The 72,089-nt window shown below is 33.1% G+C and overlaps 3 pseudogenes; all 3 read left to right on the top strand.

The window, feature by feature from the left end:
- Positions 1–13,684: 13,684 nt before the first annotated feature.
- On the top strand, positions 13,685–14,740 carry LOC149542371 (cyclin-dependent kinase B1-1-like; annotated as a pseudogene).
- Positions 14,741–17,291: 2,551 nt separating this feature from the next.
- Positions 17,292–18,344, top strand: LOC149542370 (negative regulator of the PHO system-like; annotated as a pseudogene).
- Positions 18,345–39,668: 21,324 nt separating this feature from the next.
- On the top strand, positions 39,669–46,989 carry LOC149542369 (cyclin-dependent kinase B1-1-like; annotated as a pseudogene).
- Positions 46,990–72,089: the final 25,100 nt, after the last annotated feature.

Here is a 72,089-nt window from a genome sequence, read left to right as displayed (position 1 = left end):
AAATACAAAGTGAAAATAAAATGAGGAGCATTTTTTATAGCTTGTGAGAGGCTCCTCATATCCCCCAATGGATGTCTCTTCACATTCCATGAATTTGTTCCAAATTCCACTACTTCCCAACAAAAAATAAGCATGAATGTGCATGCAAAAATATATTTAAAACTAGCTTATATATACCTATATATATTACGCCAAGAGTAATCATTCTTGAAGCGCCTACTTTCATCAATCTCATCTGAAAAAATAACCATGGAATTTAATCAAAATAGGCACCTCCAGAATGACTACTTTCGGCATAACACACACACACACACACACACACACACACGTGTGTGTGTGTGTGTGTGTGTGTGTGTGTGTGTGTGTGTGTGTGTGTGTGTGTGTGTGTGTGTGTGTGTGTGTGCGTGTGTGTGTGTGTGTGTGTGTGTGCGCGCGCTAGTGGCAATCATGATGCAACAAGAAAAGTATTTTTAAATTTTTCTATTTTTGATAAGGTTAGTATCAAACTATTTGATAAGTAGGAGATAATTTCCATAGCAAGTCAAATTGTGATATTGCTATCAAGATTTAATTGTTTGATTTTGAGTCAAACTCATTGATCCATGTTTCATGAGTAGTTGAATCAAACTATTTATTTATTTTTAAATATAGTTATATAAAGTTACTATAAAAAATTTCTATTGTTTATTTATTGACTGATTGATTTATTATGATTCTATTGTTTAGATGCTATATGATAAATGTGATTAGGGCTTCGCTTTGGATTAGGGTTTAGGTTATGCTTAAGGTTAGAGTTTACACCATGAATATCATTAAGGTTAGAGTTAGGATTAGTGTTTTGATTCAAGCTTTAGGGTTAGGGTTAATGTGAGGATTATGATTAGAGTAATATTTAAGAGTAAGGATTAACATCATGATTATTATTTCTAGGAAGGTCATTAAGAGAACTTTTAGTCATGATTGGGATAATTAAATATACTCTAACCCTAAATCTAACCCTAACCCCAATTCTATCTCCAACTTTAACTCTAACTCTATCTTGAACCCTAACTCTAACTCTAATTCTAACCCTAATACTTATTCTATTTCTCTAAGCCTTAATTATTAATGTTTTGATTTGTATGAGTTCATGGTTGGGATAAGCTTTTACATCATAATTAGTTTTGCTATTATGTTTAGGGTTTTGATCAAGTTTAGGATAAAGTATTACATTTAACAATGTGACTATTCTTAGGGTCGGGTTTTCATATTTGGGTCATGATCTTATTAAAATTATAGTTATGATTAGATAGAGGGTTTAGTAGTTGCAATAGGGTTGAATATTAAGGTGGAGGTTTTAGTATTAAGATTATGGTTAGGATGACAATTAGGGTTATGATTAAAGTTCTAGTAAAGATTGGGATTCGCAGTATGGTTAGGGTTGGGGTTAGAGGGTTAGCATTCAAGTTTATTGCTCAAATTAGATTTTAGATTGGTTTTATAAGAGAATTTTTTTATGGTTAAGTTCAGTGTGTTGGTAAGGGTAAATCAAATAATAATGGTTTAGGGTAAGGGTTAGGTTATGGGTTGGTGATATATATTTATGTTGAGGGACATTTTGACTCTAGAGAAATGTATAACTTTGTGGCTAAGTTTAGGATTATATTTTATGTTACGATTAGAGATCAGGTAAGGGTTAGGGTTGTGTTTTAGGGACATGGTTAGAATAAAAGTTAGTTGTAGGGCCTACATGAGGTTAGTTAATAATAGTTATAATTAGGATTATACTTGAGACCTTTAGAATTAGGTTTAGGGTTATGTTTACAGTTAGGATTTACATAATGTTTGGGTCCATGGTTTGGCATATAGCTAGGAAGCACTTTATTATTAGGGTTAAATATATGGTGATTATTATGGTCATGGCTATAATGTAGGAATATAGTTTAGATTTATGTTGGGGTTTACACCATGGTTAGATTTAGGGTTTACATTTGGATTATGGTTTAAGGTTAGGATTATTATCATATGTACCTAATTAGTGTTAAAGTTTATGATTGATGGTTTAGATTAGGGTGCAAGTCAAGGTTAGGATTGCAATAATACTTACAGTTAGGATTATGGTTAAGGTTTAGTGTTAGGGTTGAGTATATACCTATAGTTAGGGTTTACATAATGGTTAAGTCTAGGGTTTTGATATGGATGCAAAAGAGGGTTATGGTAAAGATTATGGTAGTGTTATAGTTTATAATTTTATTAGATTTAGGGTTTTTATTATGGTTAAGCTTAGGATTACTATCATGATTATGATAAATGTTAGGATCATGATTATGATTAGGGTTTACCTAGGGTTATGGTTATGGTTGGAATTATGTTAAGGTTAAGGATATTTATTATGGTTATATTGTTTAAAGACAATATAATAGATGGGGTTAGGGTTATGGTTTAAAGATCATATTTAAGGTTAGGATTTACACCATGAATTTCATGAGGGTCAGAGTTAGGATTTTTTTTAGGAGTAGTACTTTGATTTGGATTTTAGGGTTATGGTTAAGGTTAGGTTTATTATTAGAGTAAGAATTTTGGGTTAGGATTAACATCATGAGTAGGGGTAAGCTTGCGATTAAGATAGTGGTTTTGGTTATGCCTGCAATTATATCATTTTTAAGGATAACGATATTGTTAGTGTTAGGTCGAAGAATATGGTCAAGGTTAGGGTTAGGATTATGATTACCTAAGCTATATCATAGTTAGGAATAAGGTTAAATTTTGGGTATGGTTATAGTTAGTGCTAGGGTTTAGGATTTAGGTTAGAATAATGATAATTAGGTTATTCTCTTATATCATCATCAGGGTTAATTTTTTAAGGTTTGATGTATAATTATATACTCTTGTATTTGTGTCCTTCTTGTATTCGTGTCCTATGTTGTAATAAAATTTGAGAATCTGGGCTATGATTATAACTAATGTAAAGGTTAGAGTTATGTTTGAAAGTAAGGTTAGAGTTAGAGGTAGGTTTAGGGGTAGAAATTTGGGTAGAAGTGAACTTAAGGATGGATATTGAAATAAGGATAGGATTCTTATGTAACATAGAATTTGGGTTAGAGATTTAGTGTCAAATTAATTCGATTTAACGAATACAAAGAAATTTTAATTTGATTTAGCTTTATTGAATAATCCTATCCTAATTATTTTGGAAGGTAGTGAAGAGCTTATCATACTCCTAAATCTATGATTAGGGTTTACCTAGGGTTTTGGTTATGATTAGAATAATGTTTAGGTTTACAATATTTATTATGATTCTATTATATAAAGGATATATAATATATGGGATTATTTTTATGGTTTAGGTTATGTTTAAGATTAGGATTTACACCATTAAAATCATTAGAGTTAGAGTAAGGATTATTTGTAGGATTAGTATTTTGATTTAGGCATTAGGGATAGTGTTATTGTTAGGATTCATATGATTAGAGTATGTTTTTAAGGTTCAAATTAACATCATGATTAGGGTGAAGCTTATGATTAACATAATTGTTTTGGTTATGTCTCTAGTTATATCATTGTTAAGGATAATGATAGGGTTAGTGTTAGGTTGAAGAGTAGGTTCAAGGTTAGGGTTAGGATTATGATTAGAGCCATATCATAGTTAGTATCAAGGATAAGTTTTTGGTATGGTTATGGTTAGTGCTAGTGTTTAGGATTTAGGTTAGAATTATGGTTATTATATTATATTATATCATCATTTGGATTAGTTTTTTAGGGTTTAAGGTATAATTATATGTTATTGTATTCTTGTCCTATGTTGTAATATAATTTGAGAAAGTTGGTCATGATTATGATTAATGTTAAAGCTAGGGTTAGATTTGAAAGTAAGGTTGGAGTTAGAGGTAAGTATAGTGGTAGAAATTAGGGTAGGCCTAAAGTTAGGGATGCATATTCAAATTAGGGTTATTATATGACATAGAAATTGTGTTAGAGACCAAGTTGCAAATTAATTTGAGTAAGGCTAGAGTTAGAGGTAGGTTTAGTGGTAGAAATTTGGGTAGAAGCAAACTTAAGGATGGATATTGAACTAAGGACATGATTTTTATGTGACATAGAATTTGGGTTAGAGATTTAGTGTCAAAATTAATTCGATTTAACCAATAAAAACAAATTTTAATTCGATTTAGCTTTATTGAATAACCCTATCCTAATTATTTTGGAAGGTGGTGAAGAGCTTATCATACTTCTAAATAGACATTATTAGGGTTTACCTAGGGTTACAATTATGATTAGAATAATGTTTAGGTTTAGGATATTTATTATGATTCTATTGTATAAAGGGTATATAATAGATGGGTTAGTGTTAGGGTTAAGGTTATGTTTAAGATTATGATTTACACCATTAAGATTATTAGGGTTAGAGTTAGGATTATTTGTAGGATTAGTATTTTGATTTGGGCATTAGGGATAGTGTTACAATTAGGATAATGATTAGAGTAAGTTTTTAGGGTTCAAATTAACATCATGATTGGGGTTGAGCTTATAATTAACATAATTGTTTTGGTTATGTCTGTAGTTATATCACTGTTAAGGATAATGATAAGGCTATTTTTAGGTTGAAGTGTAGGGTCAAGGTTAGGGTTAGGATTATGATTAGAGCCATATCATAGTTAGTATCAAGGTTAAGTTTTTGATATGGGATTTGGAATCAAGGTTGGAGTTAGAGGTAAGTTTAGTGGTAGAAATTGGGGTAGGTGTATAGTTAGGGATGCATATTGAAATAAGGATAGGGTTATTATATGAGATAGAAATTGGGTTAGAGATGATAACTTATGAGTGTCTCTTATAGCATGTCTTGGGTTTGAGATTGTTTAAACTTAACACATCATAATAATTAATAATAACAAGCAATAATTGATCTAGGCTTTGGCCCAATAAAAAATAAAGTATGATATTTTTATTAATTTTCATCCTAATCTTAATTAGGTCATAAACCTAATTTTAATCTTTATTTGAGCAATGCCAAATAATATAATATTTTTCAATTTTAAAAGAATCAACAATAAATTTTATAAAAGATTTAAAACTAAGATTCTAATATGAATAGAACCATTCTGATTTTCTTAGCAACCATTTTATTTTATTTTTCCTCTTTGCATGAGAATGATTTAAAATTATTAAATTTAACTATTTAAAAAAAAAAAATCTAAATGAATCATTAATAAATTTTTATTATTAGAAGATAGACTATCTTTTGTTTGGAAAGGTAATTAAAACTAATCTAAATATTTACTAATCTATTTTATTTTTTCCTTTCTATTTTTTTTTTCTTTTGAAAAGTCAATTTTTAAATCTAAAATCTAATAGGAATAGAATGTTTCTAATTATTTTTAATAACATTTGTATTTTATTTTTCTTTTGAAAAGTCAATTTTTAAAACTAAAATCTAATAGTAATGGAATGTTTCTAATTGTTTTTAATAACATTTCTATTATATTTGTAACTTTTTAAAATTTTAAATTAAAAGTAAATACTAATTTTTTAATTTTTTAATAAATCATTTACATGATAAATTATAAGAAAAATCTAGATTATTTATGAAACATTTCTATTCTATTTTTTCTCCATACAAATTATTTTAAATTATCTAATAAAAATATTTTTAAATAATTAAAAAATAAAATAAAATGTTAACATTATTGTAAAAATGATCACACTATTGATATATTAAAAATTGAATGGTGATGTTTTTTTTTTTTTTTTAATGTCTTAATTAATTTTTTATTCCAACTTTCTCAACACCTTTGCACATTCTCAAACCTCTTCATCCCTTTCACACTATACTCAAACATGCTGAAATTTTGTGGTATCCCAAAATTTATGAAGAAAATATCTTGGGTATGCTTCAAAGTCTAGAGACCTTAGTTATAAAATTAATTTAAATTGAATCATTTTTATCAATGCCAAATGAAATTTTCTACTTTAAACTAATTTTTAAAAATAAATTTCATAATTTCCACCAAATTTATTTTCTATTCTATTTGTTAATAATTGATTGCCAAATAATATGTGGTTTTTAACATTTTTGTGAGTCCCCATTGTATATACCTCTTTGCATATTTAAGTTTTTAGACTAAAAATATAATTAAAAACATTATTTAAAATAGAGATTTGATTTTTTTTAATTATAAAATAAATATAAAATTAAAATTAAAATTATTTGAAATAAGTAATTGTAAAAATAACTTATAAATGAAAGTAAATATTAATCTATAATTATAATTATAATAAAATATTATTGAATTTTAATAAAAATTAATAATCTCCATATTAATTATATTCCGCATGTATCGATCTAATGCAATCATTATTCGGGCATACTTCCAATATGTATCTTATATATTTTAATCCAGTATGAACAAGGAAGCATTTTCCTATTGTCCTATGTTTTCACTCCACTGGGATGTTTTCACCTAATGCACTCTTTTGAGAAGTTTTGCCAAACCATTTATAAACATTTGTTAATTTTGTCTTTTTGTATTTCCATTATTACTGTAGATGTACTACAAATGCTTCTATATTTGATAGATTGCGTATGGTGGTAATTTTCAAAATTATTTATCTTTATTGTTTGAATTAGATGAGATAATTATTATATTTATTTAGAGAAATGTTAATTGCATAAATCATCTGAGTGTTATATTATAATTAGAATAATATATGTTTATTTCACAAATATTAGGCCCTACAGTGGCAGTTGTTAAATCTAGAAAATGAATTATGAAATTACTTAAAATTGTTTAAAACTTAAATTTTCAAATCATATATAGGGTATTCAAAGATGCACTATGAACTAGTGAGGCCACAAATGGGGGATCTCATCCCCATTGAATTTGAACTTTGATGGCAAGGATAACAACTTAACAACTTAACCATCACAACATGCCACTATTGGAAAAACTTATATTTTTAAATTTTTTATAAATAAAAATATTTAGTATATTCTAAAATTAGTTATCTTACTAATGCTGATAGCATTCTACAATGATAGAAAGGGGGAGGAGTGGGATGTTGTGACCATAGTAATGTTAACATATATTATGAACAAATTATATTTTAAAAATAACTAGTATAGATATCTTAAATAAATCTATCTAAAGAAATGTCAATAGATATCCACTACAAAATCATTGTAATTTAATTTAGCCGATAGGCTATTTGTGGGAACTTTGTTCTTGGAAATTAAATTTTTGACAGAAAATTTGAAAGAGTTTGATTGGAAAATTGAAAATCCTTCCCATTAATTATTTGCCAGTCAGTTTTTATCTCCCTCCACTTTTAACTCTTTTTTTGATATTTATTAGTTGTTATTTCCACTTTTAACTATTGTTTTTATTTTTTATTTACTAGTAGTCACATGCTTTTGTACATGCAATGAGTGCATTGATAGGAGATGAGATTTAAGAGAAAAATGAAGAATGAATATTAAATAATGTAAATATAAGTTTAAAAAAAAATAAAAAATACAAAAATAAAAAAGTTGAAGATTAAAACATAGATATCAAATTTACAATATTTAGGAAATTTGAACATTGCTTAAGAAATGTGTTCAATAATTTCAAGATTTTACAATTAAATTCAATTTATCAAATATTAAAAAAAAAATCATTTAAAAAAAACCCATCAAAAAATTTATTACAAAAAATTAATAAGAGATACAAAAAAATAATATGAAAAATAAAGACATCTCTAAAAAATATTCTATTGACTAAATAAATTATAGAAACTGAAAAAATAATACTTAAAGAAAAAATTAAACTAACATAAAAAATTATTTAAAGTAATTTAAAAACTAAAACCTAAATCAATTTACAAAATCAAAAGTTTAGTAAATAGATATCAAAACATAATCTAATGTGCAGATCACAAGTAATTATTTTTTAAATAAATAAGGAAAAAAAAATAACATTTAAAAGTGGATATTTGAAATATAATCTTATGTGAACAAATTAGATTATTAATAATTTTTAATTTAAATAACATAATATTTACTAAAATATTTTAAATAGATTAATAAATATTATTTATTTGAATTAAATTTATCAAATATGAAAAAATAATCATTTTAAAAAAATCCATCAAAAAAGCTATTATGAAAAATTAATAAGAGAAATACAAATAAATAATATGTGTAACAAATATTCTATTGACTAAATAAATTATAGAAACTTAAAAATAATATTTAAAAATAATTTAAATAATTTAAAAACTAAAATCTAAATATATTTAAAAAATCAAAAGTTAACTGAATAGATCACAACATGAGTAAAACACAAATTTTAGAATTCATAGTGCATAGATAAAGATTCAATCATCATAGAAAAAACAATCACAACACAGAGGGGGATTCAAATTTATTGTGGTAGTACCTAGTCACTTCAATTCCCCTCTTCTATTGGTCTTTAGTGTATGTGATGTACTTACTAAACATAGTGTGAATAATTAAAAAGGACCAATAAATTATTCAATTAAGTTCTTGAAATGTTATTGAGAATTGATTTTTTAAAATCAAAATTAATGGAAAAAAAAAGGATAAAACCATTTGTGAAAAGGACAATAAAAAAGAATCAAATTGCATGTTATTAGCGAAAGTAGGTATCTAGGATGATCTAGAGTGTAAGGATTCAAAAAGGCTACATGTAAGAAGTTGTGAGAACTTTAGAAAGCTTGTTTAATTCTTTTCTTTTCCACTTTTGCATTCCATAATTTTATTGGAAGGTTCTTTGTATATGTAATCTTTGTGTTCAACTAATTACATTAGGCAATGCTTGACAAGAAATTTACAAAATTAGAAACTTTCATGTAGTTTAAAATATTGATTAAAAAATGTTAAATTTAGTTTCAATATATTATATATTTTTAAAGTGGAGGACTCTCATTGTAAAGTATATATTGTATTTTATTCTAAGTGGAGAATTCTCATTGTATAGGAAAGAAATTGTCTTCATATATAACAAAATGTAATCTAAATAGAGTGGTAAAGAATGGAACTAATTAATTTATAGCACCTATAAATTTTATTATGAAAACAATGAAAAAAATAGTAATAATAATAATAATCTAACTAGCATGAGAACCTAAATTTAAGCTTGAGTCTTAATTAATTAGTGCATCCTAATTAGGAAAAAAAAAAAGAATTCTCATTATATTATAGAAACAATAATAATAATAATGTAACTAGTGGTGTAGAAACCAAGAGAAAAGATAAATTTAATCTGGAATCCACCTTAATTAGAAGAAACAAAGGGTTGTCACTAGTATTTTTAAAAAATTTAATAGGAACGTGGTGTATTTCTATTTTGAAAATCTAAAAATAACATTTAACAACTAGTGGAAGGAGAAAAAGGGGGTGGGAAGGGAAGGCTAGGGACAATAAATACTGAGGGTGTGGACCATAAATGCCTAGCCCTCTCCACTCTTGTTTTGCAGTTTGAACAAGAAAAAAAGGGCACATTGAGGACTAAAGGAATGGTGGCTCTAGTGAAGTTGTTAGTTTTGTGTATGTATTTGTGTGCATCCACAAAGGCCATAGGCACCTACTATGCTGTTAGAGATGAACAGAGGTGGGACTTTGGTGTAGATTATACCACCTGAGCTTGCACCAAAACATTCCACATGGGTGACACTGTGGTAAATTTATCTTTGAACTCTTCTCCTCTTCCTTGCCAATAGTAATAGTAATAGTAATAACAAGAGGTTTATTGAATCAATTGAAATAGTGTTCGACTACTGAGGTGAATGGCATAACATCTTGGAGGTTGAGAAGCAGGCATATGAATTGTACGACACAAATAATCCAATAGAGGAGTTTCGAGGGGATAATAATAGGATTTCACTTACTAGCGCGGGGACAAGGTATTTCATTAGTGGAGTTCCTACTCAATGAAATGTAGGAATGAATTTGGAAGTCACCGTTTCACATGGTACTCATGTCCCTAAACACAATAGCATGCAAACTGCTCCAGCCAGTAATTTTACTTGCACATCCACGCCTCCTTCAAGTGACACTACACAGCCACAACAACAGCCTACCTACGTAGGACATGTCTTACTGATTAAGAATGTGCCTACCTCCACATCATTCCATTCTTTTATTCTTCCACCCTCTGGCTTTTCTTTCTCCTTCCTCTTCTCCTTCTTTTCTCTCTTTTATTCTTATCTCTTCTTCTCCTCCTCCTCCTCACCTTGAAACTCTTTAGAACTCTCTCACTCCCTATTGCACCAGATTTTAAATTCTAATGTAGGAACACCCATTCTGTACTTATCTATTTTTTTTATATTTCTTTATATCAATTACCCTCAATAATGATATCAATCACAGTTTCTTGCATCAAGAATATAATGAGTAATTAAATTGACATTACCTCTCACTTGTTCACTACCAGATTTTGCAAATCAAGTCTTCTTAAATGATAAGTGTGTTCTTATTATTTCTATTTCGATTCTGATAGAGACATTTTTTATTCTACTGTATGTGCAACAACCTGTACATCCATAGGCCAAATCAATCCAATTTCACTCATGTCTCGATTTACTTAAATGATTTTAATTTTAAGATACTTCATTATAATGTGTTTTCCCTATATTATATAAGTTTGTATTTTAAGTAAAAATTCAATTTTTATTTTAAGGATATAATTTAATTTTAAAAAAAAAATTAAGTAAGAGATAAATATATAATAATTTTATTATACTTTAAAATATTTGTTTAAAATAAATTTTCTATATGTCTTCTATAAAATTATATAAATTAATTTATCATTTTTTATTTGACTCTAATGTAAATTTAATATTTTTTAGCATAATTTAAATGAAAATTTTGAATGATATAAGATTATAATTTAAATATTCACTTTTAACTTTTTATTTCTTTATTTATTTATTTAAAAAACAATTACTTGCGATCTCTACATTAGATTATGTTGTGATCTCTATTTATTAAATTTTTAATTTTTTAAATTGATTTAAGTTTTAGTTTTTAAATTACTTTAAATTATTTTTTTATATTAGTTTAGTTTTTTCTTTAAATATTATTTTTTCAATTTCTATAATTTATTTAGTCAATAGAATATTTGTTAGAGATGTTGCTATTTTTCATATTATTTTTTTTGTATTTCTCTTATTAATTTTTCATAATAAAATTTTTGATGGTTTTTTTTTAATTTTAATTTTTTTTTTCATATTTGATAAATTGAATTTAATTGTAAAATATTTAAATTATTAAACACATTTCTTAACAAATATTAAAATTTCCTAAATATTGTAAATTTTATATCTAAGTTTTAATCTTCAACTTTTTTATGTTTGTATTTTCATTTTTTAAAAACTTATATTTACATTATTTAATGTTCATTCTACATTTTTCTCTTGAATCTCATCTCCTATTGCCTCATTTCATGTACAAAAAGCATGCAACTGCTAGTTTACTACATCTAAAATTATTAATATTTCTTTTATTTGCATTTATTTAGTTTTTTACAAACTTAAGCTTTTTATTTTAATTTCTAATTTATATCTCCAAATATTATAATTTAAACAAATATTTTATATGATATTTATTAAATTGTTTTTAAAAGTATATTCTATTTATAATAAGATTTAAACTTTTGACATATAGATAGTTGTCAAATTTAATCTAGAAGAATACAAGTTAACATTAACATGCTCACACCATCCCACTCCACCCATTCTGCTATTTTAGAAATTAAATTTTAATCTCACTCCACCCATTCTGCCATTTAGAAATTAAATTTTAATCATTTTATAACAGATATTATCCACATTTCTTTTGATAGATTTATTTAAGATATCTATACTAGTTTAATAATTTATTCCAACTTAATCTTATACAATTAAGTCACACAATTATCTTTCTAAGGAAAAAAAAATGATTAGAAACTTTTCTTAAATTAAACTAAATATTTTTAATTGAAAAACATATTTTTTACTTAAAAAAATCATTCACATGTCTAGAAATTTTTAGTTAAAAAGATAATTTTACATGCATGACTAAAGTTCAACATCATCTTTGATATATCTATATTCTAAACTCACAATTCAACTTGCTGGTCCATTCAACTTTAATTAAAATTATATGAAATAAATAATTTCAAACATAATTTATCATTAATTTATAATAATGTCTAATTTATATCTCCAACTATTATAATTTAAACAAATATTTTATATGATATTTATTAAATTATTTTTAAAATATTCTATTCTATTTATAATGATATTTAAACTTTTGACATATAGATAGTTGTCAAATTTAATCTAGAAGAATACAAGTTAACATTAACATGCTCACACCATCCCACTCCACCCATTCTACCATTGTAGAAATTAAATTTTAATCATTTTATAATAGATATTATCCACATTTCTTTAGATAGATTTATTTAAGATATCTATACTATTTTAGTAATTTATTCCAACTTAATCTTATACAATTAACTCACACAATTATCTTTCTAAGAAATAAAATGTGATTAGAAACTTCTATTAAATTAAACTAAATATTTTTAATTGAAAAAGATATTTTTAACTTAAAAAAACCCTTCATATTTATGAGACATTTTTAGTTAAAAGATAATTTTATATGCATGACTAAAGTTCAACATCATCTTTGATATACCTATATTCTAAACTCACTCTTCAACTTGCTAGTCCATTCAACTTTAATTAAAATTATATGAAATAAATAATTTCAAACATAATTTATCATTAATTTATAATAATTTCTAATTTATATCTCCAAATATTATAATTTAAACAAATATTTTATATGATATTTATTAAATTATTTTTAAAATTCTATTCTATTTATAATGATATTTAAACTTTTGACATATAGATAGTTGTCAAATTTAATCTAGAAGAATACAAGTTAACATTAGCATGCTCACACCATCCCACTCCACCCATTCTCCCATTGTAAAAATTAAATTTTAATCATTTTATAATAGATATTATCCACATTTCCAACTTAATCTTATACAATTAAGTCACACAATTATCTTTCTAAGAAATAAAATGTGATTAGAAACTTCTATTAAATTAAACTAAATATTTTTAATTGAAAAAGATATTTTTAACTTAAAAAACCCTTCATATTTATGAAACATTTTTAGTTAAAAGATAATTTTACATGCATGACTGAAGTTCAACATCATCTTTGATATACCTATATTCTAAACTCACTCTTCAGCTTGCTGGTCCATTCAACTTTAATTAAAATTATATGAAATAAATAATTTCAAACATAATTTATCATTAATTTATAATTACATTACTTTCAATAAAAACATAAAATAATCACTATATTGAAAATAAATAAATAATAACTTATCACTCTCTTTTTAAGAAAATTAAAATCTGAAGATCACAATTTCTATTTTTATTATCTAAATCATATTTTGGTTTGTTAGGTTTCTGTTATTAGAACATGCACAATATTTAAAAATAAATAAATAAATCTTTACATAGTTTGACAAAAATCTTAATACAGTTTTAGACCAAGTGTTAAAGAAGCAGAAAACATCTTCTGAAAAAGCGTGCTGTACTATAAAACCTTTCATTTCAGCGTATTTCAAATTGACTGGAGAAAATAAATTGAAGGGAATATTTGAAGAATTATTTGATGAGCCGGAGCAGATACATGTTGGGGAACTATTTGGGCCGTGGTGCGTATGGAGTCGTAGCAGAGGCTCTGGATTTCAACAAGGGAGGTACCATGGCCATCAAAATATCTCTGTGCATTGATGTCACATTTGAGGAGAGCAAGATACTGAGGCTCTTATCTCCCAGCCCGTATGTGGTGCAGATTCTTGGACGTGGCAAGGCAGAAATAGTGCACGGTTGTTTCCTCAAGGAAACCACCCATAATGCTTATGATTCGGGTGTGGCTCATGCAAATGAAATAGCTTACATTGCTATGGAGTTGATGGATACGGACCTGCTCTCATTCATCAAGAAAACTATTCATGGAGGATCATATCCATATCATGATAACTGGTATACTTGGTTGTATTTGAGGAACACTAATAATAATAGGTCTGACTTGGTGAAAGGGCTAATGTGGGAGCTGTGCTATGGAGTGGCCTACTGCCATGACATGGGCATTGCACACAGAGATCTCAAGCCCAATAATTGCCTTCTCTCCATTAACAAGGCAGGAGGCATCACAATTAAGCTCGCAGACTTCGGATTGGCAAATATGGTGAATGATAAAAAGAATGGTGTGATAGAAAGAAATGGGGAAGAATACGTGTCCTTGTGGTACATAGCTCCTGAGTTATTAATGGAACAAGAAGCATATAATTGCTTTGCAATCGACATCTGGGCACTGGGATGCATTTTTGCAGAGATGGTGATTGGAGAACCCCTGTTTTGTGGGCAGTCTCTAGAGGAGTAGCTAAGTATTGTATTTCAGCACGTGGGAGGTTCTGCATGGGAGATGATGGACACAGACTGGGATGCTTTATCAGATTTGAACTATACAGAAATCTCATGTGTGCAGCTATTGAGCAATACTTTGGGATGTGGCGACTGGAGGTTTGGTTTGCAGAATCGGCTTGAAAGTACGGCTGAAAAGATGGGATGCTCAAAAGGCATGGATTTGCTCTTGAAGATGCTAGAGGTGGATCCCAACAGAAGATTAACAGCAAATCAATGCCTTGAACATCCTTATTTCTCCCGTTTCCATGGTTTTTAATTTTTTGGAGTGCAACACCAATGTGAGCTCAACAGGCTATGAGACTTCTTGCCTGCAATCTATGGTTATTTCAATTATTATGACATGCTTGCTTGCCTCTGGGTATTCCAATTGTGGGTTTTGGATAAGAAATTTTCTTTGTTTGTTAACATGGGTGAAATGAAAAGCTCGTCACTTTATGATACTAATATTCTATAGAATTCTAGTATCAAGCAATCTCTATTTTGTAAGACCAATTTATGAGTTTATGATTGTCAAGACATTCTTTTCCATCTATGTATAATTAGAAATGTGCGAAAGGGTGTTTCAAGAAAGTGTATAAACAACTTTCAAGTATTCTAATTATAATTAGAATCAGCCATAGATTCCATTGTTTAGTTTCTCTAGCTTTTACGAACATTTAGGTTTTAACGAGTATGGTCTACGATAGAAGAAAAATAAATTAAGAGTTAAGTTGAAATCTAAATTTAGTGTTAGAGCTTCTAAGCTTTATTAGACTCATTCTGCGGCCAGTCTTAAATATTACACACTAGGAAGAAATTAAGCTTGGAAAAGTAAGTCAAACTTTGACTATTTAACACTTTTACTGTAGAAATGAAGCCTTAGTGTGTGATGTTTAAGCCATTCGCACTCGTGCATATATACAAACAAGTATTTCATATTAAAGTTCTTTGGAAAAAATATGAGAATTTTGGTCTAGAGGAAGATACACGTTTCTCTATATTCTTTAACAAATTCTTGTTCAAGGCAGCTTCAAGACGTACTTTTAGTCTTTCATAAAAAGTGAAAATAAAAATAACAGTCAAAATTTAAATTATTTATTGTATATTAATACTTTTGTATTCCATAGCGATAATTTAGATGACTTCGCAAGTTAGCAACCAAAACAATTATATAAGTCATACATATGAAATAATATGAACTAAGATGAAATTTAAAATTTAGTTTTTCCTATAAAAGGGTTTAAATTAGCAAAATAACAAATATTAAAATCTACTTGAAAATAATTCATGACAGGAGAACATATCTTATGGATGTGGCTTTCAGACAAAATAACTAAACAACTAACTGAATGAAAAATTTCTTGATGTCTGATTATCCTAATGTTAGAGAGTCAATAATGACAATTGCAATTGCATGTCATCTTCTGAACCTCGAAGTAATGGCTTTTGATCTAATTTTGATCTCAAAATTAATGCCTCTTGTGAATCTTTTGATTCTATGACATGAGATGAAAAGAATTTAAATAAGCATTTCATGCTACATTTACTAAACAAATATATTAAGTCTATTTATTGACCAAATCCACCATTTAATAGAAAGAATGAAGTACATTTTTAAAAAAACAAATGTATGAAAAAGGGTTTTCTGATTGTGGTGGTATTATCAAGGATTTGATTTGACAACCTAAAATGGGTGTTTTATATCATATTGAGATGAATTTTTCCAAGTCATGGGTGAATTAATTTGTGAAACAAATGTAAAGAAAACAACACGTCATATAATTGAAAAGCTAGAATATTTTCAATTGTTATACTACCATTGAGTGTACATAGGGACACTTGTAGTAGTTTTTAATTTTCAGGCCATGCTTAATTTATACTAAATTTTTTAAACTTAAAAAAATAATATTTCAACTTTAAAAAGATCATTTCACATACATAAATCATTTCTAATTAAAAAAAGATAATTTTACATGCATGAGTGTATGATCCCAATTCTTAACTTTTTGCATGTCTTGTATTCCAAAGTTTTACATCTCTTATTATATCAAAATATTATTGAACATTAATTAAAATAAAAATAAAATAAAATAAAATATCTTATGATTTTTTTTAACAAAAGTAAAATGTGAAGATTAGAACCACCATTTTTATCTAAATTACATCTTTGATTAGTTAAGATTTGTTTAAACAAGAAATTTTACTTCTAGAATTACAAAATAAATATAAAATAAATAAATAAAAGATAATTTCAATATAAAAAAATATTTGAAACCAATATCATGATCATAAATTATAAAAAAGAATTATATAAAGATCATTTAATTTATAAAAGACATTTCAGTTAAAAAAACCATTTCACATACATGAACCATTTCTACTCAATGAAATAATTTCACATGGATGAAAGTAGACTCAAGTTACTATTATATTTTCACATGTCTATTGTCTTAACTCAATCTTTAACTTGCCGCTCTCATTCAGATCGACAAAGCTTTAATTTAAATTAAATTGAATAAATAATTTTAAAAATAACTTGTCAATGAAAATGCAGATTAATTTATAATTATATCAAAATATTATTTAATACTAATAAAAATATAAATTATAGTTTCCTTTAGTTGGCATTCTATTATTAGAACATGCAATATATATTAAAAAGAATTCTTTATATAGCTTTACACAACGTGTTAAAGAAAAGCACGTTGTAAAGAACATCTACAGAAAAAACATGTTGTAGTATAAATAGTATATTTCATTCAGCTTATTTCGAATTGACTGGTTTCTTTCTTGAAATAAATTGGAGGGACATTTTGAAGTATTATTTGATGAGGACCAGATACAGGTTGGCGAACTATTTGGGCCGTGGGGCTAATGGAGCCGTAGCAAAAGCTCTGGATCTCAACAAGGGAAATACAGTGGCAATCAAAATATCTCTGTGCATTGATGTTGCATTTGAGGAAAGCGAGATACTGAAGTTGTTATCTCCCAGTCCATATGTGGTGCAGATTCTTGGACGAGGTACGACAGAAATAGTGCACGGTTGTTTCCTCAAGGATTAAACCACCCATAATGCTTATGATTCGGGTGTGGCTCATCCAAATGAAATTTTTTACATTGCTATGGAGTTGATGGATATGGATCTACTCTCATTCATCAACAAAACTATTCATGGAGGATATCCATATCATGATAACTGGTTATATTTGAGGAACATTAATAGGTTTGGCTTGGTGAAAGGGCTAATGTGGGAGGTGTGTTGTGGAGTGGCCTACTGCCATGACATGGGTGTTGCACACAGAGATCTCAAGCCCAGTAATTGTCTCCTCTCCATTAACACGGCGGGGGGCATCAGAATTAAGCTTGCAAACTTTGGATTGGCTAAGACGGTGAAGGAAAAAAAGAATGGTATGATGGAAAGAAATGGGAAAGAATATGTGTCCTTGTGGTACAGAGCTCCTGAGTTATTAATGCAACAAAAGATATACAATTGCTTTGCAATCGACATCTGGGCACTGGGATGCATTTTTGCAGAGATGGTCATAGGAGAACCCCTGTTCTGTGGGCAGTCTCCAGAGGAGCAGCTAAGTATTGTATTTCAGCACGTGGGAGGTTCTGCATGGGAGATGATAGACAAATATTGGGATGCTTTATCACATCTAAACTACACAGATATCCGTGTGGAGCTTTTGAACAATATTTTGGGATGTGGCGGATGGAGGTCTGGTTTGCAGAATCAGCTTGAAAGTACAACTAAAAAGATGAGATGTTCAATATGCATGGATTGTCTCTTGAAGATGTTGGAGGTGGATCCCAGCAAAAGGTTAACAGCAAAACAGTGCTTTCAACATCCTTACTTCTTCTCTTTCCATGATTTTTAATTTCTTGGATTGCAACACGAATGTGAGCTCTGCAGGCTTATATGAGACTTCTTGCCTACAATCTAAGGATATTTTAATTGTGGGTTTCGGATAAGAAATTTTCTTTGTTTGTAACATGGGTGAAATATTGAAAAGCTTTTCACTTTATGCTATTGATATTCTATGGAATGCCAATATCAACCAATCTTTATTTGTATGAACTATCTATTTGTTAATGATTGTTAAGAATGTTCTTTTCCATCTATGCATAATATGAAATGTGTAAAAGAGTGTTTCAAGAAAGTGTGAAAACAACTTTACAAGCATTGTAATTATAATCACAGTCAGTCATAGATTCCATTGTTAAGTTTCTCAAGCTTTTACAAACATTTAGATTTTAATGAGTGCGTTATATTATAATAATAAAAGGAAAAAAATTAATACTTTATTTAGTTGGAGTTTTCTATGTATCTCATATTGTCATTATTTTATTTTATTTCAGCAATAATTTTAGGATTTGGCTGCACATAATTCTTAGATGTAAGTATTTCGATTCACCTAATTTATAACTAGTTGAAGCCTGAACTGTCATTAGTGCATAGATGCAAGCAGGAATTTCAAAACTTTTGGATTTTGGAGGATAATAAATGTCCTCAATATTTTTTATTAACAAGTCAACATATTACAGCTTTTTCTGAACCTTCTTTTTTAGAAGGTGACGTGGAAGTGAATCGTGGCAGCTACGAGTCCTGCTTTTAGTCTTTCATAAAACTAAACATAAACAATACATTGGTATTCCACAATGATAGTTAAGATAACCGAAACATATTGCAGCTAAAAGGAAATAAAGAAACAGTGTATATCAATGCTCTGTTTTTGAAAAACAGTAATTAGATGACTTAGCAACCGAAACGGTAAATAAGTCAAACATGGAGGAAGATAAATGGGGTTTTTCCTATACCAGGGAACTAAGTTAGCCAAATAATTCAAATAATAAGATCTACCTGAAAACGATTCATGAGCATTTAGAAGAGCATAACTTACATCTAAACAATTGACTCAATCAACAATTTATTAATGTCTGATTATCCTAATGTTAGGGAATCTATGACGACAAATCTAATTGGATTTTATTCTCTAGAAGTAATGACTTTTGATCTAATTTTGCATTTTCTACATCTTTTCTTTTCAATTTATCTCTCAAAGCAATAGAATTAGCAAGCTCAATACTATTTAAAACTTTTGTTTTGGCCTTTTGAGGACATACTAGTAGTATAACTCGTGGTCTAGTTGGCAATTAGTATATGACATGGGCTGAAAAGTGTTGGGATGTGAAGTCTAACGATCACACTATCTATTCATCTTCTTATGACTCTTCGATTAAAGGCTTATACTAATGTATAAATATACATATATGCTATCTTGTACTGTATTGTATCAGATGTTTCCATAATAAATATTTTCCTGCTCCAGTGTAGATGTAGGTAAGTTTTACTTAACCAGGATAAATATTGTGTCTTGTATATTCATCTTCATTGTTTATCTTTATTGTTGCGGATTACAGCAATAGAAGCAGAATGACTGTAGTCTTCTCTGAAGAAGATAAAGGGATAGGTAAAGAAAAAGAAAGAAAATGGAAGGACAATAATTTAAACATCACAAGGGCAGCCACAGTTAGGCATAAGACTCATATGTTTGGGCTTCCAACGAGTTCTCTGTTTGAACAGTCCAATGAAAGAGATCAAAACAAAGATAATTCTTTGTTTGAAGAGTCATTCTGGACTCCTCCCATGATGGTAATGATAACAGTTACCACAGTGATGTGTTTAGAAACCACGGTGACCACATTTCTCTGACTGGTACAAAAGATATCCACGGTAAGGTTGAAACAAAAGCACTTACTCTTTCAGTGCACAGTTGTGATGGTGAGATGGGCCCGCATTTTAGCATTTTAAATGATAACAATAGAGTGTTTAGAGAAGAACATGCTCAACACACCATGGCCTGCGTAGGGAGTTTTGAAGAGGTGTGTATGGAGAACACCACAGGGCTGCGTAGTGAGATGCAGGGCATCCTCCCACAGTCTGCAAACAACAGTAAGAATCATCCACATCACAAATTGGGAACCCACATGTTTGGTAATTCCTATGAAGCAGTCCTCGATAATCCATGGGTTGGTCACTCCGAATCTTCAGCCCAACTGTCACACAATTTTGCAATGCCGATGGTGATTATGTCTCCAGTAGAGAAAGAGCAAGTGCTCTGCACTCACTTTAATAATCAAATGGAGCTTTTGAACCAGATAACTGAGGACAATAATCTGCTCAATCTTTTAGAGCTTTCTGACATGCTTTCCGCGCCCAGGGGAGTGTCAGAGATCAATTTTTTCTTTCATATTAATGTGAATGGAATTTGTAATGCCTCAACTCTGGGCAAGACTTCCGCTAGGAAGAACGGGAAAATGGTGCCAACGGAGGTGTTTGCTGCACTGGATCAGGTGAATGGGCAGTTGAATAGACGCCCAAGTGAGGAGGAAATGGGCGAAACTATTGTTGAGATGGTATGCGATGACTGGCTGGAGGAATTCATAAAGTTACATCCAGTCATATCAGAAGAATATGATTTTTAAAACTCTAATTCTCCTCATGTGTCTATGGGCGATTTTGCATGTGTAAGGATTGGGGAAGGCATTTTTTACTCTGATCTGACTTGGAGAAGGCTCATTAGGAGTGTGTTGGAACAAAGTTTGGCGACCTTGAGATCTTCTCTTCTCAAGGTCTCATCAATCATTCGAAAGGAGTAGGGAATGTTGTAGTGTATGGGGGTGTCCATTGGTCTTCATGGGGAAGATTGTTGAAATATGAAGTCCAACGGTCACATTGTCTATTCATCTTCTCATGGATCTTTGATTGAAGGATTATGCTAATGTATAAATACACATATACTGTCTTGTACTGTATTGTATCAGATGTTTCCATAATAAAGATTTCCCTTCTTGAGGGTAGATGTAGGCAACTTTTTCTGAACCACAAGTTTTTCCGAACCACAATAAATATTTTGTCTTGTGTATTCATCTTCTTTGTTTATGTTTGATTCCATTTCTTTGCTCATTTATATATTTACAAAATGAATCCAATTGGGAAGTTCATGCCACTTTTACTAAGCAAAAATCTCTCCACAATCCAAATTCACCATTTAATAGAAAGATTGAAGTACATTTTGGAAACAAATGTATGTTCCTATTGTGGTGATACTATTAAGGATTTTTTTTAACAGACCAAAATGAGTATTTTATATCATACTAAGATGAATTCTTCGAAATTGGTTGGGATGTTCAGGCCGTGCTAGAGATAATTTTTTGTACAAACCTTGCAATCATCGAGACTCTAGTTCTTTTAGGGGCTCACAAAGGGAGTTTTCTTGCAATAAATTTGGTTTAATATTTTCCATAGCCTTTTCTCAGAAGTTTCGGAAGTGTTTTTAATAGACCCATTTTCTTCTTATCTTGCAACCACCACATTCCATGAGGTGACATATTTTTCAGGCATTCTATCAAACAGGTCACATGCCTTGTTTGTGCTTCTACATTTGCATATATGAAGAAATGGTGAGGGGTGGTTTCACACCTAACAAAATAACTATTTGAAAAGATAGGTCTTGTGAATAAAATGTAGAGCACTGGCATCTTTTCTAACAAGATGGACTTAGCAAAAAGGAAACATCAATGGAGTATTGAAAATGTTCAATTTATACATGATACACTATTCAATGGTTTGAGAAACATGGGTAAGATGTTGACAATTAACCATCACAAACAAAGGTGAGTTAAAAGATGATGGGAAGTTTTTTTTGACATGGATCAATTTCCATTCACCCTCGTTCTATTAGAAGCTCCTTTTATTTGAGATTAGTCTTCATCTTGATAATTGTGTGTGCTCTCATATTACAGATTTAAAGTAAGGTCTGCCAATTTTTTTTCCATTAATGAAAGTGCTTTCTATGTGCTAATGCATTACATAGTAATAATTATCCCAGGCCTATGTTTGTAAAGCAACTTTTGGATGATCAAATTGGTTTATGAATGATAAATGGGTGAGCTTGATTCAAGACTCTCATATCTTTAGAGTAAGTGTGATAGTATGGGTTACTAAATGGTCATTAGATTTCTTAATAATCACTAATCTCCATTAACTATGAGGGGAAATATTAGTGAAGACTTAGGATAATGAGAATCTATGTGTAGATCCTTTGAGAAACCTAGCGATGAGAACTACATGTAACTTTGACATGTTCAGACATAAGAATGTAAGAAATACTAGGGTTAAAGATACCCTTGTGACTTCAAGTTTGTAGATGAGTGTTTAGCCAACGATAACTTTAGGGATTGAGGAACTATTTCTTTTTAACCTTGAACCTATGTAGCAGACTTTAGTTGAGGACAAAATAGGTAATAATGGATATGGACAGGTTTAGAAAGCCTAAAAAATTATATATAATACATAATTTGATTTCAATATAAAGACATATAATATATTCAGTTGACTATTTTATAGTCGATATCTACTTAATTTCATATAATGAATTATGAAATTGTTACTTATCAAGATATTTAATCGTAGACTTTAATAATTTATGTCTAGATGCTCTTTGATCATTCAATTATGCTCTACTTGCTCTGAATTCATAACTTCTCTTCTAATTGTATGCCAAGCCAAGTATAGGTGTTGAATTTTACACCAACAAATTGTGTTAGGACCCTAAAAGGGCATATGTAGTGGTTTGCATTCCTCTCACAAGTAGACTAGTCTTATCCATTCGAGGTGATCACCATAAGATAAATTCTATTACCCACTTAAGATAAGCTTATTCACTTGAGTTAAAAGTAGGACAATGAGCATAATATGCCAATAAACTATCACTTGTACCACCTAGTTAGCAGATGGTTACTTCTCGTTGCATCTAGGCAAGGGATACACATGTTGATATAGGGAATTGAGTTGATTTTTCTAGGAGCATTTGGGCCTAGGATCCAATTTCATGCATGTGATGTATGTCCTTGTTGGTTAGCTTTTTAATGAACTACATGGAAGAAACATTGTTAGGAGGAATATGTATTTGTGATAATTGGATCAACCTTATGGTATGACTTTTGGTTAAGTTTGATGCATAAATGGTATGCTTTACCTAGTTAGTTTGATGATTTACCCCTAGGTGTGGTATGGGATGAACCTAGCCCCCTTCCCAAGTATCAACTAGTGCAAAGACCAATGAAAGGAAAGGGTCCCATAGTCTGGTGTGTTATGCACTAACATCTCCTCCTTACAGGATGCACATAAAAAATAAATTGTAATTTTTGATACCCTTTGGGAAGTTATATAACATTATTCAAGGTCTCACAATACTCCTTTGGGCATTAATGTAGATCCAATGTTGTTTGCACCAATTTTAAGCCTAATTAAGCCAAATTTATAAAGAAAGTACCTTTTAAACTTTTCATAGAGGCCTAAATTTGGTACATAACCTATTTATGGCTTCAAACTTATGATTCTATAGGTTGTTTTCATAGCCATCCTTGTTTGATAGGCCAATCAACAAACCCTCCTTGCTTACTCCCTAAAACTGGGGCTTTCTCAAAATTGTGTGTCCTCTCACTTCTAGATCCAAACAAAGGATCCTAAACCTTGGCTCAATTTACTTAAATAATTTCAACCATAAAATACTATGATTGTGTGGGTATATTTTTCAATCCATTATATACTCATACTATTCACATACACTTTTCAAGCCCTCCTTGAGTTCTTGAGGTGAACGCCATCCAATCAATATTATTTATTGCATTAAAATTATTAGTAGGATCATATTAAAGGTACAAAAGGCCCATTCCACAAGAGAAATAGGAAACATGAAGTAGAATGGCCTTATTCTTATGAATTGACCAAATCTTAGATCATTGTCCTGCGCCAGTCCCTAAATCAATCAACAAGATTGCCAAGTAAATTAAAAATACCATGGATATAGTTACTAAAATTTATTACCCAAGCATATTTTATGTTTTTCCAATGAAGTTTGCAAGAGAACTATTTAGAAATGCAACAAAAAATTGTCAAAGTACGAGTTATATTAATTCTTCATGACCACAGTTTGTGTGACTAGATTGGGAATCGTCTTCAATTACATTATCTTCCTTTGTTGGCATGTAACAAGACTTATAAACTCCATACAAACTGATTTAATCCAACTCCAACTTTCTAACTTGCAACAAACTACAAACTAATGGATTAGGCAACTAGCTATTAGTTTTTTATAGTCACATTTTGGATTTTCCCTCCAAACATAATTTTGGCCTTTGTAATGATTCTGAAGCCTTTTAAATTCCTTAATCCAATTAGTCCTCATTGTTAATCCTTTCTAAACTCTTTTATTACCTTACTTTGTCAATTTAGGCCATTTTGCCAATCCGGACCTAGTTACCAATTTGATCCTTATTGTGCCTTATCCATAACTTTGCATATTACTTGACACCAATTGTGCCTTTGATTCCTATTGACCTATTCTAACATTGGGACCATTCTTAGGCTCAATACGATGTCAAGTTATAAATAAAGCCTATAAGGGCTAACACATAGGCTAATAGTGTCTCATGGTTAATAATTGAGTTTAAGTGTTTAAATGTTAAGTATTGTGATTCTCATGGTGCTTTATTTGGTTAAATATTGATAGAGATATCACTAATCCTTTGTATATGTTTAAATCCTAGATTATGTAACATACAAGGTTATGTAAAATTGCTACCTAATTTGGCTTGGTGTACCTTGGGAACACTTAGGATGACATCCCTTGGGAGATTCTTGATGCTAAACCATAAAATTGAGGTCTCCACTAGCATTTAGCCAACCAACTAGAGCTGATGGAGAAGACAATTTGGTCCTATGATGAAAGGTTTGAAAGTTACACCATTGAGAAACTTTCAACTGAGCAACATTGCCACTTTTTGCACCAATCAATATTAGGTCTCCTAATGGAATCTAGTTGGACTACCACAAAATTGATCTATGTACTTCTAGGCCTTCCCAAGAAGATCCTTGTGAACTTCACAATTCTCCAATACCCCTCACAAGGTCTGAGAAATCACCCTCCAAAAATTGCTACCCCATTTGGCTTAGTGCACATTGGGAACACTTATTAATTGTTTCAATTTACTTTTCCTAAGACTTACTAATTATTTCAATTTACCCTTCCTAAGACTTACTCAAAACTAGAATTGAAAAATAAAAAATATTTACTTACAATTTGGCATATATTTGATCCTAACAAATTAGTGAAAATATATTTTGTATTATTTAAATATTACAAGCTTATCTACACAAATGAAAAGTACAAGTTCTAAAAAATATTATGGAGCTTTCTATAAGCATTGTCCATGAACACTAGGGTGTTGCCTAGACATCCTTAAAAAAGTGTCAAAATGCCTATAACATGGCACTACATGAATAAAATAAATATAATGAGATCATTGTGTACATAAGATATTCAAAATGATTGAATAAAATTGACTACAATTGTTAGATTATTAAATTTAAAGAAACTACAAGAAATGAATTGATATTATCCTCTTATGATTTAAAAACTTGCACACTAAAAATGAGAAAAATACTTTTATTTAATTGTTTAAGGGCTTCTATCTTCATGACTGCTAAGATTTTTTAAAACTGACTAAAAGAGTGTAAGTTTAATTAATTTAATCTATTATTTTATAAAATAATGATATAAGATTGTATGAGTACACTATGCTAAAATTGTCAAGGTAATGCTAATAGCTTTCATAACTTTACCTTTGAAAATCTTACTTAAAAACTATAACATTTAGAGAGACTGAGAGCTCACTATATGCAAACAAAAAGAACTCTTATTGAATGTATGAGGAAGGGATAAAAATCAGCTTTCTCTTTCAATATGGTAAGTCACTTTCTTTTTCTCGACAAATATTCAGAGGATGGTAGCACTCAAATAGCCTATGAAACTATGAATTTACCTAGTATGTCATTATAATTGCATTATTGAATTACATAGCATTGTGTTTGGTAATAGAAAATAATTCCTCAACTTCTATGCAAGCCCAAGATAAATGGAAAACAAAAATGCTTACAAATTTGGGTAACAATCTTGAAACAACAAACAATTACTCAAACCTCTTTCAAATTATGAGCTAGTAAGAATAATGCTTTATGAATTTGAAAGAAAAAGGTAGAAAATACTTTGACAACCTACTCAAACTATAAGTTATCAAACTCATGAGCATCATGTGCCTACAAAGTATCAACTGACCCTTGTAAATTTAGTACAACAATAATTAGAAATACATATATATAAACTAATTTCATATATTTATACAAATTTAAATGCATTAACTCAAGTACATGTATACAAATTAAAATTTAAAAGTCTATTTAGAAATCACCTTGGCACTAGTTGGTGTCACATCCATCAGATATGTACTCCCACTAGTAGTAGGTGTCACATCAATAATGTATCTCCTCCCACCATGATCATATCCCAACATTGGAAGAATTGTGTTCTATTACTTGTGCTTACAAAAATATTATTCATTTGCAAATATCAACACATTAATATATACTTGTGTTTACATTTGGTGTTTATAAAAATGAAATTTAAAAGAAGTACCTGGGTCTAAGAAGCAAGAGGATTGTCAATGGCATGCACTATGGTTTCATAAACATAAACTCTATCTCTAATCATCTCAATACTCTATAATGATGAAAAGTGCAAAGGGGTAACAAGATGAGATTGAAGTGGTGTAGATTTGGTAAGATGAAATTATATCATCTCTATATATGATCCTATCTCAGTGCCAACATCAATATGACTTGATTCTCGCATCTACTTGTCAAGAATGTGTAGTCCATAATTAGTAATACATACATCTTCAACTCATATCCCCTCACATGGAGTTTGAAAAGATTTTTGTGCAAATTCTTGAGTGTTAGATTGTGTAGGGCTAAAGTGTTGAGTGCTAGGCTCTTGAGCAACAAAGTTCTATATAGAGTACCTATTACCAAAGTTCTATGTGGAGTGTTGTGTACTCTGATGTCCATTATCTAATGGAATTCCATGGGTCTCTCAAAATAAAGGGCTATGAAAATGTCTAATCACATATGCAACATATTGTGAAGGTATCCTTTGCACATCTACAATGTACAAATTTTCCTATAAAAGATCATCTAGAAAATACAAGGCCAGATCCATGTATGTTTTTTCTCTCCATTAAGGCCATGTATATCTCTAAGAGTAGGAAGAAATGAAACTCTATAGTCATCATCAGTTAGTGGTGTAGTACTGGATGATACCTCTGAAGATGATTTGGGTCGACTCGGTCTACTCATAATATATCTACCCAATGTGTTAGATGTAATGTTGTAACTACAATGTGTCTTGTCCTATTTATCACTTCCCTCCTAGAAACAAGAACAACTGTATATGCAATAGCGAAAATCATGTTGGTGTCACTGTTGGAGTCCTTTGACCCACCAACTATCGATGAATAGGTAGAGTTCAACTAGCCTTAAATAACTCATCATGATCAACAACTCTATTGTGTGATGTCTTGCCCAAAATAGAACTCTTCTGTACAACTACTGGGAAAAATATAATGGTACCTTGTTGTTATTGTGATAACAACCATGTGCAGCAAGAAAATGAGAGTATATCATACATGTAATCCGTGGCATAACACATTGCATAACTTGATATGCCCTCTTGAAGACCTGTACAATGCTAAAAGAAAGTTTGATGAGTTTAAAAAGATGCTAAAAAAGGTTAAGAAGCTTTAAATGATACATTGAATAAGGTTTTTCTATCTTACTAGGATTATAATTAGGATTTAAACTACTCATGTTTTTATGCTCCAAAGCATGTTTAAAAGGAAAGAGAATCTAGACATGAATTTGGGTGTAGTTAAATAGTGAGAAATCAAGGAGGGAGAATGAGAAAGCATTAGGGGATTCAGAATAAAAGTTATGGATTATCATTTACTTATATATAATTCTATAAACACTAATATGACCTATGTTTTTTATTTTATTTTTGAAAGCTTTTTTCTTAGTAAATAATAGATAAATTTGTTTAATGTACTTTAAAATCATGTACAAAATATCATAATTTATTCTAATTCTATCTTATATAATTGAATTATACATCTATCTTTACTTACAAATATAAGTAAAAGCTTGCTTAAAATATAAATTCAACTTCCACAATTAAAATAATTATAATTTTTTAAAGATAAAAATTAAAAATTAAAAAATTATAACAAAAGCAACATTCAAAACAAGGGCTCTATAGAACTAGAGCCCTTGCCCTACCAAGAAAAAAGAAGCCTAGCAATAGAAAAAGACAAAGATAAACATGTTTTCAATTCAACATTATATAATAATTTTGTGAGTGTTTTATGTGAGCTCCAATGTCTAACTGCTTTTGTAAAGGTGTTAAAGATTTTCTCAATAGGCAAGCCTCTCCCCAATGAAGCTTCTTTATCTCCTCTAAATGGTGACTGGACAATCCTTTAATGAACATATATAGCTATGATTGTTTTTCATGGTTGAAGTTTAAAAGTATAGTGGAGAGTTTTTTTCTAATTGTTTAAGGAAATGAGGGGACTTCAAAAGGAAGGAAATTAGTTACTATTTTTCTAAAGGAATCAAAAAGAGATTAAGGCTCAGTTCTATGGAGGGAGGCTTGCATAATGATAGATTTGTGGCTATCATAATTTTTAGAAATATGGTTCTATGATTTTTATATTGTATTTTGGTTTAAAAGAATCTTCCTAAATGTAAGGACTTAGTAATTAATAAAATATTTGAGATTAAGGTTGGGTCCCTGATGGGGACACGACCCAAGCACAGAATGGACACAACAGGAAAGGGAAAATTTTATTAACTATGTAAATATGCTAATACATTCAGTACAGAGAAAATAGATTTCAAAACATGCCCTAAGGGCTTACAATAACATAAATTTGGAGATAAATTCTTCTCCCAGTACCTTCTCTCAAACTCCACTCTGAATTGCCATTTACAATGCTAGAAATGTTCTTAAATAGACCCCAAAGGGTTAAGGATTAGGAATACATTCTAGAAAGTGCTAGTTGGCATCCACAGACCAAATAGAAGGCTGCAGAAGCCGTGTTAGAAGTCGGCACAAAATTAGAAGAATCCATAAATGGTAACTGAACTTTCGGGAGGCATAACTTTTGAACCGTAGCTCTGATTGATGAACTATTTACATTTTTGGAAAGCTCTCGAAGCGCTCTATAGCCTTAAGGACCAGCTTCGCTCGTCCTGCATTTTTTGGCCCTGTTCGAGGTCATTTAATGCCCCTAACTTGACTTTGAAGCATTCTTAGGAGGTCTCCAAAAATTGAAAAATTGCAATAACTTTCAAACCATGGGGCCTTTTGACCTGGTTCTTTTTATGGAATGCTCTAAATTACAATTACATTCATCCAACCAATTTACACCCTCTAATTCACCAAAATTATGGCTCAATTACATACTCCTTTTTTTTTGCATGTACACGTATCCCAAGGTGTTCAAATACTCTAACCTAGAACACTGATAGTGGAACTGTGAGAGTTGGAACCTTTATTTGACCCAAATGGGTATCCAAAAATGAAAACACATGAAACAAAAACTAAGTCTAAGTACATTTTTTTGGGTGACACAGGATTGCCCTTATACCTCTGGATGCTCCTGCATTCGACACCCTGGGTAGATTGAAAAGTGACCCTGTCACTTTATGAATGGTAGAGGAAATACAAAATGGGAAACCTCAGCTGCTAATATCCAAGTTGAGTCCTCTATCAGCCGTCCTTTCTACTTGACCAGATACTCTTCACACTACCTCTTTCTGGTACTCCTACCCACACAACTATCCAAAATCTCCTCTATCTCCTCCTTCTTAGAAGTAGGAATTGGACATGGCTCTAACATCAGCTCCTCATATGCACCATCATCATGATACTCTGTTAAGTCTGCAATGTTGAAAATAGGCGAAATGTGAACTCCATCTGGCAACTCTACTTCATATGCATTTCCTGAGTCATGTTTCTTCAAAATTTTGCAGGGGCCAAATTTCTTCATCTTCAGCTTGTTGTAAGTACCGGCTGGAAATCTTTCTTTTCTTAAGTGTACCATGACTAGATCCCCTACTTGCAATTCCTTATGTCTTCTCCTTTCATCAGCCCTAGCTTTATACTATTGGTTCATCTTGGTAATGTGTGCCTGGATCTCCTCATGTAGATGCTTGATATGTTCAACAAATTCTTTAGCTTCAGCACTTGTCCTCTCCCCTTGCTCTATCTTCCTCAATTCTGGTGCAGTCCTTGGGCTACTTCCATATACAATTTGGAATGGTGATCTACCAGTACTCCTGTTTATAGAGTTATTGTAAGCAAACTCTACTTGTGGTAGAATCAAATCCCACCCCTTGGGCTTATCCCCAACTAAACATCTCAGTAAATTACCCAGACTTCTATTTACCACTTCTGTCTGTCCATCAGTCTGCAGGTGATGTGTAGAACTGAACTTCAAGTCTGTTCTCAACTTCTTTCACAATGTTCTCCAGAAATACCCCACAAATTTAGTATCTCTGTCAGAAACTATACTCCTTGGGAGACCATGTAGTCTTACCACCTCTCTGAAAAACAAGTCTGCAATATGGACAACATCATGAGTTTTGTGGCATGTAATGAAATGTGACATTTTGGAGAACCTATCAACCACCACAAATACTGAGTCATTACCCCTTTTTGTCCTCGGCAATCCAAGAACAAAATCCATACTTATGTCCTCCCATGGCTTTGATGGAATAGGCAATGGCTGATATAGTCCAGTATTGTGACTAAATCCCTTGGCCACTTGACAAACCTGGCAATTTTGTACAAACTTCTTCACATCCTGTGACATTTGAGGCCAAAAATAATGTTCTTTGAGAATGGAAATGGTCTTATCTCGACCAAAATGTCTTGCCATCCCTCCACTGTGTTTCTCCTTAATCAAATTTTCCCTCATGGAACTCCTTGGAATGTGCAATTGACTGCCCTTGAACAACATACCATCCTAAATCAAATAGTCTAGCCACTTGGTTCTATCTACAGCAACAGGCTCTTTACAAGCTTTCCACGCTTCAGAAAAATCAGGATCCTCAGGGTACAGATTCTTGAGTTCATCAAACCCAACTACTTCAACCTACATTACTATAAGCAACAACTATCTCCTACTTAGTGCATCTGCAACCGTGTTAGATTTTCCACTTCTATGCTTCAACACAAATGTATAGCTCTGCAAGAACTCTACCCACTTCATATGCCTCTGATTCAATTTACGTTGGCTATTCAGGTACTATAATGCCTGATGATCAGTATACAAAACAAATTCCTTTGGAAATAAATAATGCCTCCATTTCTTTAAGGCCTAAACTATTGCATAGAACTCTTGATCATAAACAGAATACTTCTTTTTCACATCATTCAATTTTTCACTAAAATATGCAATAAGCTTACCTTCTTGGTTCAATACAGCCCCAATAGTGTTGCCACTAGCATCACAATCCACCTGGAACACCTTTCTAAAATCTAGAAGTGCCAACATAGGTTGTTCTATCACCTTCTTCTTCAACATTTCAAAACTTCTCACAGCTACCACAGTCCATTTGAACTCTTTCCTATCCCCTCTTATTGTGTCAATCAGGGGTGCACATATGCCACTAAAATTCTTAATGAACTTCCTGTAAAAAATAACCAGACCATGAAATGATCTTACCTCAGTAGCAAACCTTGGCGTAGGCCATTCCAAGATGGCTTTTACCTTCTTTGGATCCATTTCGAGACCTTCAGGTGATATAACAAACCCCAAGTAGACTAACTCCCTTTTTGCAAAGATACACTTCTTTAGATTAATTAACAGTTTCTCTTCCCTTAACCTTTCAAGGACACTATGAATATGCAATAAATGTTCTTCCAATGTCTTGCTGAAAATTAAAATATCATCCAAATAGACAATAACAAATTTTCCCTAGAACTTCTTAAGTACCTCAATCATAAGCCACATGAAAGTGCTTGGGGCGTTTGTCAATCTAAAGGGCATGACTAACCACTCATAAAGACCCTCCTTGGTCTTGAAGGCAGTTTTCCACTCATCTCCTTCTCGTATCTATATCTGATGATAGCCACTCTTGAGATCTATCTTTGTGAAGTACTGAGCTCCACTCAAGCAATCCATAAGATCATCCATTCTTGGCAAAGGAAACCGATACTTGATGGTTATCCTATTGATAGCTCAAGAGTCTATACACATTCTCCACTCTCCATCCTTCTTTGGTGCCAGTACTGTAGGTACTGCACATGGACTCAAGCTCTCTCAAATCAAGCCCTTCCTCAATAGCTCCTGAACCTGTCTATTTAGCTCCTCAGTTTCAGTAGGAGTCATTCTATGAGAAACCTTGTTAGGCAAACTAGCTCCTAGGATTAAATCTATCTGATGACTGATTTGTCTTACCGGTGGCAATCCTTCTAGAACATTTTCAAAGATGATATCTCCAAACTCACCTAGTAAATCTGAAACTTCAAGTGGTATTTCACTACTACCTTCTTTATCTTTCCCAGGAATCAAAGCATAGCACATACGTTGATATTTCATGCCATCTAAAAACTTCCTTCCATCAACAAGGCAAATCCTAGCACTGCTACATACCTTTTTGCCTTCCTTTTTCATGAGCTTCAGTTTGTGGCAAACTCCATCCTTTGTTAGAGAGTATGTGTTTTCATGACCATCATGTACTACATGCCTATCAAACTACCATGGTCTACCCAACAATAGATGGCAAACATCCATTGGAATAACATCACAGAGAACTTCATCATGGTAACTCCCAATTTTGAACTTCACTAAACATTGTTCACTTACAAGGACCTTATGATCATCCTTCACCCAAGCGATCCGATAGGGCTAGGGGTGTTTCTCCCTCTTGAGCTTCAGCTTAAAGACCATCTCCTCTAATACTAAGTTATCAGTGCTACCACCATCAATGATCACATCACAACATTTATCCTCACACTTGCACCTAGTACGAAATAAACTCCTTCTTTGTCTTGGTTCAATCTCACCACTTAGTAGGACCCTTTCATTTACTAAAGTCTCTCCTCTTTCTCCATCCTCTGAATGTGCTGATTGTTCATCCTCATCTACATGAGCAACCCTAGCTTGACCCTCAACTCTCCTATCTGTCATTCCTTGTCGTTGAGGGCATTCAAAGGCACAATGACCTTCTTGATTGCAATGGAAATAGGTACCATAGAAGCCTCCTCTTCCTTGTCCACATCCTCTACCTCTTCCTCTTTAATTTCCAAAGTTTTGATCACGGGAGCGGTTGAAACCCTCATTCCTCTTATTCCTACTAGTACCCACATCTTCATTTTTCTTTTGGGTTTCATTTCGGCCTCCAGATGACCTACCACTACCCCTTCCTCCTTGACCATGCCCTCTTTATCTCCCTTCAAACTTTTTCTTTAGCTTCTCTTCAACTTGTAGGGAAAGCTGGTATGCCTCTTCAATGCTGGTCATTCTTACCAAACTTAATTCCTCCTGGATGCTAGGTCGCAAACCACTGATATAATGAGCAACCTTCTCCTTATTTGCTTCTGCATGCCCTGCTCTAATCAGAAGTCAATAAAACTCCTTTGTATATTCCTGGACTGATTTTCCTTCTTTCTTTAGCCCATGCATCTTCTTAAAAAAATCAAGCTCGTAGTCAACAAGAATGAACTGCTTCTTTAGTTTGTCCACCATGCGATCCCAACTTGTGATCTTATCCTTTCCTCTTCTATTTCTTTCCAATTGAACCTCTTGCCACCAAATTTTGGCATGTCCTTTCAGTTTGGCCTTTGCAAACTTAACCCTATCTGGATCCCTGATATCCTCATACTCAAAGTACTCTTACAGTTCATTGATCCAATCGATCAACTCATCTGGTTTCAGATTTCCTGAAAATACATCCACATCAATCGTAGGTCTTTTCCCAAACTTAGTAATGGCTCTAAATAGCCTCTCCTCTACCTAATTCAGAACTTCCCCGTCAACTTCCCCTTCTGGTTCAATTTCCTCTTCTTCATTGTCGTCCTCACTTTTGTCACCTGCAGTAACATTTGTTCCTCTACGGAGCTCCTCCTGCAACGCTTGAACCTGCCTTTGGAGGGCTCTAACCTCCTCAGGATTAATAGCTTCAGCTCTTCCACCATACTCTCTTCGTGGAGGCATCTTCTTAATTCAAACCCACAACCACATAGTCCTAGTGCAAACTACCTCACAGTTGGCACTCTGTCTACAATCTCAGGAAAACTAGCTTTGATACCACTTGATGGGGACATGACCCAAGCACAGAATGGACACAACAGGAAAGGAAAAATTTTATTAACTGTGTAAATATGCTAATACATTCAGTACAGAGAAAATAGACTTCAAAACATGCCCTAAGGGCTTATAATAGCATAAATCTAGAGATAAATTCTTCTCCCAGTACCTTCTCTCAAACTCCACTCCGAACTACCTTTTACAATGCCAGAAATGTTTTTAAATAGACCCCAAAGGGTTAAGGATTAGGAATACATTCTAGAAATTTCTAGTTGGCATTCACTGACCAAATAGAAAGCTCCAGAAGCCGTGTTAGAAGTCGGTGCAAAATTAGAAGAATCCAGAAACAGTAACTGAACTTCTGGGAGGCATAACTTTTGAACCGTAGCTCCGATTGACGAACCGTTTACATTTTTGGAAAGCTCTTGAAGTGCTCTATAGCCCTATGGACCAGCTTCGCTCATCCCCCATTTTTTGGCCCTATTCAAGGTCATTTAATGCCCCTAACTTGACTTTGAAGCATTCTTAAGAGTTCTCCAAAAATTTAAAAACTGCAATAACTTTTAAACTGTGGGGCCTTTTGACCTGGTTCTTTTTATGGAATGCTCTAAATTACAATTACATTCATCTGGCCAATTTACACCCTCTAATTCACCAAAATTATAGCTCAATTACATACTCCTAATTTTTTTAGCATTTACACGTATCCCAAGGTGTTCAAATACTCTAACCTAGAACACTGATAGTGGAACTATGAGAGTTGGAACCTTTATTTGACCCATATGGGTATCCAGAAATGAAAACACATGAGACAGAAACTAAGTCTAAGTACATTTTTTTTGGGTGACATAGGATTGCCCTTATACCTCTGGATGCTCCTGCATCAGTCCCATGGAGGAAGGCTTGCTTAAAAATAGAACTCATAATTTTTAGAAATAGTTTAATGTGAGTGGTTACATAAATTTATATATTGTATTTCAGCTTAAAAGTTTATTTCTAAATTTAAGTACCTTATCATTAATAAAATGTTTTTTTTTTTTTTAATATTTTATTTCAAAAAAATTAATTTTGTAAAAAATATAATATATAAATCTTTGACATTTAGTCAATTTTTTTCGAATAATTTCCAACTCCACTCCATTTTAAATGGGAATGAATATAGAAACCTAAAAAGGCGGGGGACTTTCTCTACCTAAAAAATAAATAGAACCTAAGGGAACCCTTGCCTAAAACATAGCTAAATTATTTTAAAAACAATATTTTTTGCTCGTCGATTATTCTCTTATTTTAAAATTTTTGGAGTTCATATAAGTTATGTTTGTCAAAAGCTTTACGAAGCATGAATAAAGAGTTTATTTATGTTGGGAACTTTTTGTAATAGAGTCAATAGCCCTTTCTTGTAATTCCTTTGAGCTAGAGTCATACAATAGAAATTATGTCACAATATTTTAGCACTAGAGACATTATTTTAGCACCAGACTGTGAGTGAATATTGTAGAATCTGAAACACTTGCAACAAGAAATAGGGGACAAAACAAAACAAAGCAAGAACACAATTTTACACACAAACAATGAATCTTTTATTCATTTCTTTTCAAATACATATTGCCTCTATTATGAGGATCATTCATACTGCTATTACATTCTATTATGCAGCACACCAAAAATGAATTAAATTACATTTGTTTATAATAATCTTCTAACAATCAGTGATGGGAGATCACACTGGAGTTTATTACATGCAAACAGGAGTCTTTTATTATAAACTTCATGCAAACTATTCTACGCATTCTGTAATTGAGGGATTACGTGGCTTTTATAATAAACAACGAAGACTCCATGGAAGTGATGAACTTGAAGATCAGACTCTTCAGGAGTTTATTTTGCCAGTGACATCCACGGTGGATCACATGAGTAGGAAAATAGGATTTAAATTGCACATCTAATGTGATAAAAACCTTAAAAGATTTAAGAAGGTTCTGCAGAGACAAAATGGTCGTGCTATGCTAAATAGAAATAATAATAATAAATCTTGTCACCCTGATGTGAAATGGAACATACTGTGTAATAAAATTACATGAATTAATATCAGAAGCATTTATCACTAAGTCCAAGATACTAGTAAAAAAAACATTAAAATATAAATCATCTGCATTTAAAATATATAAATCAAACCTGAATTTGACAATCCTGCATAATAAGGCAATATTGAATCTTGTCATGCTGATAAGATAGAAGGGATAAAAATGGAACATATTGTTGCAATCATCATAAGACAATAAAACTATATCATTTAAGATATGATGTGTTTATAAGCAAGTCCAAATATTTAGCAGATTTAGAAAATCATCACAACACAATAAAATTAGATGATTTAAAACCTAAAGTATCTTCCAGCAAGAAGTGGTATATTAAAACATAAAAACACTAAGAATTTTTACATTAAAAATTTTAAAACTTCATACAAATACATTCAAACAAAATAATCTTATATTCGTCAGTATTTATTTTGATAATACATATATTTTTGGGTTGTTTGTTTACTATAGATCATGTTGATAATCCAAGTCTATGCCGGCCAAGGGTCAAGGACTTGAAGGATTCGAATCCCTTACCATGTAAATTTTGTCATTACACCAAAAGCACGTGTTGGTGGTGGGGAGGGCTCATTGGAGATATAATCCTGCCACCAATCTGCAATGGACTATATTTGGTTTCTAAAATCAGTAGCATTTATAATTTTTTTGTTTTATATTTTTTTATGTTACTTCTAAATCTATCTTCCTTTTATTTCTGGAATGTAAAATCAAGAGCATAAAAAATTACAAAGACCTTAGAAAAAAAAAAATTTATTTATTTTGTGATAATTTGAGTCTTGTTCTTGAGTGATTATTTATGGAGATTGGTATATTTACTCCGAAAACTATTAAAAAAAAAATCAGAATGTGATAGAATGAGCATATGAGTTCTTGTTTCTAGTACTCTTCCATGTAATTGTTTTGAGCTTTGAGCACTATTGGACTCTTCCATGTAATTTTTTTTGAGCTTTGAGCACTATTGGTGGCCTGATAGCATATAGAAAAGTAACATTGCACATCTCTTCAAAAGGTATAATGGATAGAATTTAGCAAATGTTAATTGTGGAGGAGAAAATGATCACATTAGTTTTGACACTTATATGAATGGTAGATGGATTTGATTCTTAAAATCAGCAGAAAGCTTTGACTATACCATGTGGAATACTGATCTTTATGTTGATGTACCAATAGTAGTTAGAGGCCTACAAGGCATAGGAGGTAGTGGAATGTTGAGAGGTAGTGGGTTGGCTGGCATTGACTTTCCACTAGGTGACAAAACTAGAGTTTCCTGTGAGGCTTTGCTACTGTGGCTCCCATGAGGGAAGAGAGAAAGTTAGTGCATTTTGAGGTCTTGGCTTTGAATTGGAGGTGGAACAATTCCAATTTCAATTGTGGATTCCAATTTCACTTCTTGAAATGAAATTAACAATTTCTCAATTTGAATTCGAAACTGAAATTCCAATTTCTATTTGACACATTCAAATTGAAGATATTTTTAAATAATCATTCCTACCAATTCCCATTCAATTCCAACCAAATAATGGGCCCACTATAACTAGCAAACTAACTAAAGGAATGTCAATGACAATTTTAGGGTATGAGAAAAAAGTGCCCTATGCATTAATTGTGGGAGAATAAATTAGGCACTGTCTATACAGGGACCAAAATGCACTTTTATTAATTAAATTAAAATTTACATATAATAGTTTTATTAATTTTAATTTATAAAAAAATACAAACAAATTGATTATGTAGGTGCATTTTGGCCCCTCCATAGCCAAAAATCAATAAATTATCTAGTAAAATGAAATGAAGCCATGATTTTCAAGGAAAGATTAATTGTAAAAATAACACATGAAAACTTCAGTCTCCTACCTAAGCGACAAGGACTAAAAACTTATGACCATCAAATGTACAAATATTTATATCAATATATTCACTTGTTTATATATAATATAAATATAAGGACTTGAGACCCTATACATGCCTTATTCCAAAGTCACTCCATCTATCATGCAAGTAAACAAAAAAGCTACTTTTTGAAAAGTAATTAGATTGTATAAAACTAATCATGTAGAAAAAACTATATTAACAAAATTTAAGATTAGTTTTAAATTTCGTGAATATATCACTTAACATGGGCATTAGGTGTATTCCAGAGTCAATCAATCTCTCATACATGTTAAAAACAGTTGTCTCTTACTCACAAAATAAAAACAAATCATTTCTAAACAATCATAAATATAAATTAAATTAAACTATATAAAAAGAACATTCCAAAAAAATTGTAATAACAAAATAAAGATTATTGTTTAATTAAATCAAAATATTACTTAAATTTTATGAAGAATAAATAATCAAAAGATATCAAAGTTAAAAAATTATATTAAAATACAAAATAATATTTTATTATTCTATCCAACAAAAGGGAAATGAAAAACCTATAGTATCACATGTTATTTTTATTATTTCACTTTTTACCTTCATTTAACATTCTAATATTAGAATATTGTAAGCATATCAATGAGTATAAATTTAATCTTGTAGAAAAGATTTATTGGAAATGTTTCAAATTCTTGTTTTGAAGTATTTTCATTCAGCATATTACCAACTAATTTTATTTTATTTTAATTGAAATTCAGATCCGCAAGCAAGGTTGTTCGGCAAAGCCATGAAACCTACCATCAACCTAGCCCTATGAGTGGCACTACAAAGAATTTTTGCTATCAGATCTAGGAAAACAAGTCTATAGGCTAGGACTTAAATTGAAGGGTATCCATTCATCCTACAACAATCTCATCTCAATAAGATTGATCCTTCAAATTACCAATTTTTGAAGTTTATTTGATGGAGATTAGTTATATGTTGACAAAGTTTTTAGGTCGCGGGGTTAATGGAGTAGTATCAAAAGGTATGGATTTCAACAAGGGAAATATAGTGGCCATCAAAACATCTTTGTGTGTTGATGATACATTTGAGGAGAGAAAATACTAAAGTTGTTATGCCCTAGTCCATATGTGGTGCAGATTCTTGGATGTAGTAAGGCAAAAATAATATAGGGTTGTTTCCTCAAGGAAACCACCAAAAATGGTTCTAATTCAGGTGTGGGTGCAAATGAAATTGTTTATATTGCTATGTGATGAGGAGATAACAAGAATAAAGTCTATACTAGCTTCACTATAAGATGGAAAGAAGAAACTAGAGAAAACAACAAAAATGTCATGAGATGAATGACAAAAACATCAAAATGTGAACAACACCTTATAGGTTGCATCCATTCATTTACGGAAAGCACATAGAGATGATGCCCTTTCACCACAAATGTGTCACCTTTATCTACGACCAATTCTTGCACTAGATCAGAAGCAATGTATGGTAAATTCTTCCTACCTATTCTTCAACATGTGTTGGTCTATTCACATGAAGATTACATAAGCAAGAGAAATGATGTCTCAAAATGCTTTCCAAGTGATAGTTCAATAACCTATGCCTTGGCTTTAAAGATCTCATTACAATATAAAATTTATGACATTGGGACTCCACACACAGAGATTAAACAAAAATAATATTAATAATAATAAAAGTAATTATAAGAAAACTAGAGTTTTTTTATCTCTTATTTCATTCCACAAAACATGAACAATATAATTCAACTTCTTCCTCAATCTTCTTCCCACTAGAAAATTAAAAAATTCACACCTCCAACCATCAATTTTGGAGAGAATATATAAGCAATGACAAATAGTTTAAAACTATTTTTGGCAACCACTAGACCCGTAAAGATTTTATTCAATCCTTTACTAAGTGATAAAAAAACATTAAAATATGCCCTAAAATAATAAAACATTAAAATATTCCCTAAAATAACAAAACATTAAAGTACCCCCATAAACACTACGAAAATATTATTCATGTGCCAAGCACCTATAGTTATTCCTATAGCATATTCCAGGGGCTAAATTTTGTCTCAAGTCCTCTTGGAGATCAACTGTTGTAGATTTCCAACTTGCCTCGAAATTTTTTTTTCCGATAACCAAGTGGCTTCAAAATCTGGAAGGCCCTTCCACTTGACCAAGTGTTCTATGTGCACTTGTTGTCTTGTCCTCATGGGCTCTCTACTATTGATGATGTGCTCCATCTACAGGTTCTCTTTAGAAGGCAATTCTTGAATCTAGACATTTGATTCATGTGTTGTTGTGTCTGCACCAACTTCTTCATTTGAACCCTTATACAATGTGAGATCTGAGACATTAAATATAGGTGAAATAGCTATATCACTAGGTAATGCTACTTTGTATGCATTTTGTTCATACTTTTCTAGAATTTTACATGGCCCAATCTTCTTCATCATCAACTTTGTATGACTGCCCTAAGGTAGTCGATCTTTGTTCAAGTGTAACATTACCAAGTTTCCAACTTGGAACTATACATTTCTTCTTTTCAAATCTTCTTTAGCCTTCACCTTAAGGCTATTTTGCTACAAAATTTTCCTCACATGCTTATGCACTTCCATCATTGCTTTAACAAAGTCTTCTGCATGTCCACTCCTTTTCTCCAAACCATCCATATTTTTGAGTTCAAAAACTCCCCTTAGATGTCTCCCATAAACAACTTCAAAAGGACTCATGCCTATGCTACGATTCACCAATTCATTGTATGCAAACTCCACCTGAGGTATGATGGCATCCCAACTACCTCCATGTTCTCGTGTCAAACATCTCAAAAGGTTTCCCAAGGATCTATTAACCACTTCAGTTTGCCCATCCATTTGACCTAACTTCTTCCATAGGGTCTGCCAAAAGTGACCCACAAACTTGTTTTCCCTGTCAGATACAATGCTCAATGGAAAACCATGAATACGAACTATTTCTTTAAATAATAGTCCTGTAATATAACTAGCATCATTGGTGGTTTTACATGGAATAAAGTGAGCCATTTTACTAAATCTATCAACAACCACAAATATGTTGTCATAACATATCTTTGTCCTTGGTAATCCCATCACAAAATCCATACTCAAACACTCCCAAGATCTATTTGGTGTGGGTAAAGGCTGATAAAGTCCAGGATTTTTTGAAACTCCCTTTTCCCTTTGACATACAAGAAAACCTTCCACAAACTTCCTAATGTTTGTTTGCATCTTGGGCCAATAATAAAATCTTTCTACCAATTCCAATGTCTTGTTGAGTCCAAAATGACCACTAAGACCTCCAAAATGTTTTCCTTTAATGACATTGTCCTGCATAGAACATTTGGGAATACATAGTTGGCTACCTTTAAATAGTAGTCCATCTTGAACAATGAATTCATAAAAAATAGAATGAAAACTATCTTCCAACTTAGTGCAAACCTCATATGCTTCATTGAAATCTCTATCTTCCACATACATTCCTTTGAATGCATCTACACCCATGCTTTGGATTTTTACTTCTCACATTGTTAGCACTCTCCTACTAAGTGCATCAACCACCTTATTGGCTTGTCCCTTCTTATGCTAATTGTGAAGGTATAATCCTACAAACTCTCAACCCATTTCATGTGCCTATGGTTGAGTTTTTCCTGTCCATTCAAGAAACTAAGAGCATGGTTGCCAGTATACACAATGAACTTCTTAGGTAGGAAATAGTGCCTCCATTTTTCTAATGCCTTGACCATCAGATACAATTCCAAATCATAAGAAGAATATTTCTTCTTTGCCTCATTTAGCTTCTCACTGAAAAATGCAACGGGTGTACCTTCTTGACTAAGAATAGCCCCTATTGCAAAGCCACTAGCATCACATTCTATTGTAAAAACTTTATTAAAATCTAGTAAAACAAGAATAGGATACTTATCTACCTTTTTTTTGAGTTCCTCAAAACTCTTATTTGCTGCACTATTCCATTCAACCTTCATTTTACCTCCTCCTTTGATGGCGTCATGAATTGGTGCACAAATGTTGTTGAAGTTCCTTATGAACTTCCTGTAGAATGTGTCCAAGCCATGGAAACTTCAAACCTCTCCAACAGCCCTTGGTGTTGGCCAATTAATGATGGACTCCACTTTAGATGGATCCATTTTCAAATCTCCCTTGGATATCACAAATCTAAGATACACCAACTCTTGTTTCAAAAAGTCACACTTCTCCAATTTTATCTTCAACTTTTGTTGTTGTATCCTTTGCAAAACCATCTTGAAATGTTACAAATGCTCTTCCTTATTCCTGCTATACACCAAATTTCATCAAGGTAGACAACAACAAACTTCCCAATGAAGTCTTGCAAAACATCATTCATTAGTCACATAAATGTACTAGGAGCATTAGATAAACCAAATGGCATAACCAGCCATTCATATAACCCTTCATTAGTTTTAAAGGCCATCTTCTATTCATCCATCTCTCGTATCCTTATTTGATGATACCTTCTTTTGAGATCTATTTTAGAAAAATATGAAACTCCCCCTAAACAATCTAACAAATCTTCTATTCTAGGAATAGGAAATCTATACCTTATAGTTATCCTATTAATGGCCCTAGAATTAGTATACAGCTTTCACTTACCATCCTTATCTAAAGCAAGAACCAAGGGTATGACACATGGGCTAAGACTTTTCCTTATCAACCCCTTGTCAAGCAACTCTTGTATTTGCCTAGCAATCTCTTCATTCTTCTATAGTGTCATCTTCTATGCTACTTTGTTGGGTAGCACTGCTCCAGGAATAAGATCAATCTGGTGACTTATGTCTCTTATTGGTGGTAGAGACTTAGGCATTACCTCAGCAATGATGTCCTTGTATTGGTTCAACAACCCTTTAACTTCATTCGAGCATGTTGTTCTACTTTCCTTCTTCATATCTTCCTTAGGCTTCAACATCAATGCAAAGCCTATCCCATCTTCTTCTTCAAGAGTATTACTGAACTCTTTCTCATCCACCATCAACACACTTGGTTCAAATTGACCAATCTCTTTCTCTTCTCCTTCAGAATCTAGTTTGTATGTTACTCTATCTTTTTGGAAGCTCTAAGAATTCTTCTCACTATCATGGTGTGCCTTCCTGTCAAATTGCCAAGGTCTTCCCAAAAAGAGGTGGCAAGCATCCATGGGCAAGATATCACACACTATTTTATCCTTATATCCCCCTATACTGAACTCTATCCAAGCTTGCTCATTCCCAACTTCCTACCGCCCTTTGTTCAACCAACTAACCTTGTATGGACAAGAATGTGGAAGTCTCTCCCACTTTAGTATGCTTATAGCCTCAACTGAGATGATGTTATTCATGGAACCTAAATCAATTATCACTTTTCACAACTTGCCTTTCACCTTGCATTGAAGTCAAAAAAGAGCCCTCCTTTGAGTGGTATCTTCTTTCACTGATTCCTTAAGAAGTGGCTTCCTTATCATGAGACTCTCTCCTTCAGCCTTTGTCATCAACTAAACTTTTGGTGAGTTCATACACACATTATCTTCTTGCACATAAGTAACCTTCCTTTCACCATTTTGAGAACTAGATGCCCTCTATGGACACTTATATTTTGGGTGCCCCATCTAACCACAACTGTTATAGCACTTCATTCTTGAGAACTTGGATCCTCTACCTGATCCACCTAACCTTCCTCCATTAGATCCCCTTCTACCATAGCCTCCTCTACCACTTGAGTCACTCGCTTGCTCTTTAGGGTTAGAATTTCCTTGGGACCTCTAGCCTTGTCCTCTATTGTTGAAGTTTCCCCTACTTCGATCATTCCTTCTACTTCTCCCTCTATTTTGTTGATCACCCTTCCTCTTTAGCTTCTCTTCAACTTTAAGAGCAAGTTGAAAACACTTCCCCAATGTATCTAGGGCTAAGAGGTTGATCTCCTCCTATATACTCATTCGCATACCATTTAAATACCTGGCCACTCTTTTTGGTTCCTCTTGTTTCTTTGACCTAAGAATTAACCTATGGAACTCCTCCATATAGGCATTCACATCCATCTCTCGTTGCTTTAGGCATTGCAACTTTTTAAACAACTGCACCTCATGATCTGCAAGCAGAAATTGTGCCTTGATGTTTGCCTTTATTACTTCCCATGAAGAAATCAAACTTTAATTATTTTGTATTCTTTCTCCTTGAATACAATTCCATCATGAGAGATAAAATTCTCTCAATTTTCCTTTTTCAATCCTTACCCTATCACCCTATCATTCTTTGGAACTTCATTCAACTCAAAGTGATTGGTGATTGCTTCAATCTATTCAATCACTTTCTCACTATTGAGACTACCTCCATATATAGGTATCCTATCAGTAACATCTCCTCTTATTGAATTTAAAGCATCAATGAATGCCTTTTGATCTATAGGCGATTCTATTGGTGGATCTTGGTGTTGTTCTCTTCTTTCATCTCCACTAGCACCTTCTTCCATCTTGTTCTCCTTATCCTTGTCACTAGACCCCTTCTTGAACTCCTTCAACTTCTCTTCTAGAAGTTCCTCCATCATCTTTTTTATGGCATCTGGAGTCATACTTTTTGGAGGCATGGTGCGAGCCTTAGCTTTAAACTATGATTCTTCTACAGACATACACTTCCTAGCAAGACCTTGTCATGCTCTGATACCACTATGATGAAGAGATAACAAGAATAAAGTCTATACTAGCTTCACTATTAGATGGAAAGAAGAAACTAGAGAAAACTACAAGAATGTCATGAGATGAATGATAGAAACATCAAAATGTAAAAAACACCTTACAGGTTGTATACACTCATTTATGGCAAGCACATAAAGATGTTTCCCTTTCACCACACATGTGCCACCTCTATCTATAGCCAATTCTTGCACTTGACTAGAAGCAAAGTATGGTGCATTCTTCCTACTCATTCTTCAACATGTGCTGGTCTATTCACATGAAGATTACACAAGTAGGAGACATGATGTCTCAAAACACTTTCTAAGTGGCAGTTCAACAACCTATGCCTTGGCTTTAAAGATCTCATTACAATATAAAATTTATAACATTGGGACTCCACACGTAGAGATTAAACAATAATAATAATAATAAAAATAATTGTAGGAAAACCAAAGTTTTTTTTTATCTCTTATTTCATTCCACAGAAAATGAACAATATCATTCAGCTTATTTCTCAGTCTTCTTCCTACCAGAAAACAAAAAAAAAATCACACCTCCAACCATCAATTTTGGAGAGAATATATAAAAAATGACAAACAGTTTAAAACTATTTTTGGCAACCACCAGACCCATAAAGGTTTTATTCAACCTTTACTAAGTGATAAAAAAAAAATATATATGCTTTAAAATAATAAAACATTAAAATATGCCCTAAAATAATAAAACATTAAAGTACCCCCATAAACGATAAGAAAATATTATTCTTGTGCCAAGCACCTATAGCTATTCCTGCAGCACTATGGAGTTTATGGATATGGATCTCCTATTATTCATCAGAAAAATCATGCATGGAGGATATTCATATCATAATTATTATTTAAGAAGTAACAATAGGCCTAAGATGGTGAAACAACTAATCTGGGATCTCTGATGTGGTGTGGCCAATTGCCATGATATGGGTGTTGCACATAGAGATCTCAAGCCCAATAATTGTCTTCTCTCTATTAACAAGGCAAGAGACATCACAATTAAGCTTGCAAAATTTGGATTGGCAAAGATGGTGAAGGATTAAAAGAATGGTGTGATAGAAAGAATTGGGAAAGAATACGTGACCTTGTGGTATAGAGCACCTGAGATACTACTTCAACAAAAAGCATACAGTTGCTTTGCAAATGATGTTTGGGCACTGGGATACATTTTTGCAAAGATGGTCATGGGAGAACCCCTCTTTTGTGGGAAATCTCTAGAAGAACAACTAAGTATTGTATTTCAACATGTGGGAGGTTTTTCCTAGGAGATGATGGACAAATACTGGGATGCTTTATCAGATTTAAACTATACAAATATCTATGTGGATCTTTTGAGAAATATTTTGGGATGTGGTGGCTGGGGGTCTAGTTTGCAAAATTAGCTTGAAAGTACAGCTTAAAAGATGGAATGCTCAATAGGTGTGGATTTTCTCTTGAAGATGTTGGAGATGGATCCCAACAAAAGATTAACAGCAAAACAATGTCTTCTCAATCCTTATTTCTCCTGATTCCATGGTTTTTAATTCTTGGAGTGTAAAACCAATGTGAGCTCAATAGACTATGAGAAGTTTTTAATCATTTTTCTTGCCTACAATATATGGTTATGCCAATTTGTAAGACGATCTTGCTTGCACGCGGTATGATTTTATTTTATGGGTAGTCCAATTATGTGTTTTGGAAAAGAAAGTACTTTAATTTATTGATACTCTAGAAATGTGAATCTCTATTTGTATGAACTCTTATTAGTTTATGATTGTCAAGATGTTCTTTTATATATCTACATAATTTGTATTGTGGGAAACAATTTTGCAAGAAAGTATAAAATCGACTTATAAGCCTTCTAATTAAAATTCCTATTAGCCATGGATTTCATTTGAACATGATTGAATTTCAAATATTGAAACCATTCAATGCATTGCAGTTATTTAGTTTCTATGGCTAAAGAGTTTTGAATCCCCAAACACACATTCCCCTACTAATATAGACATTCATACACATGGAATCTTTCAAAATTTTCTAACCATCTCCTAGACATAGAGATGGAATTTAGAATTTGGTATTGAAATATTTAATGCAGCAAGTCATTTGTCCCTAGAGCCAAATGCCCACCTACCACCCTAACGATGTCAAAAACATTGAATGCATAGTAGGTGAGTTCAAATTTGAAAAGAGGGGGAAAACATTTTTGAAGAGAAATAAAAAGGAATGTATCAGATTCATTTGTTCAATTTTAGAATAGATCATAGAGTTGTAGAAGAGAAGAGCAGAGAAGGAAGTTGATTAACAAATCAAGTCAGAGGTCAGAAGATAGAAGGAAGTTTGTTCTTGTGTCTGCAATTGCACATGTTTCCTTTTGTCATTCTGTAAGTTTGTTAATTTTTTCTTTTTGGATTTGTCCTACGAAGCAGTGATTGCTCCAGGCATTGTTGTATGCAACCATTAGAGCTACAAGTTTAAAGTTTTAGGTTTTCTTAGGTTGAAGATTTTAGGTTTTTTTGTTTGAAGTTGAATGCTCCTAGATTTTGTAATAGTTTTATCATATTTGAATAGAAAGAAAGCAAGCAAGCAAGAAAACATATCTTTTTGTTGTCACTCTTCTTTTGTTCATCATTGCATGTTATTTTGTATTTGTAAAGTTCATATTTGAAAGCTTTATAATTCAGCTCTCTAGATTTAATGGTGGAAAAATCCAAGTTGTAAGTTCTATTTATAGCCCACTCAGTTTGGTCTTTACCAAGTCCTTTTTGTTTTCCTTCACTAAATTTTTTTCTACAGTTATTATTGAGCTCACTTGGCATCCCTTTTTGTTGAACACCTCTTTATAGTGGCTACAGAGCTCTCTCGACATTGCTTGTTGTTGAGCTCACTTGGCATATACTTGTGCTGAGTTTCCCTTTGTGTGCCTAGTTCACTCGGCTTTCTCTTGTGCTGAGCTTTCTTGGTATCCTCCTATCACTCGACATCCATTGGTGCCAAGAAAAATAGTCACTTGACATTAGTTGTTATCGAGTGAAATTTTTTAGGGTTGTGATTATTTTTCACATGGCATCAAAGCTTTGAGACCCCACATCCACAGTGAGTTAGGGCATTTTTTTTGGGATAATTGATATGGTAGGAGATGCAGGAAAGATATGGCAGCAACCACTATCCTTTAATGGACAAAATTATGATACATGGGCAAAGAAGATGAAAATAATAATGGTTGCAAATGACTTGTGGTAGTTTTTGATTAATGGGTTCAATGATGTGACAAACCCAACTTAGTATGTTTCCTTTACCAACAATCAAAAGACTTAGCTGAAGGAGTCAAGGAGAAAGGATGCAAAGGTGTTAAGTCTAACTAAGGCATGGGACATCCTTGAGAAAAAATTCAAGGGGAGCAATAAGGTTAGAGTAGTAAAGTTGCAGATGATCAAAAGAGAGTTTGAGAGCCTTCAGATGAAGGAAAATGAACCTATTGCAGAGTTCAGCTCACAAATCTCTACTTTAATAAATTGACTCAAATCAAATGGAGAAGATTATGATGAGTAGAGGGTAGTAGAGAAGATATTGAGGATTTTACATTAGAAATGTGACAACCTTGTGATGACCATAGAGGAACCAAAGGACCTCACCACATTGACCACGGATGAGTTGATGGAAACTCTTCAAACTATGAGCACCAAATAAACAGATCAGCTACAACTTCCCAAGAGCAGTCTTTCAAGGCTCAAGAAAATTCAAGAGGTAGGGGGAGAGGAAGAAATGGCTCTAGTAGAGGCTCAAGAAGTAGAGGTCATGGAAGGAATGGTCAAAGGAATGTTGGTGCAAAAAGCTTAGGAAGAGTAAGCAACCAAGAGGGAGCAAGCACCTCTCAAAATAGCTTTAGAGGAGGTAAGAAGAATTACAACTCCAACAAAAGTAATGTTGAATCCTACTATTTTCATAACTATGGGCATTATGCAAGTGAATGCTAGAAGAAATAGGGTGATCAGTCAAAGAAAAATGATAATGTAGATGATGTGAACATGGGAAATGTAATCAATCCCATAGCCTTCACCATGTGTAACATTGGTGAAGAAGGAAGCCCTGAGGCATGGTACCTGGATAGCGGATGTAGCAACCACACGAGTGGTAATGAAAGTGTATTCCATTTCATTGATAAGACTTTTAAGTCTGAAATTAAGATGGGAAATAATGGAACCATTTCCATAGTGGGCAAAGGATCTATTATGGTCTGCACCAAGCAAGGTGAGAAGAAGGAGATATAGAATATGTATTTTGTCCCCAGTATGAAGCACAATTTGATGAGTGTTGGAAAACTCATTCAAAATGGATACAAGCTGCTAATGGAAAATTACATGTCATTAATGAGAAGGATGGGAGTTGTTAGAATTATTTAGAATAACTAAGAGGGGGGTGAATCAATTATTCAAGGTCCAATAATGTCCAATTAAAATTTTCTAATAAAACAAGAGTTAATCAAAAGTACTATCTTTTTACTTTCTTATCATGCATGCAATTAAACATTAAACAATCATGAAAAGTAAACATGCATCACACCATAACACAAAGGATTTTGATGACCCAGAAACCCTCTAGGAATAAGAAGGTAAAACTGGGGTGGGGATGACACCCACAAAATAACTGCACAATTGATTTCAACCACTTCTAATGGTTTTCCCTGTTAACGGCCTGCCCTATTAAAGCCTTTACACACTATAAGATGTGACCCTATTAAAGGATTTCTACACCCTATTAGGATTATGCCTTGTTAGAGGACTTAAGAACATTCAACTTAGAATGCCACCCTGTTAAGGGATTTACATAGAGTTGTTAGGCCCACCCAAGTCCATGGGATTTACAGTCACCTTCTCAAAAGAATCTTTTATTCCTCTCTAAGGATCTCCTATCCTCCTCCTGAGGATCCCCTATCCTTCTCCTGGGGATCTTCTATCATTTTCTTGAGGCTTATCCACCTAGCTGTTAAGCTAACCTAGCAATGTAGGATTTCAATATCTAATACAATGGTAAGAGAGTATTACAAGGGTTTTTACCTGATAAAGATTGCAACCCTAACCTTGTAGATTTTAGATCGCTCTTCAATCCTTTTCTTTGCTTGGCTTTCCTCCCTTGCAGTGCTAACAGCTTGTTCACCCCTCAAGATCTATCTCCTTGAGTTCTTCCACTCGTTATGCCAATGCACTCCATGAAGACTTGATCAACTCAAAGTCTTGATGCTCTATACTTACTCCTCATTGTGTCCTCCTTCACATTAGCCTTCTCTTGGCTTCGACCACACTTTTGACCAAATCCCCCTTTTTTAATCTCTGACCTATAACTCCTTATATAGAAGTCTTATTCTTCACTTCCTGCTTAAATATTAATTTGATCTGAGAAAATGCTATTGTTTTCCCTCCAAATTGCTTCTTGTAGAAACTTCATGATAAATCCATTAGCATTCACCTTGAATTGGTTTGCATGGTTTACCTAAAATTTTGTGACATCTACTCATCATCCTTATCATCCAACTAATTCACAAAATTTGATGTAACAAACTTATCGCTACTGATATAGCAAATCTTTGACTTAACAAATAATGTAGCAACTCGGCATCATTGGTTTACTGATGCTCAACTCCTCCTGTGTTACTCAGCTTCTACTACTTTTACTAATGCTTGGCACCTGAAGTCTTTTCTTGAGTTACTCGGCACTTGAACAATTACTCAACACCTGAAGGATTCTATGTTACTCAGCATCTGAAGGATTGCTAAGCACACACTGAAGTTGAACTTGCTTGGCTTCAACTAAGAATTTTCTCGGCTCTCTCAAATGAACTTAGTTAAACCTCACATCTTTGACATGTCTTAGTGTGTCCATCCTTTGTGTCTTAGAGTATGTCATCAATACACTATTTCATCACTAGCTTAGCTGATCCTTATACTTCTTTACAACATCATAACTTCAACATTTCTCTAGGTGCTCTAGTTAAATCTTATTGATTGCCACCTCCTTGTCAATCAACCAATTGATAGTACTTGGATCACTTAAGCAATTATCATTCCTACAAGCAGCAAGTTTGACATCAATGACAAAACAATGATTGAAAACATTCTTTACCAGTTCCATTATTCTTCATTCATGATCTTTTCAATCATTTCCAACAATCTCCCTCTTTGGCATTGATGGCAAACCAAACTGATCAATTGATTAAGCTGATCAACTTAGTTACCACCAAAATATTTTATGCTTCTCCCTCTTGACTGTTGCATCCTTACTACTGATCTCATACATCTCCATATCTTTACCATTTATTGATTAGTTTCTCATAAATCTCCCTCTTTGACATAAATGCCAAAGATGTAGCATCTTCAACATGCTAAATATAAGCTTTGCATCTCATGTTTTCTCCCTCTATCATCGTGCTTGTGATTGATCTGAATTTCTATTCCTGTTGTCATCCTCTGCATCATTCTTCTAATATTTCAATGATTTGTTCCTGATGATGTAGGGCAGCTTCTTTGTTGCTTTAGACTGCTTGAGTTAGGGGTATTACCCCCAACTTTCCTCTAAGATATTCATAAGCATCCTTGGGCAATGGTTTGGTGAAGATATCTACAATTTATTCCTTTGTGTGAATGTACTCCATCTTCACTTGTTTGTCTTCTACCAATTCTCTGACATAGTGATACTTGATTGCAATATGCTTGGTTTTTGCATGCATTACTAGGTTCTTGGATATGTTTATAGCACTTGTATTATCACAATATAGTATCACAGGTTTGGTTACCTCTTCTTTCATTCCTTTCAATAAATGTTTGAGCCACACAATGTTTGTGCAATTGACTGTTGCTGCCACATATTCTGCTTCTGTAGTGGACTGAGATGTGCATGTTTGTATCTTGCTAGTCCAAGTAACTAGCCTTTTACCTAAGAATAATGCTCCTCCACTTGTACTTTTCCTGTCATCAATATTGCCTCCCCAATCTGCATCTGTGTATGCATTGAACTCAAACTTCTCATTCTTTTTGTAATATAGGCCAAAATCATCAGTTCCTTTGAGATACCTCATTATCCTTTTTACTACCATAAGATGATTTTCTCTAGGATTAATAGAGAATCTAGCCACTATTCCAACTACTAGTGCTATGTCTGGTCTGCTATGTACAACATATTGTAGTTTTCCAATCATGGATTTGTACATTGTTTGATTAACTTTAGCTGATTCATCATTTTTGGATAGCTTATGTCCTATTGCCATTGGTGTGCTGACTGGTTTGGATTCTTCTAATCCAAATGTCTTGAGTATCTCTTTGATGTACTTTGATTATGTCACAAATATACCGTGTTTTAGTTGATGTACTTGCAATCCAAAAAAGAACTTGATTTCTCCAAACATAGACATTTCAAACTCATGTTTCATTTTGTTAGCAAAAATTTTGCAAAGTACTTCCTTTCCTCCAAAAACTATGTCATCCACAAAGATTTCAAAAATAATAATATCCTTACCTTCTTTTGATTTGATGTACATGTTGTTGTTATCATGAGTTATTTCAAATCCTATTTGCACTAGATACTTGTAAAATCTCTCATACCAAGCTCTAGGGGCCTACTTTAATCCATATAGAGCCTTATGCAATTTACATACCTTTTTTTTGTTATTTTCGTCAACAAATCCTTCTGGTTGCTCTATGTAGACTTCCTCTTCAAGTATACCATTTAGAAATGTGGACTTAACATCTATTTGATAGACTTTAAATCTTTTGAAGGCTACATATGCCAGTAAGGTCCTTACTCCTTCCATTCTAGCAATTGGAGCAAAAGTTTCTCCATAGTCCAGTCCTTCTTCTTGTGCAGACCCTTTACAAACTAGTCTTGCCTTATTCCTTGTCATTTCACTATTCTCATCTAACTTGTTTCTAAACTCCCACTTGGTTCCAATTACATTCTTGTCAGCTGGTCTTGAGACTAAGGTCCATGTTTTGTTCTTCTCAATTTGTTCTATTTCTTCTTTCATAGCATTGTACCAATCATCATCTTTTATAGCTTCACTTACTAGTTTTCATTTTGCTGAGCAGACATGTCTCACTTCTGATTTTATTCCTTGTCATTGGTCCTGCCTCTTTGTTTCCAATAATTTGATCTGCAGGATGATTTCTTCTTACATACTTTCCCAATACTGGTTCTTTCCTTGTTTGCATGTTGTCTCTTTCAAAATCTGAACCCTTATGCATATTTTCATCAGATATTTGTTCATTTCCTTCATGTTGGCTGTTTTCAAAATCTGAATGAACATTCTATGTATTCTGTAGCTCGGCTTTTGAATGTGTCTGCTACTCAGCAGTCACTGTCTATGACTCAACAGATATTGAATTTTGTTTTCGATTGTCATTCTGAGTTGAAACTTCACCATTATTAGGTATACCTTCATAAAAGTATACAAAGGTCTTGTATTCTTCTTCTTTCTTGGTGTTCTCAACACTTTGAACTTCTGCAAGCTCATCAAATTTCACATTTATGCTTTCTACTACTTTGTTAGTATTAAAATTCAAGCACTTATAAGCTTTGCTTCTAGTAGAATAACCAAGAAATGTGTCTTCCTCACTCTTTGCATCAAACTTTCCATTTCTAGACTCTTTTATATATATATATATATATATATATATATATATATATATAGCATTTGCATCCAAATATTTTGAAATTTTTTACATTAGGAGAATGCCCATACCATAATTCAATAGGTGTTGCATTTGTACTTTTCTTGACTTGAACTTTGTTGAGTGTGTAGACTACAGTACTTACAGCTTCTCTCCAGTACTTGAGTGCAACATTTTTCTCCATCATTAAAGTCCTAAGATAATCAATAACTGATCTATTCCTTCTTTCTGCTATATCATTCTGAGGTGGAGTCCTAGGTTTTGATATTTGTCTTTTGATTTCTCTTTCATTACAGAATTCTTCAAATTCTCTTGATGTGAATTCACCTCCTCGATCAGATCTGAGACATTTTAGGCTCTTTCTAGTCTCTTTCTCAACTCTTTCCAAGTACCATTTGAACATTTGGAATGCATCTAATTTTTGTTTTAGGAACATGACTGTCATCATCCTTAAATAGTCATCTACAAATAGTATTATGTATTTGTCACCTTTGTAGCTTTGCACTTCAATAGGACCACACATGTCAGTATGAACTAGCTCTAATACTTCATTAGAAGTATAATTTTTTCTTTTGAAAGTTGACTTGGTCATCTTCCCTAGTTGGAATTTTTTGCACATGGTGTTATCAGGCTTTTTCAACTTTGGTAGACCTCTGGCTTTCTTCATTTTGTTGATGCTTATCAAATTGTCAAAATTTACATGACATATCCTCTTGTGCCATAACCATACATCATCAGTTTGAACAATGAGACAAGAAGCATCTTCCATAACTAGGTAGAACAAATTACTCCTAGTCTGATCACCTTTTCCTAATAGACTTCCTTGGGAATCATAGATCTTGGCAACTTGGTTTTCAAATTCAACCTTGCATCCTATGTTGCCTAACTATGATACACTTAACAAGTTATAGTTCAGGCCTTCAACATAGTATGCATTATCACATGTTATCTTTTCAGTAAGCTTTATACTACCTTTCCCTTTAATCTAACATGGTGCATTGTTACCAAATCTAACACTATTTCCTTCATATTGAGTAAAGGAAATGAACTTACTTTTATCTCCAATCATGTGATGAGAGCATCCACTGCCTATGATCCATTTGTTATTCTTGTTCATGCAAGTTACTAGGGTAGTTGCTTCTTCTTCATCTGATTCATCTTTCATAGCCACATAGACAACTTCATCATCATTCTCGTTAGAGTCTTCTTCAAAAATGTAGCATCTTTCACCTTTACCTCTGTAGTCCTTGTTATCCTCCTTTTTGTTCTTGAAGTTTCCTCCATCCTTGTAATTTTTCTTTTATGTGCATCTGGTTGCAATGTGACCAACTTCATTACAATTGAAACAAATGATTGGCAGCTTACCTTTAAATTTTCCTCTTCCTCTATGAAATATTCTTCCTAGTAATGCCTCTAATTGATCTACATCATCTTCATCAGTGTTGCTGTCACTAGAATCATACTTTTCTTTTCCACTCTTTTGCTTTGTTTGCACCTAATCATTGTCTTTTATTGTCATCTTGGCTTTGAATGTAGATTCAAAGTTTTCTGGCTTGTAGTTGTCAAATTTGGATAGCTCAAAGGCAGTGAGTCTTCCAATTATTCCTTCAAATGACAATGCATTGCCTAGTACACACCTTAGCTCTTGGATGGTTGATACTCTTCTAGCATAAATAGGAAGCAAAGTTCTCAAGTATTTGCTACATACTATTTCTTCTACTAACTGTCCTTATAGGCTTCTTATGGAAATTACTACTTCCTTCATCCTTGCACCATATTGAGTAGCATTCTCTCCTTCTTCCATTTTCATGCCATCAAACTTTCCTCTTAGGTTCTCTCTTTTGGCTCTCTTGACATTATCATCTCCTCCATAGATTCTTGATAATGTTTCCCACATCTGATGTGCAGTACCACATTCTTTGATGTCATCATACTCGGCATAGCTTAGTGTTGAAGCAATATCTAACATCACCTGATTGTGCTCCTTCTTCTTGCTCATATCATCTACAGTGAGGGGTCTTGCAGGGTCTACATGATCAATTGTGATTGAGGTCTATGCATAGTCACCTGTTGATCTGAGGTGTAGCTTCATTAGACTTTGCCATGCAAAAAAGTTGTCTTTGTTTAGCTTGGGAACTTTTCTCTTGGACATCTTGATCTTCCTGTTGCTAGTACCTTGAAACAAATCAGTAGTGGGCTCTGATACCAATTGTTAGAATTCTTTAGAATAACTGAGAGGGGGGTAAATTAGTTATTCAAGGTCCAATAATGTCCAATTCAATTTTTCTAATAAAATAGGAGTCAATCAGAAGTACTATCCTTTTACTTTCTTATCATGCATGCAATTAAACATTAAACAATCATGAAAAGTAAACATGCATCACACCATAACACAAAGGATTTTGATGCCCTAGAAACCCTCCAGGAATAAAAAGGTAAAACTAGGGTGGGGATGACACCCACAAAATAACTACACAATTGATTTCAACCACTTCTGATGGTTTTCCCTATTAAAGGCTTTACACACTATAAGATTTGACCCTTTTAAAGGATTTCTACACCCTGTTAGGAGTGTGCCTTATTAGAGGACTTAAGAACATTCAACTTAGAATGTCACCCTATTAAGGGATTTACATATAGCTGTTAGGCCCACCCAAGTCCATGAGATTTATAGTCACCTTCTCAAAAGAATCTTTTATCCCTCTCTAAGGATCTCCTATCCTCCTCCTGAGGATATCCTATCCTTCTCCTGGGGATCTTCTATCCTTTTCCTGAGGCTTATCCACCTAGCTATTAAGCTAACCTAGCAATGTAGGATTTCAATATCTAATACAATGGTAAGAGAGTATTACAAGGGTTTTGACCTGATAAAGATTGCAACCCTAACCTTGTAGATTTTAGATCGCTCTTTAGTCCTTTTCTTTGCTTGGCTTTCCTCCCTTGCAGTGTTGACAGCTTGTTCACCCTTCAAAATCTATCTCCTTGAGTTCTTCCACTTGTTATGCCAATACACTCCATGATCACTTGATCAACTCAAAGTCTTGCTTACTCCTCACTATGACCTCCTTCACATTAGCCTTCTCTTGGCTTCGTCCACACTTGTGACCAACTCCCCCTTTTTTGATCTCTAACCTGTAACTCCTTATTTAGAAGTCATGTTCTTCACTTTTCGCTTAAATCTTAATTTGATCTAAGAAAATGATTTTTTTTCCCTCCAAATTGCTTCTTGTAGAAACTTCATGATAAATCCATTAGCATTCACCTTGAATTGGTTTGCATGGTTTACCTAAAATTCTATGACATCTACTCATCATCCTTATCATCCAAGTAATTCACAAAATTTAATATAACAAACATATCCCTACTGATCTAGTGAATCTTTGACTTAACAAATAATGCAGCAACTCGACATCATTGGTTTACTAATGCTCAGCTCCTTTTGTGTTACTTGGCTTCTACTTCTTTTACTGATGCTCGACACTTTAAGTCTTTTTCTGAGTTACTCGACACTTGAACAATTACTCAGCACCTTAAGGATTCTGTGTTACTTAGCAGCTGAAGGATTGCTTGGCACACACTAAAGTTGAACTTGCTTGGCTTCAACTAAGAATTTACTCAGCTCTCTCAAATGAACTTAGTTAAACCTCACATCTTTGACATGTCTTAGTATGTCCATCCTCTGTGTCTTAGAGTATTTCATCAATACACTATTTCATCACTGGCTTAGCTGATCCTTATACTTCTTTACAACATCATAACTTCAACCTTTCTCTAAGTGCTCTAGTTACATCTTATTGATTGCCACCTACTTGTCAATCAACCAATTGATAGTACTTGGATCACTTAAGCAATATTCATTTCTACAAGTAGCAAGTTTGACATCAATGACAAAACAATGATTGAAAACATTCTTTACCAATTCCATTATTCTTCATTCATGATCTTTTCAATCATTTCCAATAGGAGTAATATATTTACTTGCAATAGTCCAAATGATAAAGAACCATATGTTCTCATTGAGGATAGAGACATGTTTCTCTTTTCAATTCAGTGTTGTACCTCCCAAGCATGCATGCACGGTAGTACATCAGCAATTAGCTCTTAAGAGCATGATTGAAGACCCCTCCAAGCTTTGGTATCTTAGATATGGACATCTTGGCTTTGTTGGTTTAAATTTTTTGTCCAAGAAAAGAATGGTAGATGGTTTTCCAAGCATTGTAGATTCATATGACAAGTGTGAGGCTTGCATATTAGGTAAGCAACATAGGCTGCTCCTTAATTCTAGAAAAGCTAGAAGGGTGAGAGCACCATTAGAATTGGTGCATTTTGATTTGGTAGGCCCTATGCAAACTAATTCTATTGGGGGGATTACTTATTTTATGACATTTATAGATTATTTTAGTCGTAGGACATGGGTGTAATTTTACAAGAAAAAATCTAAATCATTTGATAAATTTGTTGAATTTAAAGCCCTGGTTGAAAAAGAATGTGGACACTATGTTAAGATCCTTAGATCAGATAGAGGAGGGGAGTATACCTCCAATATGTTTGTAAATTTTTGCAAGAAAAATGGCATAAGAAAAGAGCTTATAGCTAGTTATACTCCACAGCAAAATGGAGTGGCTAAGAAAAAGAATAGCACCATTGTTGAAATGGCTAGAAGCATGATGAAAACAAAATGGCTTCTAACTGAATATTGGGGAGAAGTTGTAGCAACTACAGTATATTTGATCAATAGGTGTCCTAAAAAATTAGTTCATGACAAGATTCCTCTTGAGGCTTAGTCAAGCAACAGATGGATAGTTGAACACTTGAGAGTGTTCAGATGTGTAGCATATACACAAGTTCCTAAGGAACAAAGGCAAAAGCTGGATGTAAAAGGTGTGAAGTGCATCTTCGTAGGGTACAACTTAGAATTGAAGGCCTATAAGCTATATGATCCAATTGCCAAGAAGATCATCATTTCACGAGATGTGGAGTTTCTTGAAAACCAATAATGGGATGACTTGGTAGATAAATCCTCAAGCACTTCAAGTAACGTGCCTACTATTGAAGAGGAAGAAGATGACATTGGTGATCAGCAAGAAGATGGAGTAGCTAACAAGGATTGCAGAGAAAGGAAAAAAGGCAAGAAGCCCTTAACATGCTGATCAATAACCCTAAGCTAGTATGCAAAATAGTAGCAATAGCAATATTGAACATTCAGATCTCACTCTCACCTCCCTATTGCCAAGGAAGACTAAGAGTCTAAGGGAGATATATCAAGATGAAAGGTATGAGGAAGATTATAATGAGAGTGTAAATTTTGTATTATTTTCTCATAGTGATCCAATTTATTTTGAGGAAGCTGTAAATGAAGAGAAATGGTTTAATGCCATGGATGAGGAAATAGATGTCATTGAAAGAAATGAGACATGGGAGTTAACTACACTGCCTCCCAAGAAGCAAGTAATTGGAGTAAAATGGGTTTACAAGACCAAGTGCAATGCTGAAGGAAAAATAGATAGGCATAAGGTAGGTTAGTGGTCAAGGGGTACAAGTAGTAATATGGTAGAGATTATGATGAGACATATGCCCCAGTTGCAAGAATGAAAACCATGTGTGCTATCATAGCAATTGTAGCCCAACACAAATGGAAGGTATATCAAATGGATGTGAAATATATCTTCTTGAATGGTGTATTGAAAGAAGAAGTTTATGTGGTGTAGCTACCTAGTTATGAAGTTTTGAGCGAAGAAAAAAAAGTGTATAGATTGAAGAGAGCTCTATATGGGCCCAAGCAAGCTCCACAAGCATGGTACAACAGGATTGACTAATATTTGATGAGCAATGGCTTTAGCAAAAGAGATGGTGAGTCCACACTTTACATCAAGGAAAAAAATGGTAATGTGTTGATTTTTTTCTTATATGTTGATGACTTGATCTTCACTAGAAATGACAGTTTCCTAATTTTTGAATTGAAACAGGCCATGAAGAATGAATTTGAAATGACAGACATAGGTCTGTTGAAGTACTTTCTATGCATAGAAGTAAAACAAATGCATGATGGCATCTTCATCCCTCAAGGAAAATATGCAAGGAAGATTTTGGAGAGATTTAAAATACAGATGAGTAAGGAAACCCCAACACCAATAGTAGTAGGTCTAAAGTTGAGCAAGGAAGATTGCAGCAAAAGTGTGAATCCAATGATATACAAGAGTATGGTTGGAAGTTTGATGTATTTGACTGCAACTTGGACAGACATAATGCATGTAGTAAGTTTGATTTCTAGATTTATGGAAACACCAAAGGATTTACATTGGCAAGCGAGAAAAAGGATCCTAAGGTATGTGAATGGTACCGAGATATTTGGGATTTTATATACTACAAAAAATGATTTTAAATTGGTTGGTTACACAGATAGTGATTGGGCTAGAAGTTTAGATGATAGGAAGAGCACTTCTAGATACATGTTCAATATCGAATTGGGTGCAATTTCATGGGTATCCAAGAAGCAACCTATTATTTCTCAATCTACAATAGAGGTTGAATACATAGTAGAAAATGTAGTAGCATGTCAAGCTATTTGGTTAATAAGGATCTTGACAGATTTGAATGAAAGGAGAGAGGATGGAACCACAATTTATTGTGACAACATCATCTCAATTTTATTATCCAAGAACTTAGTCTTCCATGAGAGAAGAAAGCATATAGAGACCAAATATTACTTCATCAGAGAGTTGGTGGAGAATGGATATATCAAGATGGAATTTTGCAAGTTTGAACAGTAGCTAGCAAACATTTTTACTAAGCCTTTAGGCATTGCAACTTTTGAACACCTAAGAGAGAGTCTTGGGGTAGTTGATTTGGATCAAGATTTATCCTTGTTGGTTTGGCTTGGGACAAAGGGGGAGTGTTAAAATATTTAATGCAACAAGTCATTTGCCCCTGGAGCCAAATGCCCACCTACCAAACTTTGAATGCATGGTAGGTGAGTTCAAATTTGAAACGAGGGGGAAAACATTTTTGAAGAGAGACAAAAAGGAATGTATCAAATTCATTCATTTAGTTTTAGAATAGATCATAGAGTTGCAGAAGAGTAGAGTAGAGAAGGAAGTTGATTAGCAAATCAAGTCAAAGGTTAAAAGACATAAGGAAGTTTGTTCTCATATCTGCAGTTGTGTGTGTTTCCTCTTGTCATTCTATAAATTCATTATTTTTTCTTTTTGGATTTTTCCTATGAAGAAGTGATTGCTCTGGGCATTGTTGTATGCATCCATTAGAGCTGCAAGTTTAAAGTTTTAGGTTTTATTAGGTTGAAGATTTTAGGGTTTTTTGGTTGAAGTTGAATGCTTCTAGATTTTGTAGTAGCTTTATCATATTTGAATAGAAAGCAAGCAAGAAAGTAGGCAAACATATCTTGTTGTTGTCACTCTTCTTCTATTCATCATTGCATGTTATTTTGTATTTGGAATGTTCATATTTGAAAGCTTCATACTTTGGCTCTCTGGTTTTAATGGTGAAAAAATCTAAGTTGTAACTTTGGTTTACAGCCCACTCAGTTTGGTCTTTACCAAGTCCTTTTTGTTTGCCTTCACTGAGTTTTCTCTGTAGTTGTTACCAAGCTCACTCGGCATCCGTTTCTGCGGAGCACCACTTTGTAGTGGTTACCGAGCTCACTCGACATTACTTTTTGTTGAACTCACTCAGCATATACTTGTGTCGAGTTGCACTTTGTGTGTCAATTTCACTTGGCTTTCTCTTGTACTAAGCTTACTCGGCACCCTCTTATCACTTAGCATCCATTAGTGCTGAAAAACTGTCACTCAATATTAGTTTTTGCCTTAGGGTTGTGATTATTTTTCACATTTGGAACATCAATCATAAAAATTGAGACTTGGATATGCCTATCATTCTAAATGATATCTAATTGCCCACACAAAGATGTGTTCAACACATTTTGACATTTTTACAGTGTCGATTGGCAAGTTTCTGCTTTCAATCTTGCTTCTTGAGGTTTTCAATATTTCTTATCCAAACCATTGTTGGCTCGATAACTTCAAATGGATAAATTCCATAGATATCCCATATCTTGACCTGCACCATTCTTTCTACATACCCATTATGAATCAAAATTGGAAATAATACTCTGATGGTCCAACTTGACCTATATTTTCATATCATCAAAGTCCAAAATATTATTAGTAAATAGTCTGATACACATATATAGACAATCTAGAAAAAATATGTTCAACTAATTCAAATCATAGTCCACCATGCAGAAATATTATAAGCTTTATAAACGTTAGACTATATATCAACCTTGAGCACCAACTACTTGTAAGATTAAAGAATATAAACTTTGAAACTAAGACCATATACCATAGCTATTAATTCTAAAAATGGTGTTGTTGTCATCACAGTAAAATGGCTCAAATTAGGCGCTCTAGATTCAAGCTTATTAACTACATGAAATTTAGTTGAATTGTAAATTTAGCAAATCATATGCTTTCCATTACTGGTTACTCCTTTCTCTTGTTGCTTTCCTCCAAGGCTCTTCTTTCTCTGTGTAATACGATATCCATACCACTCATTAAAAAATCTTTTATTCAAACTATCCACCTCATTGATATGTGTTCAGTTTTCACAATGAAATATTTGAGGACAAAAAAGCACTTCTTTGATTTAATTCACAACATATAAAACTTTATTCAACAAGATATTTCTTTAATTGCATAATGGTTGCTATAGAAACTTGCAGCCAATACCCAATTCCACACTTGTGTAACAAACACAGAAACTACCAACAATTCACATGATTTGAATGGATGACCTAATCTACCTTGTATGACCAAATGTAGAGTCATAGAAGGGGAAAGAAGTATAAATTTAAATCAAGAATAGAAACAAAAAGTAAACAAAATACAAAGAAGAAAAAACATAATATACAACAATCTTATAGTAGTTTGATAATTGCCTACATCCACTCTTATGTAGAGAATTAGTTTATCCAATCCATAATAGTACACAATCATTTATAGGAAGCTTCCCAAATTAAAGAAATGAAGGCAAATGAATAGTCATCTGATCATTGGTCTTCAAATTTCAACAATCTCTTCAACAAAGTCTAATTGATGCAACCATATACATTAGTATCCCCTACTTCCTATTTTGAATCTCAGATGACAAATAAACCTTAAAAAGGTCTCACCTTAGTAAAATTTTGTTCCAGCACACTCTAAATGAATTTTCTCCAAATTGAAGTCAAAAATATATTTTCCTAAGACAAAGTAGGCACAAACTAGTCCATTACTCCATATTAAAATATAAGTTACTTTCTGCAAACCTCAAAATACATCAGAAATGACTATTGTTATGACAAATGTTTATGTCTCTATTGACATTTGTCAAAAGATTCATCTCTGGGATCACATTAGGTATGTGTATTCTTGTGCTCCTTATTTTTCTTGGATTTTAGGAGGTGATTTTAATTCAATTTTAAATCTTGAGGAGAAAAGAGGAGGTTGGCTTAGGCTTGGCCCTGCTTCTAATATTTTTCAAGCCCAAGTGGATGTTCTTTCTGTTATTGATGTTAAGCCTTCAAATGGGGTTTTCACTTGGAATAATAGACGGAGTGGTTAGGAAGCTATCCTTTAACATCTAGATAGGTTTCTTGTTTCATGTTATTGGGTTGGTGGTGGCCTAATTACGAGTTTTGAAATTCTTGACTAGAGAGGTTTTGATCATTGGTTGATTAAGTTCTCTTCTTCTCCTATTGGGACTCCCTAAGAACCCTTCTTTTAGATTCCAGCCTATATGGCTTTGAGACTCGTCCCTTTATGATTTGTTGGCTAAGTGGTGGAGAGAGGGTGAACCAGCTTATGGAATGACTATGTTTGTCTTTGAGCAGAAACTTAAATATGTCAAATATCATCTTAAGAGATGAAATACTTCTTGCTTTGGGAACCTTCAACCTAGAAAGAGGAATGCTCTAGATCATCTTGCAGTGATTACTCACCAAATCAAGGACTCTAGGCTTATAGAGGCTCTTGGCAAGGCTAAATCCTATGCTATGTAGGATGTGGAAGAATGGGAACTTTGGGAAGAGATTTATTGGAAACAAAAGGCTCGCATTTATTGGCTGCAATAAAAATACTACTTTTTTTCATCATCTTTTTTAGGCTCATCATACTAAAGGGTATATTTCTTCTCTTGTTACTATTAAAGGACTAAAGATTTCTTCTCAGTCTGCTATGACCAAGCAAGCCCTTCAATTTTATTCTAACATTTTTACTAAGGAGTCTCAACCTGCAACTGAGCAGGAGAACTTAATTCTTTCATGCATTCCTTCTCTTATCACCAATGCTATGAATGATTCTCTTCCTCATCCAATTTTGATATTTGAACGTGAAGAGGTTTTTTTTGGGATGAATAAAGGTAAAGCTCCAAGTCCATATGGCTTTCCTGTGGAATTCTTTCAAGAATTTTGGGAAATTATTACTATGGATCTCTTGGAGGTGGTTAAGGAATCCCTTCAAAACAAGAAAAAGCTTCATGCACTAAAATATACTTTACTAACTCTTATCCCTAAGAAATAAGCTGATGACAATCTTGACTCCTTTTGTCTCATTTCTCTTTGTAATTTTGTGTACAAAATTATCACCGAATTGATTGCTAACAGACTCAAGATATGCCTTCTAGTTGTGATTTCAGAAGAACAAGGTAGTTTTGTGGCTGATAAGAAAAATTTTGATGGAATTGTTATTGCTTCTAAAGTTATTCATTCTATGCATGCATCAAAAGAGAAAGCTATGTTTATTAATTTGGATACGGCTAAGGCTTATGATAGAGTCAAATGGAGTTTTCTCCAAGAGACCCTCTTGGCCTTTGGTTTCTACCAATAGTAGGTAAACTGGATTATGAGTTGTGTTACTTCAGCTTCTTTTTATGTTCTAGTGAATGGTGTTCCTTCAGAGCCCTTTGGTGCCTCTAGAGGACTTCGCCAAGGGGATCCTATTTCACCTTATCTCTTTATCATTCTAGTTGAGATTTTGGGCTGCTTTCTTAAGCTTCGTGCTCACCAAGGTTTGAGTCATAGGTGGAAATGGGGTGTTGTCTTGCCTCCTATTTTGCATCTTTAGTTTGTGGATGATACTTCATTTATGGGACATGCCTATCTTCAGGAAGCTACTTTTTTTAGGCATTGTTTGGATGTGTATCTTGCAACTTTGGGACAAAAAGTTAATGAAAACAATTCCTCCATTGTTTTCTTCAATACTCCCCAAGCTATTTAGAGGTGTATTGCTACTATTTTGAAGTTTCAGATTGGGTCTCTTCCCTTTGTTTATTTGGGTATTCCTCTTACCATTGGTAGACATCCTAGATCTTCCTCACAAGTTTTGTTTGATAAACTATAGTAAAAGGTTAATCATTGGACTCATCGATGGCTATCTACTACTACTCACCTAACTCTATTAAAATCGGTTATTCAAGCTCTTCCTATTTATAGGTGTTTTGTTTAGTTTGCTCCTATGTATTTTCTTCAAGAATTGGATGCACTATCCCATCAATTCCTTTGGAGTGGGAACCTTTCTACTTCTAAATGGAGTCTAGTTAAATGGGAAATAGTGTGTAGACCTCAGAAGGAGGGTGGCCTTGGCTTATGATCAGTTATTTTAAATGGATAGGTTCTTGCTGCAAAACTTTATTGGCATTGATGTACTAACCAACATCAACTTTGGGCTCATATTCTCACCCATAAGTATTTTCTAGATATTGATGTGGTTGAAGTTCACTGCTTTCCTCTAGAAGGGAGAGGATCCATGATTTGGAATATGCTAAAGTTTGGAGCTCAGTTAGTTAAAGATGGTCTCTTCTAGATTTGTCATTCAGGATCGCAAGCTTTATTTTGGCTTGACTCTTGGGATGGGCACCCTCCTATTCTTACCACTCATCCTCAACTACATGCCCTCTATCAAACTTTTAGTATTTCTGGTTTGGACACAGTTGATTTATATAAGATAGGGTGTGTTAGAGGTTTGTCTCCTTCCTTTTGTTAGAAAGACCCTTCTGAATGGCCTCTAGGAGGATCTGAGGAGGATAGAGGGGTTTTAGATTTTGCAGTCTTGTGAGTGTACTACTTTAATTGGTAATGATATTCTTGCTTGGGATAGCGAATATTTGTCTAGAAAATTTTCAATGTCTGCAGGATATATTGAGTTTCTTCAGCAAATGTTGGTGGACATTTAGATGCCTTGGTGGAAGAAAATCTGGTAAAAGTTTTCTTGGCCCAAATGTAATTTTTTTATGTGGTTGGTGGTCCATAGTCGATGTCTTATATGGGATAATTTATGCAAGCATGGCTTCTAAGGACCCTCAATGTGTTTTCTATGCCAAACTAGTGAAGAAAATGTCTCTCATCTCTTTTTCTCATGCTCTTTCACTAGATATATTCGGCACTCTCGATGGAATGTGTGGAACCAATCTTGTTGGCATGTTTCCTAATTGGAAAAATTCTTTACTCGTTAGGCTAAGGCTCCTATCAAGACTTCATTTCTTAAATTTTCCTAAATTCTCAGATCCTCCTTTATTATTTTTCATATCTAGTTGGAAAGGAACTATCGTATCTTTAAGGATGAGTTTTTAGAGGTTCCTCACTTATGGTGGAAAACTGTCCATTCTTTGGGAGAAACTGTTTCTACAAAATGTGACACTTTTGAGGCCATGGAACCAGGGGAGGATATTTTAAATAATCATTTGAATATTCCCCCCTCACATGGAGAACTACTAAGAAAGGTGTGTACACATCCCTTGCAAAAGATAAATAGGTTGGGGAAGTGGAGTGTGCCTCCACAGGGTATCATTAAAATCAACATGGATGGGTCTTCCAAGGGAAGTCCAGGCCTTTCTAGCATTGGTGGTGTTGGTAGAGATAGTAAGGGGGATGTTTGGTTTGTGTTTTCTATTTAGAAAGGTTATCACACTAACAACTTGATGGAGGCCATAGCTATTTTGTATGTTTTGAGGAATGCATGTGACCTTGGTTGGAGAAGGTTTATCTATGAATCTAACTCACAAGTGGTGACACATCTATTGAATCGGCAACATTCTGAAGTTGTTAGTTGGAAGTTAGCTCTAATTGCAGACCAAATTCATAATTTGTGTATTTCTTTGGAGCCTGTTACTTTCACTCATATTTCCAGGGAATGGAATAATGTTGTCGATTGTTTGGCGAAGTGGGCTTTTGACCATATGTGTAATTGAAACATTTTTTATAAGACTCAACTTTCGATGGGCTTGTCCCATCAACTTGATCACTTGGTTGATCTTGACAAGTTTGTCTAATGCCCTTTCTCTGTTTGTTCTTGTTTCTCTTTCAGCTTGAATAAATTTTCACCCCTCCTTTATTTCATTATATATATACATTAGAAATATCAAGTAGTGACGTATCTCTTGTGGAGGGAGATTGAAACATGGCATTTCTACCAAACACTATGTAATTAAAATTGTGCTACTTGCGGTGACTAGAATGTGGTAGAATTGAATTCCCAAAATTATGAATAGGGGAGTTAATTGGTTGCATACTCTCACAACGTCCTCCTGAGTATCAAGCCATTATTTTTCATTACTTGGAATTGAGTTGAAAAGTCACTTAGTTGTAACACCTTCCAAAATTTAGAAGCAAATTATTTGGATCATCAAGGCTAAAACTAGAAGTAAGAGAAATCATTTCATAAATTACCAACACCAGGTTGTTTGTAGACTTGTCATTCTTGTCTGCCTCTACCTTCTTCATGAACTATTCCATGATGCCTTTCCTATGTTGCACATCACCAATGAATTGCACCAAGTTTCAAGTTTAATTTAAAGAGCTTTTGAATCTCATTTGAGCTTCTAAATCTTCTTTTGAGTTTACTTCAAAGTCTACATTTCAAAAAAATTGTTAATGAAAAAATCAACTTCATCTTCTTTCATCTCTACTCAACTTCACTTTGGCTTTGATACCAATTGTGCATTTTGTAATGAAATGTGAACAAAATATAAAGATAAAACACAACAGATGCAATATTATAGTAGTTTGGCAACTGTCTACATCTACTCTTAAGTAGGGTATTAGTATATACAATATATTAATCAAATCTAAAATGCAGAGTACATAAAATACAAAGTGCATAGACTACAAGAAGTCATTTATAGAAAGTTCTCCAAATATAAAGAGGAGAAATAATGAACAATCACATGACTGTTAGAATTGACATCCCAACAAAAAGCTTTACCAGCATGTAAGTTGCATTTACTTTATCAATTTTTATCTGGGATCTGGAATCCAGCTAAAATTTCTAAACATCCATGGGTTCCAACTAAAATATTTTGTTAAAACATTTTCTCTATTTTGATGTTTTTGATGTTTCAAAGATGGTATTATTTTTGGTCTCACAAGAAGGGTCACATGAATGCCCTCTAAATGTACACTTGCCAATAACATATAGGGCCCATATAAAGCTCCTGATTATTGTTCAATGCTTATACTTTTCATTAAAAAAAATTGAGAGGTAGCTTTGATTCCCAAATCATTTTAATTTCCCTAATTAAGAAAGTTCAATAATCCTAATTTCCTGAAAGGATCTATGGTTTAAAATTATCCTAAGGAGCCAATGACTTAAATTTAGGATATTTGATACAAAAATAATTAGTGGTTATATTTCTACATTGGAAGTAATATTTACAAAGTTATCTTCTGTGAAGTGTGAGACAATTGGACACAAGAGTAATAATTGTATAGAAAGGATAACAGATTCCAGTGTAATAACCCCAACAAGTTATAACTTTGTGAAATGCCAAATCCTTCTCAAATTAAATTGTTTGATATTTTGTCAAACACTTTGCAAGCAAGAGATATATTGCATATATGAATTCTAATTGCTTTCTAAATGCCAAAATTTAATAAATATGCTTCCAAAGAACACACCAAAAAACTAACACTAAAGATGTAATTTTTTTTTAATAACACTAATTACGAATAGGAAAATATGCCTCTACATCAATAAGACATTAAGGAAACAGATTCTGATATAAAAGTATAATATAAATCAGATTATAGTAGATTTTACAAACCCTACCAATGCCCTAAATATCTACTCTTAAACAATGAAAAATGTAGTAGATAAAAACCTGGAATTTCCCCAAAAACATGAATTTTCCTATAGCAAATTCCAACTTATTTCTTACTCCACAAAGCTAGCCCTAGGCCACAAATTTGGCACAATGAAAAGACTGATTTTTCTTCTCCAATAGTTACAACCCTTTGGAAGATATTTCACCACCTCGGTTATGCAAATCAATGAGAGTGTTTATTCCCAATTATCAATATAACAATTGTAGAAACCCTTGGCTCCACAAGCTATCTGAAAGAGTAGATGGCAACACATTCAATGCTCAACAATGAGGCTTCCTTCCCTATTTATTCTTTTCCTTCACCCTTCTAGAAGAAAATAAAATATTATTTAATTGCACTCTCTAGAAGCTTCCCTCTTTCCAAGGCAATAATTAGTTGTACTTCTAGAAAATGCACTCTATAGAAGCTTCCCCCCCTTTCCAATATAATAATTAGTTGTGCTTCTAGAAACTTAAATTAATTTAATAAAAGGTCACCTTTCAATTTTAATTTATTTAATGACTTATAAGAAATCAATTTAATCAATTTATCTTTATTTCTCCACTTAGCCTTTAGAGAACATAAAGGCTAAGAACTCCACTGGGATGCTAAAAAGATGGGGGCATTACAGTCGGCCCCTCTTGAAATTGCTTGTCCCCAAGTAATCTCAACTCTGGATGTTACAAAATTTCTTCATTCTCCCAAGTGGCATCCTCTACTAGCAAGCCCTTCCACTTCACCAAGTACTCCTTGATAGTACATCTCCTCAAATTCCTCTCCCTAAACTCAATGATAGCCTCTAGTACTAAAACCAATTTCCCCTCATTGTCCAAGAGTGGAAGCACTATAGAAGGAACAATCTAGTGTCCTAATGCCTTTTTGAGATGTGACACATGAAAAATATTATGGACTCTGCTCTCTACTAATAAATCCAACTCGTAAGCCACCTCTCAAACTCTCCTGATCACCCTAAAATGCCCATAATAATTTGGTTTAAGTTTTTCAGCACCACTCTTCTTGAGAGTGGACTGACGATAAGGTTGCAACATCAAATATATCATATGACCTACCTTAAAATTTTTCTTAGTCCTGTTCTGATCAACATACTACTTCTATTGACTATGTGCCCTAGTGATATTATCCTTAAGAGCCTTCACAATGTCCTAACTCTTGTGTAATAAGTCTCCAGCACTAGGCACTCTACTATCTAATAGCAACAAATCCATGAAACTAGGTGCCTCATATCATATAATGCCATGAGTGGTGACATCTGGATAGACATGTGATAAGTGAAATTATAACAATATTTACATAGATATATCCACTTAACCCAAGCCCTATGTTGCCCTACTATTTAATTCCTGAAGTATCCCTCCACCCATTTGTTCACTATCTCTATCTGACCATCTATTTGGGGGTGGTAGCTAGTACTCAGAGTGAGTTCTGTCTCACACAATCTGAATAACTCCTTCCAGAAGTGACTCATAAACCTATCATCCTTGTCATTGACAATGCTCTGAGGTAAATCATGCAACCTAAATACCTCTCTAAAGAATAAATTTGTCACCTGTGTAACAGTGCAAGTAGTGTTGATTGGGAATAAGTAGGAAAACTTTGTAAGTCGATCAACAAAAACATATATATAGTCTCTACCCTAGGCTCCCGACAATCCTTTGATGAAGTCCATGGATAAACACTCCCACTTCTTGTCATGTATCAGAAGCGGCTTAAGTAAGCTAGCTAGGTAAGATTGATCCTATTTATTTGGTTGGCAAGTAGCACACTCTCTAACATATTGCAACACCTCATCATTGAGCCCTTTCCATGAAAAATGCTCACGAATCTGCCAGGTAGATTTTGTAAAAACTTGGATGTCCTACCATAGGTAAGTCATGATAAACTCTGAACACCATCCTCTTCACCTTTGACCTTGGCACCAAATAAATGCACCCTTCGTAAATGATGATCTCATTCACAAGGGTGAAATCACTATTCTAGATCAATCCATCTATGAATCGTGATGCCCATGTATCCTTGCATATTCTGCAAGGATCAAATGTCTCCAATCCTTTGATATAGCTATCATCAAGCTCAAGTAAGGTCTTTGTGACAAGGCATTTGGTACTACATTTTGTGTCCGCTTGAAATAGGTAATATCAAAATCATATGCATATAATTTACTTACCCATTTCTATTGCCTATCATTAAGATCTCGCTACCCCAAGAAATGTTTCAGGCTATTGTGGTCAGTTTTTATGTTGAATTTGCTACCCACTAAATGCTGACCAAATTTGTCCAAAGCATGCATTATGGTCAACATTTCCTTATCATAAATGTTGAAGCTCCTATCAAGCCCCCTGAGCTTCCTACTCTCATAAGCAATTAGGTACTTGTCCTGCATAAGCACCACTCCAACACCTTCACTAGATGCATCACAATGTAACTCAAAAGGTTTGCTAAAATCTGGTAATGCTAACACTAGACAAGAAGTCATCAGCTCCATGAATTTATCAAAACACTCTTGTGCCTCAAAATTCCATAAGAAAGTCCCCTTTCTCATCAAGTCTGTCAAGGGTGCTACATGCCTAGAATATCGACTAATAAACCTCCTATAGAACCTGCAAAACTCCAAAAATCCTCTCAACTATGTCAATTTCATTGGAGTAGTCCACTCAATAATAGCATGAATCTTTTCAGGATCTATGTGTACTCCCTGAGCACTGATAATGTGACCCAAATATAATAACTTTGATAATCCCAAATCACATTTGGACTCCTTTGCATACAGGGAATCCCTGCTCAGAATGCTCAACATAGTGTAAAAGTGTCGCACATGCTCATCCCATGTCCTACTATACACTAGGATGTCATCAAAG

The sequence above is a fragment of the Cupressus sempervirens genome, chromosome 8 (genome assembly GCF_028749045.1).
Source record: "Cupressus sempervirens isolate cs-2001-9-10 chromosome 8, ASM2874904v1, whole genome shotgun sequence".
Lineage (NCBI taxonomy): Eukaryota > Viridiplantae > Streptophyta > Pinopsida > Cupressales > Cupressaceae > Cupressus > Cupressus sempervirens.
This window is presented reverse-complemented; position numbering and strand designations above follow the sequence as displayed.